Source organism: Hesperophylax consimilis, unplaced genomic scaffold (genome assembly GCF_061612785.1).
Source record: "Hesperophylax consimilis isolate HC1 unplaced genomic scaffold, BYU_Hcon_1.0 scaffold_40, whole genome shotgun sequence".
In the NCBI taxonomy this organism is placed as follows: domain Eukaryota; kingdom Metazoa; phylum Arthropoda; class Insecta; order Trichoptera; family Limnephilidae; genus Hesperophylax; species Hesperophylax consimilis.
In genome coordinates this window covers 177,422-249,510 of record NW_028301270.1, presented here as the reverse complement: position 1 = coordinate 249,510, position 72,089 = coordinate 177,422, and the positions used below count along the sequence as shown (strand labels likewise).

Genomic DNA, 72,089 nt, shown 5'->3' with positions numbered 1-72,089 from the left:
TGAGTGAATGAGTCGTTCGAGACGATTAGTATATAGAATGAAGAGAATGGGACCCAGTACAGAACCCTGGGGAACTCCAAATTCGATGGGAGTTTCAGGTGATGTATATTTATTGAAAGTTACTGAAGCTACTCGTCCAGACAGGTACGATGACATCCATTGGAGTACATCACCTCGAACGCCAAATTCGGTTTCAAGCACATTTAATAAAATACTATGATCTACAGTGTCAAATGCCGCACTCATATCAAGAACAGATACCAAACCCAACTTACCTGCTTCCATCCCGATGATCAAATCTGAAATTACCCGCAAAAGGACAGTTTCCGTTGAATGAAACTGTCGATAAGCAGATTGATTTTTGGCAAATAGACCGGCCGAGTTCAAGTACCCCACCAATTGTTTGGCAACGATTTTCTCAAGCAGTTTTGACAGAAATGGTAGGTTAGATATTGGCCTGTAATTATCCGTATTGTCTGTATCAAGATTTTGTTTTTTTAGAATCGGAGTTATAATTGATTTTTTGAGTGTTCCCGGTACAAGTGAATTTACTAGTGACTTCTGGATAATTGCGGTAATTATAGGCGTTATATCCGGAAGACATTTCTTTAAGAGCCAGGTAGGTATGGGGTCTTGTGTGCATTGTTTATTAGGACAAGACATCACAGCACGCGTGACATCTTCTTCCGTTACAGCTGCGAAAGTAGTGAAGTCACCAGAGAGCGGACTTGGTGCTGCGACAGAAGGCGATCCTACTGCACTGAGGGCCCGAATGTTTTCAACCTTATTTCTGAAGTGTGTTGCGAGGCTGTTTGCTTCAAGGGAGGAATCAACCTTGATGTTGCTCTCTCCAGACAGAGTCTTTATGTTTTGCCAGAGCTTTCGAGGGTCCTTTTCTGACTCAATTTGGTCACACCAAAAGTTTGATTTTTTCTTCGTCACTTCTTCCTTATACACTTTTTGCTTTGCAATCCAAAGCTGCCGATTGCTGAGAGTTGGGTTCCGTCTGTAAGCCCTCTCCAATTTACGCATTTCCCTTTTCCTTTGAAGACATTCTGCATCGAACCATTTACTGCAATTTCTAATGCGGCAGATCTTTTCTGTGAAAGGAGCATTTTTATCAATTAATGCCAGTAGCGTAGAATTATAGAGAGTAACTAACTCTTCTACCTGCATTTCGCAATACTTTTCCTTATCACAGAGAGGCGAGGTTTTTAATTCGATGCAAAATGTCTCGAAGTCGAATTCTCTCCAATTTCTGGAGATAATAGATTTAAACTCCAGTTTTGGAGGATCGAAGGCAAACACGGATGTGACGAGACGATGATCCGATAGTCCAATGTCCGTAACATCTACGATTTTCGGAGGAAAACCGACCCGGGAAATTATTGCGTCAAGTGTGCCTCCTGCATCATGAGTAGGTGAGTTAACCCACTGGTCGCAGCCGAAGTCACGCAGAATTTTATTAAATTTTTTAGTCATGGGATTGGCTTTCTTTTCCAAGTGAATATTTATATCTCCCAGAATAACAACGTCGCAATTGTAATTGGAGGTGCACTCCAGGAGAGATCTAAATTCATTGAAAAAAATTGCAGTCGGTGTGCATGACCCGGGACGATAGATGGAAATTATCACGAGGGATGCACCATTAGCTGAAGCCTTGCAGCCGACAAACTCAAAAGTGGTATACACCTGACGTATTCCTATACTGTCTAAGCGAATACCATTTTGCGCTACAATCGCAACCCCCCCGTGATTTGTAAAATTAACGTTGCTTGTGTCCGTTTTGATCGGTCTTGCAGCTTCATACACCGAGAAACCGCTTGACCGAAGTGTTTTGATGGAGTATGAGTCTGCATTCTCATGCCAAGTCTCCGATAGCGCCAAAATATGAATATCTTTGCCCCTTATCAGATCCACAATATCTTCGTGTTTATTAGCAATGGATCTCGCATTCCAAGCCGCAACATTCAGAGACTTAGGTGGACGCAAATTTCTGGTTTGAGCTAACCGCAGATTTTTCACTAATTTTACCTTCCTTCCGGCTCTACACCCTCGTTTCCTTCCCTTACGTTGGGGAAGAAGTACACCATTGTCCTTTTCATTATCACCACTATTAAAACTATTATGATTGTTTATTACCGGTAAGGGTCGTAAGGCATACAGTTCGTCCAAAGTATATCTTATCATGATTTATGACCTTACTACCCATTTCGAAATGTTCCCACAAAAAATAAAACGTAACCTTACACCGGTCATCGCTCCACCCTGGCAGAAAAACATGTGGCATCCATCTGTGAACCCACACTGCACTTTTAAATACAGCTATGTCTGTTAAAAGTTTTTGAATAAAACTCTTACTTCAATATTTTAAATTGTCATATCTATTAGAATTTACACTAAACAACTATTTTAACATAAAAAACACAACAATTTTAATATTTCACTTGAACCTTACCATCACACATCTTGTAAAATATAATTTATTTTTTTTAAATCTAGAACAATATATTTAGTCAAATATAAAAGTTTTTTTTGGTTCGGTAGTTGTATCTTAAAAAAAGTGTCCTATAAAGGGATAATATTATGTTGAGTACAACCTTCAAAAGTTATCAAAAAATATTTTAATTAATTTTTGTGTTCCATATCCAACTCGGCAATACGGAACGGAATCATCTCGGGGTCTGTCTGTAACAGGTGTTTTTTTTTCTTTTTTTTCCATTAATTTATTTGACGTAAACAAATTAAATTTGTCACAATAACTTTAGTAAATAAGCTCGGTAAGTATTGGCACACTCAAGATAAGTCACCAAACAGAAAAATAATTTAAAAAAAACATCGATAACTCGGGACATGACAACACTAGTGGACTAGTGTATCGATATAATTATTGAGAATGTCACATCACTTCGTTGACTGTATACGTATTCAACAAAACCCTCTCCGCCCCCCCTCAACCCCGAATACTGAGAGAAAGGGACACATGCACCTCAGCCTGATAATACCTAAATAAAATTGTCAAAATCGAGGTTTTGTAGTCCTCATTTTTCTACTCCAAAACTGAACCGATTTCCAAGATTTTTTTTACCAAATGTATTGGAAGAAAACATTCTATGTCTGTACGTTTTGATTTTTTTTTAAATACATCGTCTTATTTGTATACTGAACGTTTGTTGATGGCGTTAAAAAAAGGCAATTTTAACAATTTTTGAAGGGTTATAACTCCTATAAAAAGTAACTTATCAAAAAAATCAAAACGTACCGACACGCTTGCGGTCAATATTCATATTATGTAAAAAAAATATTTTCTCTAGTGTCAAAATCCAGAGAGGGAAATGAGGAATACGTTTGTATGGAAAAAACACCACCCGGTTTCCTCTTAAAACAATGAATTTAGTTGGAGAACGGAGCTTCGAACATATTTCAAAATAAAGCTTCCCCCAAAACAGACAAGGAACATGAACAATCATATTAATACAATATACAGAAGAAGATAACAAAAAACAGACCTAATGAATGCTAGCTAAAATATTAAAAAAATAATATGGTGGCTTGTTTTATATACTTCGTACTATACACCTGGGCGTAACACACCTGGTTCTGTTAATTTAACATGCTATTTAAATATGAAAAAAGTAGTGTTTCTTTATATGCTACTCATATCAGATGTCTAGAGACTTTTGCTTTATTTTAATTAAGGCGAAGCTTTAACGAATTTGTGTACATTATGAATACCAAAAAATATGCTTTAGATAAATTGAAGGTTTTCCTATCGCTTCGCTTGAGTAGAATACAAACAAAAAAATAAGTTACTGAATAAAAAATATAAATGCAAACTACTAAAAAAAATTTTTTTTCAATAGAAATACGAGTATGAAAGCAGAAAAAAAACACAACTTATATTATATATAAAAAATACTGTATTATAGCCAAGATTATCTTTGACAGTTTCACTTGACTAACTTTTTTGCTTTCTTATAAAATTATTTACAAAATAAATAAAAACCAGTTTTTTGCTTGAAATCGAACGTATCTAGTTCAAACTGCGTTTGTCAAGCAATTTTAATGCCTACACTGAAAGAAATTTTTGGGTACTATTTACTAAATTTTCAGTAATTATCTACTAAACAGTTTAGTTGCTGTGGTGACTGCCGAACCTTTAGGTACTGTTTGCTAAACAGCAGTTTATTTATGACAGCTTAACGATTCAGATATTCTAGCTAAACTAATCGGTTGAGATAGCTTTCTGTGTTTAGTTGTCTTACCTAAACTGTATTTGTGACAGCTTAACGATTCAGATATTCTAGCTAAACTAATCGGTTGAGACAGCTTTCTAACTTTCTGTGTTTAGTTGTGTTACCTAAACTGTATTTACGACAGCTTAACGATTCAGATATTCTAGCTAAACTAATCGGCTGAGACAGCTTTATAACTTTCTGTGTTTAGTTGTGTTACCAAAACTGTATTTATGACAGCTTAACGATTCAGATATTCAAGCTAAACTAATCGGTTGAGACAGCTTTCTGTGTTTAGTTGTGTTACCTAAACTAAAAATTATATACCTAAACCATTGTGTAGTGTTTGGTTAGAAAAACATAACTGTTTAGATGTAGTAACCTTATTATTTAGTTCTTCTTCTTCGATGGCGCTACAGCCCATATCGAGCTTTGGCCTCCTGCAACAGTCGCCTCCAACTCCTCCTGTCCTCAGCGGCTGACTTCAAGTTTGTCACCTGGAGAAGCTGTGCTGCATCCCCTCTTACCTCATCTTCCCACCTCAGTCTGGGTCTTCCCACTTTTCTCTTTCCACCTGGGTGACCAGTCAGAATTCTTTTTGGGACGCGTGTATCCGGCATTCTCTGTACATGACCAGCCCATCTCAGCCTGAGGAGTCTCATGTGTGCAGAGATGCTAGGGGCCTTATATATATCGTACAATACGCCACTGTTCGCCCTCTTTCACCGGTCCACATATTCTTCTCAGCACCTTTCTTTCAAAAGTATCCAGCATTTCAGCCATCTTTACTGTCAGTGTCAGCGCCTCACATCCATATGCCAATACAGTTCTTACAATGGTCTTATATATGGTTATTTTGGTTTTTCTGTGGACACTACGTGACTTAAACACTGGCAGCAAAGAGAAGTATGTTTTGTTGGCTGCTGTGATTCTCCTTCTGATTACTGCTGGATTCTCATTGTTCTCAGTCAGGCTCCAGCCCAGGTAGGTGAATTGATCGACCACTTCGTATGAGTAGTTGTCTTTAAATAGTGCACTACTTCTTCTTCTGTGCGAAGGGTTCCTGCTCTGTACCATCATTTTTGTTTTGTCAACATTAACTCGCAGTCCTACTTCCCGCGCCGCTATTTCTAAAGGGTCGAAGACCTCCTTGATGGCTGAAATTGATCTTCCGACAATGTTGATGTCATCCGCATATCCGACAATTTGACTGCTCTTGAAACAAATATTGGAGCCAGTGTCTATTAGTGTTTTTCGTATTACATGTTCGAGCACAATGTTGAATAGAGTGGGAGCCAGACTGTCCCCCTGTTTAAGTCTCTGTGATACTGTAAATTCTTCCGACAATTCTCCGTCTATTTTGACCTGACATCTTGAGTCTGACATTGTGGCTTTTATGAGCCTAACCAATTTAGGTGGAATCTGGAATTGTAGTAGTATTTCATATAGACACTCCCGATCTATGCTATCATATGCTTGCTTGAAATCAATGAATAGTTGGTGTATGTCTATGTCAAATTCCCAGCACTTTGCCAAGATCTGTCTGACGGTGAACAGTTGGTCTGTTGTGGATCTACCGGTGCGGAAGCCTGCCTGATACTCTCCCAGTAGGTTTTCTGCATATTTATCAATTCTTTGTTTCAGTTTCATGGTGTAGATTTTATATGCTGTGCATAGAAGTGATATGCCTCTATGATTTTCGCATTTTAATTTATCACCTTTCTTGTGAATTGGGCATATTATGCTTATTTGCCATTCCTCTGGGATTTTTTCCAGTGTCAATATTTTAGTTATTAAATTGAGTAGCAGATTTCTCAGATGCTCATTTCCATATTTGAACAACTCTGCCGGGAGGTTGTCTTTCCCAGGTGATTTGTTGTTTTTAAGTTTCTTCAGTGCAGCATTTATTTCTTGCATTGTTGGTGGATTCGCTGATTCTTCATTACTTGATTCAGTGGGGATGTTGGTAGGGTGACTTCTCAGGTCGCTATTAGGGTTGAGAAGTTTATAGAAGTAGTTTTTCCACAATATTTTTATTTGTTCCTTATCTGATATAATTGATCCATCAGCGTCTTTGCATAGTGTTGTATTCGGTTTGAAACCCTTCTTGAAGAAGTTTACTCCCCTATATGCTTCTCTAGGATTATTATTGACAAAGTCCTGTTCCATTTTTAGCAGTATATCATTCAAGAATTTTCTTTTCTTTCCCCGTATCAGCTTATTCGTTTCTTTTCTCGCTTGTTCGTTCGCCTGTTTTTTGTTTCTTGTTGACGTTTCCAAATACTTTTTTCTGAGTATATTCTTTTCAGCTATCTTTCTTTCACACTCTTCATCAAACCACGGGACTGTCTGGGCATGTTTCCGACACTTGATTCCACTGCTCTTACAATTGCTTCTTTTATATCATTCCAATCTTTTTCGATTGATTCTTGGGAGTTCTGCTCAGTGATCGGATCTGGTAGTATTATTTAGTTAATATTACAAAATGGTTAGGTTGATTAACTAAACTTTGGTTGGAATAGCCCTACCGATATAGGTGTTTTAGCTTTAGGTACTGTAGCTTAGCTTTTTGGTTAGATTATCTATATTAAATAGGAAGTGCAGCTTTGCAGTTTAGCTGAAAATAATACAGGGTGTAAATGTAACCACCATCAACTCGAAGGATTGTACCCATAATTCAGAATCATGGGTTAAATACTTTGAGTTGCAGGTAGTTTATTACAACCCTTTTGAGAGAAGAAACATAAATAAATAAATATTATGTTTTGTAAGAATATAATGTACTTATTAAAAACCTTGTACTGGACACCTACGCCAGTAACATCGACTGTAAATGCCGGTTTTCCTCTGGGGGGTACCTTAGGTAAGGGTTTACAAAGAAACACAACTTGCGAATGTCGTCGGACAACTGACTGATTGTGGCAGTTGTTTGCATATTTATTGAGTTCGAATTGAACACGTGTTAATGTACATCAAATATTCTTATCTCTAAACAGGATGCATGAGGGCATTAAGGAACCAAGAAAAAATAACTAAATTTTAATTACTACGGTTAAATCCCATTTGAAACATGATACGTGTCCGGTGATAAGCTTCAAAAAGGGATTCGGCGTCGTTAGATACGTGATAACAGTAAATATTCATTTCCTTAATTATTTTAATGATTATGTCCATCCGCCTGCTGTCCGGTACACCCCCAAAGTGAAAAAGTATTTTTCGCCTAATAGTTTCCACGGACAGTAAGGTGTCTTCTTCAGGCGTGAAGAACTATGGTTTTCACAGCAGGCCTAATGTACTCTCCGGTAGCTGTTTTGACACGAACGCTTCGCACCTGTCCATCTGCTGCGGGCTTGGCCTCGGTGACGATTCCCTTCGGCCAGGTATTCCTTGGTGTAGTTGGATCCATTATTAATACCAAGTCTCCTTCTTTAATGGGGTTCGCTGGAGTCTGCCACTTGGGTCTCTGGGCCAAAGTTGGTAGATATTCTTTAAGCCATCGCCTCCAGAACATGTCTGCTAGTTTTTGAGCTACGCGCCATTGTTTACGCAAGCATATTTCATCATCTTCTTTTTTATAGAAGGCAAGATGAGGCCTTGTTCCGGCAGAACCAATGAGGAAGTGGTTCGGCGTCAGTGCCTCTTCATCTCGTGGATCCACCGATACGTGCGTAAGTGGCCTGCTATTTACTGAAAATTCTGCTTCCGCTAGCGCGGTGATGAGAGTTTCCTCCCGCGGCGATTGCTCCCTCAGAACCGCGTTTAGCGCTTTTTTAACAGAGCGTACTAGGCGTTCCCATGCTCCGCCCATATGTGGTGACGCTGGAGGAATGAAGTTCCATTCAATTCTGTTCTTTGTTAATTCGTCATGTAATTTCGAATTTTTCGTCAAATGTTTTATTGCCTCTCGCATCTCTTTATCTGCACCATGGAAATTGGTTGCATTATCTGAATAAAATGCAGTAGGGTGTCCTCGACGTGCAGACATACGTCTGATAGCCCAAATCGCAGAATCACTACTGAGAGATCCTGCCAGTTCAAGATGTACTGCTCTAGTGGTCATACATGTAAATAATACACCATAACGCTTTTCTCGGCGTCGACCAATCGTTATTTGCAAGGGCCCAAAATAATCAATACCACATTTTCTTTGATTGTGGCACGTGGGTGATCTGTGAGTGCCATTCAGGCACAGATAGCATATTTTCCTTTCTTTGATAAATTCCCACCGCTCACTAATATTCTTCTTGAGATAATCCGGACACACAGAGAGTCGATGCGTTTGATTACAAAGAAGACATTGCTCCCTTTTTTCATTGTTAGCGGTGGATTGATGGGTGAATACTGTATTTTCACGGCGAGTTTTTTGAATTCTGCCGTATATCTGAGGATCGAGACCTCCTGCATACGGTGTCACATTGCTAATTCCCATTAGCCACTGAGACAAATCGCTTATAGTGGCATTCCTTGGCCCTCCAATTCTTGATCCAAACCACATGAGTCGTGCGGAAAGGGGCAATTTTGTTACCATTTCGTTAAGTAACTGGGGTGATGCCAGGTATTTTTCCTGCATACCTTCGACTGTAGCCACCACGTTTCGTATGGTGACCGCGTATTCTACAATTTCTTCTGTGGCGGCGTTCTCTTGAAGTTTAGGAAGTCGCCTCACACGGTCAAGCATCGTAGCGACGATTGCTTCTGGATGTCCGAATCGTAACTCCAATGTTTGTAGTATTTCAGGCACGTTTCTCGGTTCTACGAGGATACAGAATACAGCTTCTTTGGCCCGTCCACGTAAGGCGCGCTGCAAACGTAGAAGATTTTCTGCAAGTGTCAACCCGCAAGTCTCAGTGGATTGATCAAATTGGGATTTAAATGTCGGCCAGTCTAGTGGATCACCATAGAACATAGGGAGATCTTTGGCACTAGATTGCCGTGCTATGAGTGCCGTCATTCTTGAATCTTCTTCGTTAGTAGTATTTCTAGGGCTGCCTTCTCCCCTAGTTGATCTAATGGCATCCGTTATTGCGGCTGTCATCAGTGCCATGGTATCCGGCAGATCTGGCTGATTGTTGACCCACTCTTGTGTGTGTCGTTTTTTCTCCTTTGCCGTGTTTGGTGGCAATGTATGTTGACAAAATTCTTCATTTTCTTCAAAAAATTGCGCAGAGGTTGACTGTATCTGTGGATTCTCCTTGACAGCTATGGTTTCCTCTGGCCTAATCTGCTGAGGCGAGTACGCTGTTTGCGGTTGTTCCTCAGACAGTGTTATGTGGGTGGGCCTTGATCCACCTTGGTTAGCTGCAATCAATGTGTTGATGCGTTGCCGTGCAGACTCCTTCTGTAAGCGCAGATTCTCCGCACGGAGTATTCGAATAGTTTCTTCGAGAGAGGGCGAGTTGTCGCTTTCTGAAGACGTCACTGATCCTCTCCTGGAAGCAGGTGCTTCGGCGCCTTTCCCGGAGCGTAGTGACGGTGCCATGTTTCTTGATTTTCTGAGGAAAATCCGGCTCGAAGGACCATAAATGTACTGGACACCTACGCCAGTAACATCGACTGTAAATGCCGGTTTTCCTCTGGGGGGTACCTTAGGTAAGGGTTTACAAAGAAACACAACTTGCGAATGTCGTCGGACAACTGACTGATTGTGGCAGTTGTTTGCATATTTATTGAGTTCGAATTGAACACGTGTTAATGTACATCAAATATTCTTATCTCTAAACAGGATGCATGAGGGCATTAAGGAACCAAGAAAAAATAACTAAATTTTAATTACTACGGTTAAATCCCATTTGAAACATGATACGTGTCCGGTGATAAGCTTCAAAAAGGGATTCGGCGTCGTTAGATACGTGATAACAGTAAATATTCATTTCCTTAATTATTTTAATGATTATGTCCATCCGCCTGCTGTCCGGTACAAACCTCATTCATATAAAAGTTATTTTGTTAAGAATCGTCTCTCAAATATTGTTTCCAGCTACCAGAAAGCCTCAAAAAAGAAAACACGTTTGATCATTCACACATTTATATTATAATTTTTTATTATAAGTTTTTCTTAAATATAGTAAAAGTTGTTTGTGTCCTGATTTGGTAAACTCTTTTCGGCGCTACCTGTATGTGTCTAGTAATTTACTTTTAGCAGCATTTTTTGGGTAGGCCCAAAACACACATATGGGGTGAAATATACAGCTGCGCTTTCTTTATTAAAGACTTTAGTGATTTGAAAAGCAAATCCATAAAATTTCTTGCTTGTAAATGGATCTATCTGGATTTCCCTGCAATTCCTTACTTATAATAGTACTGCACAGTCTGGCAGAATTGTCCAACAGACCCTTTGACTCACAACTGCATTCAAAGTGCTTGCCCTTCATTGATTGATAGGAGATGATTGCGTAAGTCCTAGAAAACAAAATTAAATTGTATATTGATTACATAACTAATCTAATAACCACTTCTATAATCATCATAATATTAGTCACAGGCGGCTATTCTACGCTGCCACTACTAAAATACATAGATCAGAATGTATAAAACAATTAACATAAGTTACTTAGGTATCTGAAACTTACTAAAATTATTTAACTTACATTCGAAATTTGCTCTTCAAAAGCTTCTTGCGTTAATCTTTTTGATTTGTTTATATTTTCCAACAAGGAAATGTCATTTTCAACGAAGTCATCGTGTTGATAATATATGGGCGTTGTTTGATTGGAAGTTGAAGGTATATCTTCAATCTAAAACAAAAAGCAGGTATGTACACTAGGGTGTCCCAAAAAAATTAAAGTTGTTATTTTTGAACGCATACCCTCTAATTTTGTTTTAATAATGACAAAACACTTATAAAAAAAATTTCGTTTACTTTGGACAACTGCAACCCGTGCCGACTTGCATCTAAAGATGTCAGTAGTTGTACATTAAGACGCCAGCGAGCAAACGTCTTGATGAGCTTGTAGTAACTTGCTATTTTGTTAGTAAACGAAAATCACTCGTTCAGGGAAGATGTTGTTAGATTTACGCACTTCTAAAAAGAGTATATTTTTAATAGGAGTCGTAAAACACCAAATATCGGGTTCTAAACTGCCATTTAATGGACAAGTTCTTGAAGTTTTGTTTTACAATATCCAGAAATTGAATTTAACTGTCAATATATACCAAATATAGCCATAGTTGGTATTGAAAGCTGTGTTTGAAGTAAAAATCAGTCAAGTGACTACAAGCCCTGACATACCACTCTTCAAAAAGTTTCGAGATAACTGTAAAAATGTTGATCCCGATAAAATTCAGTGCTACAGAGAAAATCTCACATTGCACCTAACGATGATTTGCTTGACTTTTACCGTACTGCACTGACAACAAAAATACTTGGAGATGACTATTGAGAGTTTTTAGAGCTCTGTGTTATAGTTTTAGGAGGAGATACAGCGAAAAAATTTAAGATTCGGCCTCCAGGTGCTCGATGGATAGCAAAGGCGCTTTATTCCTTGAAAATATCATTAATTTGTGCCAAATTAATAATATACCGGTAAGGATAAGGCGGCACTTTTAGACGTATGCCTGTTCATAGTAACATTCTATGTCAAGCCATGGTTACAATGTATTATAGCAGTTAAAGCACCTTACAAGGACTTGTGCCTTTTGAAATCGATGAAGGAATAAGAAAAACTTGATGAAAACATCTCAATGGCAGCTTTATTTCTGTTCAGTAAGCAGTTATGGTATTTGACCGATGGAGGATCTATTTTATCGCTGTTTGACGACGCTGTGGATCAAACAACTAAAATAAAAATGCTTGAAATATCAAAAAAAAAAAAATTATCAACCCATGACAAACGTTACATCCCATCGAAGGAAGATCTTGATGGTAAATTGTATGGTAAGTTTATTAAGTAGTTTAAATTATGTTTTGTATTGAGGTTTTTGTTCATATCATAATTTAGTGACTTTTTTTTTCAGAGAAAAATATTTACGACTTCATTTCAGTCAAGAGCAAGTATTTGTTTGATCGTCTGAAAACAGATTTCTTAGCTAGTTTTTTTAACGAATTCCCTACGATGTAGTCAAATAATGCTTCGTATCAAGAAGTCAGAAAGAAAGTGTCGCCGCTGAGGGTAGTGAATGATACAGCTGAAAGAACTGTTAATGCAAGATTTTCATGGCTTAATCTCACGGTCGAAGAGGAACCAAAATAATTTTTGTTACGATGCGTTCAGGAACACCGGAAGATTTATCCTGACTGTAAAAAACCAACTATGAAGAAAAAATTTAATCAATTAACCATTTTTAAATATAAAATACTACATAATTGAACATTTGTGCATTATTAAATTTTATTTATCCGACAAAAATGAAAGTTGAAAATCCTTCCATATTAACTCTGTACCATATGTTTGGCATCCAGTCGGCACGGGTTGCCGGTGTTTAATAAAAATAATATTTATTATATGAGTTATTGGGATCAAATGGAATAAAATAAGAGGGTATGCATATTTAAATTCATGAAAAAAAAATTCTTCCTTATGTCCTGGGACACCCTAATGTACACAAAGGAGAAAGAAGGGGTGAAGGGGTCAAGCTTTGTTTTTATCCCTTTGGAATTGCTTGACCCCCCCGGCAGTCGATTTATTCATTAATTACAGGAATTATTATTTTAAATACTATAATTTTTGTATCAAAATCGCGTCCAGTACAACTATTTCCAAATAATTAGCCAAAAAAGGCCTAGGTATACAATATATCATCATTACTGCTTTAAAAACTTACACTTATGACAGGTGGATTAATAACATCCTTGAGCGCATTAATGTGTTCCGTAAACAGTGCCCGGTGCCCTATAGTCGGAATCAATTCTTTAATATCATCTTCAGATATTATCAGGAGTGTTTTCGAGTCTATGGCTTGTTCTGAAATAAAGAAAAAAACGACGAAAAAATACAAAAATTTTCAAAACAAGAAAATAAAAATTTATTTTTCAAATGAATGAAAATTATTCATTAAAAAAAAATATATTTATACAACAGCTGATACCAAACACCCTGTATCATGAATCAAGCGGAGATAAAATAGTTTTAATAATGAAATTATTTCATTTATGTGAAGATTTCCAATGTAAACATAAACAATGGGTGGTCGGTGGTGGTGGTGGTCACAATGGTGGGTGGAAACGAACAAAGAAATAAAGGCACCCCTGAGGTGATTTTGCACAAAAACGGCGCTATACAAGTCATCCAATTATTATTATTTTTTTTATATACCACTCTCTGTAACCTGTGTCATGACTCCTGACACAATCTTGGTTGTAGCGTCAACACGCACTCTTCAAACTAGGTACATAATAAATACAAATCTACTAAATCTATTGCGTACTTGAGTCATAGAATAATGAAGGTGCCAGTTTCTAAATCAAAAAGAATGAATACTATCATAATACATATCATAGTTCCATGATCTAAATTCTAAATCTATAAAAAAATGAAAAAGAAAACTCACCTTTAAATGTTTCTATGTAAGCTTCCAGATTCCAAGAAATTAAATAATCCTCAACGGTTTTGTCTGCCATTATCACTAGGAACTAAGAACAGCGGTTATCATAAAATAAATTCGCAACGAACGTCAATTCACGTATGGTGCGAACTAGTGCGAACTGAGAACTGCGCATAAATAAACCAATCACTAGATTGATAACTTCGGCCTTTAGTAGGGAGAAATTTTGTCCACTGATGACGTCACATCCAGAATTGAGGCATAAACAAACCACTCAGCAAAGTACAGGAAACAAAAAAAAAAGCGCGGCCATAGACAATATGATCTTCCCTAGGTAGGCACCTAGGATAGATAATATTGTGCTATTAATCAGCCTAAAATATTATTTTAAAAATAAATTTTAGAAATGTTAACAGATTCTCTCAGGACGACAAGGCTCTAACTCACAAAGTGCGGTCCTGCGAAAATGAGCTATAAGGTATCTTTCCTTACGGCACATTTTCTCAGGACGGCGCTTTGTAAGTTGAAAATCTGTCGTCCCGAGGCCGTCGTAAAATAACTCAAAATTACTTGAAATTTGAATTCCACTAAGGAAAAACATTTTCAAACAATGATTGTGCTTTTCTACGACAGCATTGAATGTTAACATTTCTCTGTTAATCAGAAAAATGAAAAACTTTGTTAGATGTTGTAAAGTATTTTTTATTTTATTTCACTAAGATAACAGAAAGAAACAAATAAATTTATAAGCACAAAACATATTTTAAATGTTTACGAAGTCTGCGACTGAAGCTTTTTCTGGTTTAAATATTCATTTGAGTCGCTAATATTGTTTTAAATTATTAAATATTTCAATTTGAGGATTTAGTCATGAAGTTATTCAATTCTTAGGTGAAATTAAGTTACACATTACATGGAACACTGAAGACAAACAAATGGATATTCACACCTGTATTTTCGTCATAACAGGTCCGATACTGTCTTAAATCTGCATAACTACCGATGCCGGGTAGATTTAAAGTCAGCAGTGCGCATCTTCGAAGGGATCCATTTGGCATTTTTGTTTCTTTTGTACTTTTGTAACTTCCGTATTTTGGGTATTTATGACGAGTGGTCTGTCTGTCTGTACACACAACACAGCTTCATAATTTTAGACATTTTTACACAACAACAACTCATGAATTCACGAAAGCAAACAACATAAATAAACTACTCACGCAAACAATCTGAATCTGTCAGAAGGACGCAACCATGACGCAATAATGGCGTCACATTGGTCACATTGTTTCCGGGGGAAATGGAGCGTAGCCTCTCTCTCTTTGTTACACGGGAGAGAGTGAGAGATCAAACCAGGATGGCTTTTCATTGGATAGTCTGGAACTGACGTCATCAAAAACCAAAAAAGTATCGGAGTTATACCCCCCTGGAACTGCGCATAAATATGAACTGCGTCCGTCATAAATAAACCGCGTCATCGGACCTCTAGCGACGGCGAAAAAATCTACCAAAGTTCGGTAGATTTAACTAAAGTTTTGTTGCACTTTGATCAAGTTTGTGCAAAGCAACTAATTGTTATGTAAAAATACCAAATTTAGATATTCCAACGTAAGTTTAGCTATTTGAACAAAGCATTTAACCAAACTAGATGTTTAGTTAAATTTAGCTAAATACTTTGGGAAGTAACACATAAACTTGAGTTACTAAAGTGAAATAGGTTAAGTAAATTACTTTAGCTTAATTAACCAAACCGATTATTTTGTTTAGGTACATAAAGTAGTTTGAAAACGTTTAGTTTTGAGTAGTTTAAGCTTTTAGTATGCTATTATTAAAGTTTGGTTGTAATAGCTCAAGCATATTTTACTAAACAACGACGGTATCTGTACATAAAGTAGTTTGAGAAGTAGTAGCTGAAGTTTGGGCGATGGTTACACAACTTCAATTAGCTTAACACTTTAGCTAACTCATTTTTTTCAGTGTATTACCTACGATGTTTTTTTTTTATTTTTTTTTTTTTTTTTATAGTGAATACCTCACAAGAGTCCCAACTGCTCCCGTCTGGAGCCAGTAAGACTATGGCATCCCCAATTGGGGGGTGTTGTGAGGCTGAAGGTAAGTGGGGAAGGGAAAGAGGAAGGTGGGAAGTACCTGGCTATTCAGATCTAGTCACTAAACACGGCTAAAGCCATTTGGAGCAACGTTTCAATTCTGAATGGTGGTCTTACACCAGGGCGATACTGGTAGTATCTTCCACTCTGGAACGTGCCGCAAATATACTATATATTTATTTTAATTAATTAATTGTGAAATAACACAAATTAATCAAATAAAATTTATTTGCGCACGCCGGGTTCGAACCCGCGACCTTCGGAATGGCAGTCCAATGCGTTACCACTGGACTATGCCGGCCGTCAAAGGCCGTAAGGTATACAAAGAATATACACATTTTTTACTTTTAGCTTCCTCTTAAGTCGCGTTTAATTAAATATTTTCACAAGAGTCGCTTACTACATCTCTAAACCTTCTTCTTTCTGAATGCTTATAATGGAGTCTTAAAATATGTAGGAACATGGTTCAACACAGTGTTTGTATGTTTTTCTTGGTCAATTGCTATTTATTCCACGTGTGTATTATTAAAGTTGTATAAAGGTAATATTTAGAATCGAGCTGCTAACAATAACATTCATTATGTAGACGGCGATTAGGTTTAAATTCCCGCTTAACACCATCCACCTGTTTTGATTTATGCAAAAAAGAACATCGCAATCGCGTGTGTTTTATTTTATTTTACGCAGCTTAGCACAAATATTTAAATGTTTTACGATCATTTTCTAAAGAATTTAATTTTCATTATAAAATAAAATTATAACCGAAATTGGATTCGGAAATAGAAAATTTTGAACTTACAAGCAGTTTTATAGGACTGGTACCTTTTTTCTGGGCTTACAAAAATATTTTTTTTAAAAAAAGCTCGATTATTTCTAAGGCCAGGTGTGTTATACTCGCAATAAGCAATCAAATTTTCAAACCAAAAACATATGTGTTTCGCCTATGGTAAATATTTTTGAATCAATCACTTTAATAATATGAAAAGCATCTTGATGAGGGGCAGTGGCTATTATCTGAGAGGATTTTAATAATGTAAGCAAATACTTCTGTTTTATATCGATGTGCTCGTCAAGTCCTTTATTTCAAGTCAATTAAAAGCTTTGTAGCATTACAACAATACAATCATAAACGTCAGACGACTATTTGAATGCTCCAACATTAATTTAATCAAAAGTGTAGTAAAAAAGTTAAGTGGATCAATTCAATTTATGAAATACAGTGTAGTTTTTCGCGCACTATCATCGTGTGATCTTAGATCCTCAACTGTAACACCAGGAAGTATCATAATAGTGTTTTGAAATTAAAACAAAAAACTGCCTACTAGATTTCACAGTTAACTCATTAAAAATTAAAGTTATAAAGACTGCATTTCGATAAGAAGCAAAAACAAAACAAAGAGAACAATAGTGAATAAATCACAGTTTTTCGGTGAAGATAAAAAGTGAAATAACAAATACGAAGTGTTTTTGAATCGGTGAAGTAGGAATCATCTCTCTAAAACAAAATAAACATCAATCAATGAACACAACATTATTATTATTTCTCTTTAAATATTATATTATTTTGTCTACTCGATTAGCATCTACGGCGTACGGAAGTAATCTAGTGTGTGAAAAGTTTTTGTGCCAAGACGAACAACTGGTAAATAAACCAAAATTTAAAAAAATAAATATCACAACAATTAAATCTGTCAACAGCAAGTGATAATCTCATACGCACACACACGTTCTTACCCAAGTGCAATACAATTCACCTATTACTATTTCCGGCAGCGATATCATCCCAAAAACAACAGTCAAACTTCTCGGTGTCAATTTAGATTCAGACTTTTCGTTTAAAAGTCAAATAAATAGGACTGTAAGCACCGGTTTTTTTCACCTAAGACAACTCAAGTCTGTCCGAAGAAACCTTCCTTCAGAAGCAACAAAACTACTTATCAACTCTTACGTAGTCTCACGTCTCGATTACTGCAACGGCATTTATGCCAGCCTTCCAAAATATCAAATTGACAAACTTCAATCAGTGTTTAATGCAGCAGCACGGCTCATAACCGGGGTTTCAAAATATTCGCACATTTCAGAACACCTTCGTAACCTTCACTGGCTCAAGTGCCCTGAAAGAATCCAGTACAAACTGTGCTGGATGGTGTTTAAATCCATCAATGAAATGGCCCCACCCTACATCTCTGAACTATGCTTCCCGGAAAACACTGGTCTGAGGCAGTCAACGCTTAGATCAGCAACATCAGCAGCTGTAGGCAGACTGATAGAACCTATGCGCAAGCCAAATACTAAGTTTGGTGATCGCGCTTTCGGTGTATCTGGGCCGAAGGCTTGGAATAAACTCCCTCCGGAACTAAGATCCATAACAAGTCCAACAGAATTCAGGTCTAAACTAAAAACTTACCTTTTTAAGTTGTCGTACCCTTAAATTAAATATACCAATCCTAAGAGAAAGTCCAGTTATATTCAATTTTTCAATTAAGTCCTAAACCCTGTATCTAAATTTCGCCAATAAACAATTAGATAATAAGTGTTAATCTCAAGTGACCTACCAGGTAAGTATTGTACTGTATATTTTCTCCATAAATAGTTAAGTAATAACACTGTAGAAATGTATTATAAGTTTGTACAGCGCCCTTGAGGTGTTTTTGCACAAAAACGGCGCTATAAAAGTCATCCAGGTATTATTATTATTATTATACTAATCTAATAACTAACAAGTACTAACTAAACGAACACATCAATATGAATAATCCTTGCCATACGTGTTCAGAGCCTACTGTCTCGGCCGAGTCCGTTTTTGTGTGCGCCCTGTGCAAAGGGACCTTCCATTTACACTGTGGTGGAGTGGCGGAGAGCTCTTACCGTAGACTCAGTAAGGAGCGCCGCGCACAGATCAGATGCAAGCAATGTCTATCGGCACTACCTATTGTTAAAGCCAGCGGTACAACACCTCCGGAGAGTGAACTACTCACCAAACTAATGGAACAAAACACTCAAATTCTAGCCACTCTGGAAACAATGAGTAAACAATACCAAGAGATTCTACTTCGCGTTCACGACCTTGAGGATAAAAATAAATCACTTGAAAAAAAGAACTCTAACCTCGAAGCGAGACTTGAAGCCATTGAAAACCACGTGGAACAGATGGTGTATCTTCCAGAATGCGACTATTACATATTGCTCAGTAAAGTTTAACCTTCAAGCCAGTTCCCATAGTTCGTGTTTTCAAATTTAATGTAGCTTCCCACATTTGCAGATTCGACCCTACAATAAAACAATTCTTTGGCCTGGTATTTTTATAAAGATATTGTCTTGTTTGTGTATCATTTATGATTTAAGAATTAGTGACATTTTACTGCAAGCAGCGGCAGTTTTCAAATAGAGCTGTTCGCTTTCTATTTTATGATGACCCTAGTTAAACCATTATGCCTAAAAATATTTGCCAATGCCTTTCCCACCCCTGTCCCATAGTAATAAAAACCCCAAATAAAGTTTCATGTCCCTTAAAATAATCCCTTTAAAATATTTGTATTGTTTAAGTCACGTTTGTATCATTAAGAATAGTTTAGTGCATTTTATTTTATGTTAAGAATGTTGTTTGCCAACGAGCGGGTGGAACATCTTTATTTTGGTAAAATGTCCTTCAGAATTTAGTTTAAATACAGATACCTCCCAGAAAAAGGACAGTATTGCAGTGTTGCTATGACGGGTAGGTACAGACGTACCTACGCAGTCAGTCGTGAGATAATTACTAGGTTTATGTAAACCTAGGGAAAACTGAAGAATAGAGGAAACTAGACCTTTATTTCTTTCAGTTTAAGTTTTAGCAGAGGAAAATAAGATCCTCTGCAATTATATTGTGAATTAATAAATTTATATGTCAAGAAGAAGAAGTGTTTTCCTGCATTCCATCTGACGGCGTGTTCTCGTACCACGATAGCAGAAACATATGGTCCTTCGAGCCGGATCGGGAACAGCAGCATCATGGAAGCGGGACAACACACAAAGACGTCATCTGTCTGCGGCAGCAAGGCGCGAACCAGCAGGAGCTGGATGGAGGCTCAAATAAAAGTTTCAGCAACCAAGGTGCACATCACGAGACAAAAGGCCCGCCTACTTACGGAGATGGCCGAAGCAAAGATGGCTGCTTCCGAAGCAAAGATGGCTGCAGCAATATCAATATTGGATGCAGAGGAGCAACATGCGGCGCTCGTTTTAGAAGCTGCATCAAGGACTTCGCAACGGACTCTCGAGGATAGAGTCAATGACTGGGTGGACCAGTCACATCACAGTTCATCATCAGAACTTGGAGATCACGATGAACAGCCTCTTCGAGTTCAAATGGAGCAGCAACAGGAACTGCTCCATGATGGGCGGTTATCACTACAACCGCCCACAAGAACTGCACAGCAACAGCCCTTGGCAGGGCAGACTCTCCCGTCGCAAATGGAGCCTCGGGTAAAGCAGGCTCATCCGCTGCAATTGGAACAGCGGTTGGAGCAGCAGCAGCAGCAGGGCGGGCGGTACGAGCTACTCCCACCCAGAGGAACATCACATCAGCAGCCCTTGGTAGGGCAATCTCTTCAGCTGCAGTCGACGCAGCATCAGCAGCCAAGCAGTAGCTGCTGGGAGCTGCCTACATCAGTGCAGCCATTCAACTTAGCAGATCAACGCGACGGGCAACAGTGGCCAGAGTCGCAGGGCCGATTCCAGGGACCAACACCTGCTATAACTGAAGACCGTCTCGCGGAATCAATTGGTAAGGCAATGTCTTTATATAATACCAGGCCCAAAGTTAATGATCTTCCCACATTTAACGGCAATCCAATTGAATGGATTGCATTCAAATCAATATACCATCATACCACAGACTTCTTAAAAGTATCTGACAGCGAAAATTTATATAGATTGCAAAAAGCGTTAAAAGGAGAGGCGCGTGACGCGGTTTCTTCCCTTCTATTATCTCCTTGCAATGTCAAGGAAATAATAAATACGTTAGAAAATATATTTGGCAACACGGATCACATCATACAAAAAACTATTGGTGAGATCCGAAATTTAAGTAAATTAGATGAGAATACCAGTTCAGACGCCATAATTCGATTTTCTTGTAAAGTAAAAAATTTAATTTCTATGTTAAAATCATTTAAAAATATCGGACATTTGCACAATCCAGATTTGTTATCGACATTAATCGGTAAACTACCTAGTACACTACGAACGTTGTGGCTTACAGACAAAGATAGGCGGAACACAACACAGCCAATACTCTGCTATTTATCACTTTGGCTGGAAGAAATCGTCATTAATTCACGTGACTCAGGAATAAGTTTTAATTCTAAAATCAGTAACGAAACTAAATTCGCTTCCAATAACCATTTCAAGCAGTATAGTAATAATTATCATCCACGGCAAGCTAATCAACATCAAAATAAACAAAATTTTAATAGGCCTTATGCATCCAAAAATAATCATTTCGAACGTCCGTACGATACGTCAAAAAAATTCCTTTATCACACCACTAATAATGGAAAACCACCGTGCTGTGTTTGCAAAGGAGAACACCAGATTTGGCAATGTGAGAAATTTAAAAATGTCCCAATAACGCAAAGATGGGAAATTGCTAAATATAATAATGTTTGTTATAAGTGCTTAGGGTACGGACATTCCCGTTTTAGTTGTAAAGTAAATTTAAAATCACCAAACAAAAAATTTCATGATTTATTGGTTAATCACAATCGGATGGAAACCGATGAAGTTGTCACAAACACGTGGGAAAGTAATCAAGTACTTTTAAAAATTATTCCGATTACGGTATACGGGCCACTCGGAAGCCGAGATATTCATGCGCTGTTAGACGATGGGTCAACCGTCACATTGTTAGACCAAGAAGTAGCCAAACAAATCGGTTTGTCTGGACCAGTTAGTGACCTCTCATTGCATGGAGTCAATGAAATGAGCTCCAACAACGCGGATTCTATGTCAATAAATGTAACAATAAAAGGTAAAAACGAAGTAGAATCGTACATAGCTAGTGCTCGAACCGTTCGGGATTTAAAGATACCAGCTCAAATGGGGCTATCTAATTCTTACATTTCGAGTAATAAACAGTTAAAGAACGCTCCTCGCTTTGAAAAGAATGTAAAACCCCAAATGTTAATTGGGCAAAACAACTGGGAATTAATTATTTCCAGAAAAATAGTTCAGGGAGATAAAAATAAAGTATCATTATCTTATACAAAGCTTGGTTGGGTCGCGCTCGGGCATATTTCAAAGAAAACCGAAAATAGTGTAGAATTCAATTTTCATGTTCGGGAAAACGAAAATAGCGAATTGCATGAAATTATCAAAGAGAGTTTTAGGATAGACGAGATGGGAGTAGTGAGCCCGAAAATATGCAAAGATGATAAACGTGCATATTCCCTGTTAGAAAGTACCACAAAACGCGCTAGTCAGGGGTGTCATTGGGAGACGGGTTTGCTGTGGAAGGAAGAAGAGAGATATTTTCCTGATAGTCTTCAGGTTGCGGAAAATAGATTAAAAACTTTAGAAAAGAGAATGGATAAAGACCCTGAATTTTCGGAAGCCTACTGCAACAAAATACAACATTATTTAGATAAAGGATATGCAAAAAAATTCAATTTCAGTGGTAGGTATCCAGATAGCTCGGATAAATTTTATTTACCACATTTTGCTGTTTACAACCCAAATAAGCCAGGAAAGCTTAGGGTTGTATTTGATGCGGCGGCAAAATCAAAGGGAATTTCTTTGAATGATAGGCTTTTAACCGGGCCCGATCTATATAATTCTCTGCTAGGAATGCTTTTTAAATTTAGGCAAAATAAAATTGCATTCACCGCCGATATCCAAGAAATGTTTTTACAAATTAAAATTATTGATGAAGATACACCGTTTCAGTTGTTTTTATGGAGAGGAAAAGATCGTAAGGTAGCCCCGTCTGTATACGCTATGAATTCAATGATTTTTGGCGCAAAATCATCACCTTGTTCGGCGCAATTCGTAAAAAATAAAAACGCGGATCAATTTTTATCTCAGTATCCCCAGGCCGTCGAAGCAATAAAAACAAAACATTACATGGACGACTATTTAGATAGTGTAAATTCAGTAGAAAGTGCGAAGAAATTAATACAAGATATTACATACATACATGCTCAAGGCGGGTTTAATATCACCGGCTGGGCAAGTAACGCGCCAGAGGCGCTAGAAAACATTCCCGTAGCCCACAGGTCGAATAATGTTGTTTGTTTCGAACAAGGTGAGGAAAACATACAGAGAACATTAGGTTTGCAATGGGATCCAAATTCAGACACATTGTCATTCGATCTAAGCTTCAAAAAAATTCCCGGGGATATTATTTCTGGGAAGCAAAGACCCACGAAAAGGCAGATGTTGAAAGTCATTATGACAATATTCGATCCGCCCGGGTTTTTAGCACCCCTGACAGTTCGGTCTAAAATACTACTGCAAAATGTATGGAGGTCGGGTACTGACTGGGATAATAAATTGAATGATCGTAATTTTAATGAATGGCTTCAGTGGTTGGAAGCCTTAAGGTCAATAAGTAAAGTTAAAATTCCTAGGTATTACGAGATTTTATGCGATGGTGAAAACGCCGTAGACAGACAACTTCATATTTTCTGTGATGCGAGCGAAAAGGCAATGTGTTGTGTAGCTTATAGTCGTGTTCAAAATGCTAATGGTCAGGTCTTCGTAAATTTTATTGCTAGCAAAACCCGCGTAGCCCCAATCAAGCCGATGTCAATTCCGCGCTTAGAATTGCAAGCAGCCCTTTTAGGTAGTAGATTATATAAATGTATAATCGGTGAACACACGCTCACCTTTAACTCGAAACATTTTTGGACAGATTCAAAAACCGTAATGTGCTGGTTAAAATCTGATTCAAGAAATTTTAAGCCTTTTGTTGCGCATAGGTTAGGTGAGTTGGATGAAACAGTTGGTTCAGAATGCTGGCGGTGGCTTCCAACTAAAGATAATATAGCAGATGAGGCTACCAGAGATACTAGAATGACAGATTTAGGATTAGAGGGGCGATGGTTTTCTGGTCCCGAATTCCTAAAATCACCTCCAGAAGTATGGCCGCAAGAGAATTTGGCTAAACAGTGTGATAGCATAAACAAAGAACTATTAGAGTTAAAACCATCGGCTATCTTACTCACCACATCGGCGGCATGTTTCATAGACTTAAATAAATTCTCCAAATATTCAAGATTATTAAGAGCTACAGCGTACGTTTTTAAATTCATCAACAAATGTAGAGGCAAACAAGCAGAAAATAATTCTCTTACTGCTGATGACTTAACTTCAGCAGAACATTTTCTAATAAAAGAGTCTCAGAAAAGAACGTTTCATAGAGAAATTATAATTTTATCCAAAAACGAAAGATTGCCAAAAGATAGTAGATTAAGACAATTAAGTGCGTATTTAGATGTAAATGGAATAATACGCATACAGGGTAGAATTGCGGCGATTGAAGACGTACAATTAAGTACAGTCTTCCCGATAATTCTCGACAATAAAGATAAGTTAGCTCAATTATTAATTACACAGTTTCACGAGATGTCTAGCCACGGTGGAGTTGAACACGTCTTAAATGCAATAAGACAAAAGTATTGGATACTTAATGCCCGTCAGTCTATTAGAAAAATTAAATATATATGTCAAACTTGCAAAAATAAGAGAGCCCAACCACAGGCACCTCTAATGGGATGTTTACCTATGGAAAGGTTACAACATCATATACGTCCTTTTACACACACAGGCATGGATTACTTTGGTCCCATGAAAGTAACAATAGGGCGCAGAAATGAAAAACGGTACGGTGTTTTGTTTACATGTTTATCAACAAGAGCCGTGCATATTGAAATCGCGGATTCCCTGACTACGGATTCCGCCATACTAGCAATCAGACGTTTTATTGCTAGGCGCGGTTACCCGCTAACAATTTGGAGTGATAATGGAACAAACCTTAGAGGTGCTGATAAGGTATTATCAGAATCATTATCATCTCTAAACCAGGACAAATTAAATAACGAAATGTCGGCAAGGAAAATAAATTGGAAATTTAATCCGCCAGGATCTCCTCACCACGGAGGCTCCTGGGAAAGTCTAATAAAATCAATTAAAACTACGTTTTACGCCATATTACGCGAGCAAGCACCACGCCCGGACACTTTGCACACATTGCTGTTAGAAGCAGAAAATATAGTTAATAGTAGACCACTCACACACGTTTCTCTCGATAGCAAGGATTTTGAAAGTCTAACACCAAATCATTTCCTGTTAGGTTATAAATATGACACCCCAATCGTAGGGGTCTTTGATCACGGCGATTTATGCCTAAAAAAGCAATGGCGTATTGCACAATTTTTTGCCGACCAATTTTGGTCACGATGGGTAAAAGAATATTTACCTACACTGGTAAAACGTTCTAAATGGCATGACGTGATACCACCTATAAAGGTAGGCGACGTAGTTATCCTATGTGACAACACGTTGCCCCGGAATACCTGGCCAAAGGGTATGGTAGTAAAAGTATACCCCGGAGCCGATGGACAAGTTCGCGTTGTAGATATTCAAACAAATCACGGTACGTTTCGCAGACCGGCTACTAAAGTAGCAGTATTGAAGATACAACCATCGCATTCTTTTTATCCGCTAGGTGAAATGAATTCACGGGGGGAGGTGAATGCGAAATTACCTACTACAACCATTTAGTCATAAGATATACATTTTTACGGGATTTCTAGTTTTAAGACATTACCTACTACACGATATTTAGTCATAAGATATACATTTTACGGGATTTCTAGTTTTAAGACATTACCTACTACACAATTTTTAGTCATAAGAGTTACATTTTTTACGGAATTTCTTGTTTAAAGACATTACCTACTACACAATTTTTAGTCATAAGATTTACATATTCCACGGAATTTCTAGTTTTAAAAGCAGCATAAATATTTGTATTTTAGACATTTTAATAAATTTAACTGGTAATTTTCGTAGACATGCAGTAAGTACCTAATAAAGATAACAGTCGCATTCTTAGCCTATTTTGTGAAGTACTTCACGGGAGGAGGTATGTATCTTCCAGAATGCGACTATTACATATTGCTCAGTAAAGTTTAACCTTCAAGCCAGTTCCCATAGTTCGTGTTTTCAAATTTAATGTAGCTTCCCACATTTGCAGATTCGACCCTACAATAAAACAATTCTTTGGCCTGGTATTTTTATAAAGATATTGTCTTGTTTGTGTATCATTTATGATTTAAGAATTAGTGACATTTTACTGCAAGCAGCGGCAGTTTTCAAATAGAGCTGTTCGCTTTCTATTTTATGATGACCCTAGTTAAACCATTATGCCTAAAAATATTTGCCAATGCCTTTCCCACCCCTGTCCCATAGTAATAAAAACCCCAAATAAAGTTTCATGTCCCTTAAAATAATCCCTTTAAAATATTTGTATTGTTTAAGTCACGTTTGTATCATTAAGAATAGTTTAGTGCATTTTATTTTATGTTAAGAATGTTGTTTGCCAACGAGCGGGTGGAACATCTTTATTTTGGTAAAATGTCCTTCAGAATTTAGTTTAAATACAGATACCTCCCAGAAAAAGGACAGTATTGCAGTGTTGCTATGACGGGTAGGTACAGACGTACCTACGCAGTCAGTCGTGAGATAATTACTAGGTTTATGTAAACCTAGGGAAAACTGAAGAATAGAGGAAACTAGACCTTTATTTCTTTCAGTTTAAGTTTTAGCAGAGGAAAATAAGATCCTCTGCAATTATATTGTGAATTAATAAATTTATATGTCAAGAAGAAGAAGTGTTTTCCTGCATTCCATCTGACGGCGTGTTCTCGTACCACGATAGCAGAAACAGATGGATAGACTAAACCGATCAAAAAATGTGGAGATTAGAGGAATCCCAGAAACCAACGGCGAAAACCTAAATAATATTATATTCAACATAAAAAAAACCATAAACTCAAACGAAGCTACCAATATCGATACGGCGTACCGCACTACACTAAAAGTCTCCAAAGATAAATGCAGGCCCATCCTAATAAAATTCAAGTCCAATATCGACCGTGATAATTTTCTGGAAGATGTAAAAAGGTTCAATAAACAAGCTGCAAATCGTGAGGACACACTTAACACCACCCTAATCGGAATGGCAGGACCAGGTTCCCCTATATACATTTCCGAACATCTAACATTTCAGGCGAAGCACCTGTGGTTTCTTGCCCGCAAGGCCAAACGTGCAAACCTTTTCAAATTTGCTTGGACCAGAGGGGGTCAAGTCTATGTACGGCAAGATATTGGGACACCTGTCATTATTATTAGTGACAAAAATAAACACCATTTGTCACCCTCACCCATTAACCCGTAAACAATGCTCGCTAAGCAACATAACTTTCTTTTATGTATTTTTATATTATTATTTAAAACTCTTCATTATATACAGCAGTAAATTATTATTGTATGTCTCTAGCCCAAAGATACTATTTTTGATCATAGGTCTTGTTATCACCACTGTCTTAAATGTTAAGTTGAATCTATCATATGAATATGTGGAGCCTCTCATTGTTATTTTAAACGATGTGTCAAAATCATTGCTATTTTTTATGCCACTTACTGTGTTTTGTTACAAACTTTATAAATGGTAGAAATAGCCGATCAACTAGACAATTTGTCTCCAATTCCATGTACAGAAACAAACAGTTCTCTAGAAGTTCAACAAATATTAACTCTATCGGCCCTAAAAATTTTCTCAATGAATATCAGAAGCATAAACCATAATTTTAACGAATTATTGATAGTTCTCACAGACCTGAACTCCGACTTTGACATAATCATTTTGAGTGAATGCTGGATTAATGAAAATTACCTTCCCAAAAACATAACAAACTACACCCACTACAATACACAGAATAAAATAACCCAAAACGATGGAGTTATCATATACATAAAAAATCACATATCTCACTCAGTAAACGAAATCATAATCAGTCAATCTAACTGTCTCAAAATTGTAATAGATAAACACGTAACCATATTTTCTATATATCGATCACCAGGCACGTCTAACATAACCCCTTTTCTAAATTCACTAAACCAATTTCTATCTTGTGTGAGTGATTGTGATAATCTCCTTAATATTGGTGACCTCAATATAAATATAATTAATTCTATGCATCCTCAAGCCAATGATTATATAAATATGCTAACTCTTCATGGCCTCGTCCCAGCTATAACAGCACCTACAAGAGTATCTGGCTCGTCTGTAAGTTGTATTGATCATGTTTTTTCAAAATGTAAATTAAAAACTATATCTCTTGTATATCAATGCACCATCACAGACCACTACGCTACCATAACTTCTCTTTCTTACAAAGTAGATAAACCACAACCGCATGATATTCCAAAAAATAAAATATCCTATACCAAACTTTTTGAGCTGGTCTCACAAGAAAATTGGTCAAATCTTTACAAACAAAATGATCCTAATTTAGCCTGCGAATCTCTTGTCGAAACACTACATAACCACCTAACCAACGCTACATCCAGCACACCACACAAAACAAAACATTTTGACACTAAACTCAAACCTTGGATAACTGTAGGTATCCTTCATTCTATACGTAAGCGTGATAAACTCCACGCACTCTGTAAAAAAAATCCCAACGATTCTTCAAACAGCACAAGACACACACATTCCTCTCAAAGAAGTACATTCATACACGATCAAGCTTCCCGAACACGTTTTATCGCTCATCAAGGACAAAAATCGCCTGCGACGCATGTACCACCGCACGCGTGACGAATACTTCAAGACAGCGTACAACTGCATGCAGAGGGAAATCAAGACCGAAATCGCAGAACTCAAGCGCGAACTTTGGGACAAAAAAGTAGCGTCGCTAACGCCTAAAGATAATTCCCTGTGGAAAATGGCTAGCGCGCTGAGACATAAAGATTACACAATTCCCCCGCTACAGAAATTGAACGGCCCCGGGACGGCGCTTTCGCTACAAGAAAAAGCTGAAACACTCGCCGACGGATTCGAGAGAGCCTACGCCGCTGCAGACGGCCTTTCCGACCCGGCTACGGACCGGATCGTAGCTGATTCTCTACGAGATTTGAACGAAGCAGAGCAGACAAACGCTGAAGATATTCATTTCACAACGCCGAGCGAGATTGCGGTCACAATCAAGCGACTCAGAACGAACAAGGCGCCGGGAAGCGATCAAATTCACAACATTCTACTCAAACATTTTCCTCAAAATGCCATCATATACACAACAAAATTGTTCAATGCCTGCCTCATGACCGGGCACTTTCCCCAGATTTGGAAATCGGCGACCGTGCTGCCTTTCGCAAAGCCGAATAAAGATAGAGCGCAGCCGACAAGTTACCGGCCGATTAGCCTATTATCTACGCTGAGCAAGGTATTTGAACAAATTATACTCAACAGGCTTGTCCCACACCACGAAGACAACAAGACGTTGCCAGACGAGCAGTTCGGCTTCAGAAAGAGGCACTCCACGATCCATCAACTCACCAGAGTAGCGGAATTTATCGCAAGAAAATTTAACGAACATCGCTTCACCGCCGCTGCGCTCATCGACCTAGAGAAGGCATTCGACACCGTATGGATAGACGGGCTCGTGCATAAGCTGCACCGCACTAACACGCCCATATACCTAATGAGACTGATACAGGAATACCTAAAGAATAGATCGTTCAGAGTGTTCATAAGGAACGTGCTATTTTCAATGCGTGAGATTCCAAAAGGCGTGCCGCAAGGAAGTTTACTGGGACCATTTCTCTTCATTCTATTCACCTACGACATCCCCCGAGACGAGAGATGCAATCTGTCTATCTACGCAGATGACGTCAAACTATACGTTTCCTCGCTGAAAGCAAACATGACCGCGATTTACCTACAGAGGGCGCTCGACGCGCTCGTAGAGTACTACAAGAAATGGCGCCTGAAACTGAACGAGGCGTAAACCGAAGCCATCATGTTTACGAGAAAACGTATAAATAGAACACCTGACTTCAACATCGAAATGGGAGGACACAGCATTGAATGGAAAGATGAAGTTACATATCTCGGCCTGACCATGGACTCCCGCCTCAACTGGAAATCTCACCAAGCAAAAATGCACACGCGCACGCGACAAGCGATCGGCATTATGAAGCCAATTTTCAACAGACGGAGTCCGCTACTTCCCAAAACCAAACTCCTCGTCTACTACTCGCTCATTCGTCCGGTACTCTCTTATGCGATTCCCGTATGGAGCAGCATCTCACACACAGACCACAAGAATCTACAGACTCTTCAAAATCTCTGCATTAAAATCATATACAACACGAGACTCAGAACAAACTTGAAGAGATTACACGAACGAGAACAAATTCCAACTCTATACGAATTCACACACAGACTGACTGAACGCTTTTACAAATCACTCACACTTAGTAAAAATCCACTTAAACGAGACATTGGACAATACAATGCACCGAGCGACCTTACATTCAGATACTCACATAGACTACCTAAACACATCCTCATGGACCATGACAACATATGGTACATACCAGAATCAGACGCGGGCGAATAGCGAGCAGTAGGTATTTCCTAAACTCCCGACTTCCTTCCCAAATATATAATGTTTATATATCTATTTATATATTTATATAATATTTTATAATTTGTACGTATATGTATGTTTATTTTCTATCTTCCCATAAGTATATATCAACATAAAAACAGACACACACACACATACACCACAAAATGCAGGACATCATATATCGATGTTACTGAAGGCCGCATACGTTTCAAGTTGACTATCGGCCGCTCCTTCCGGGTAAGGTTTTCTGCGATTTTCCTTACTCCCAACGGCAAATGCGGAAGGATTCCAACAATAGGGCGCAGCCGAAATTTCCTCACCCCATTCCCAACACAACACAAACAGACACGTATGTAGTATATGGCCGCCGTTGGTCGCTGGTGGAGCTGATGCTGGACAAAACATGCAATTTTAGTAGGGTTTTTAGGTAACAAATTTTTTCCCTACCGAGAAAATACAAGGCCTCTAAGTCTGTAAAAGCCAGGTAATATTTGAATAAACCCATATGAGGTAAAAATTGTGAGGCGCATATGACGCCGTTCTATTTGTATAAAGAACAATAACTTTAAATTCAGTAAATTTAAATGATTCACCACTTCATGGAACATAAGAATCTAGAAAATCAAAAAAAAAAAAAAAAATCTTGTAACTGGTAACACTGGGCCGCCACGGAAGGGCTAAAAGCAGGTAGCAAGTCGCAAAGAGATTCAGTTGCAATTTGGGATTTAAGTCAGTTGGTTTGTGTTGTTACAACTAAACGTTTCCAGTTGTGTTTGTTCACATTTTTGAATCTGCATCTGTCAACAAGTTTAAACCAAACATTACTATTTTGAAGTTTAGCTCTGTGTTGTGATAAAGCCGCCGGTTGACCAGACCAGAAGAACTTCGCCTTCCACAGATTCTGCACTTTAGTGTTGGACAAATTAAGGTACGTTGAGTTTTTTTTAAATACAGAAAATAGTTATATCAATCAACACAAGTAATGATCCAAATATACATATACCTATAATATGAGAAACATCGACAACAGTTAAAACGCCCCCATGTCCAATCTGACGTTGTATGAAAACTGTTACTATGAAAGTAACAACAGTGTAGTAACTTTGTAGATATTAATAAAAATAACAGTTTGCTGTAAAGCAGATTGGGTGTTTTACAGAACACAGCTAAATTAATACAGCAATAAAAGGTACAGATGAAGAAGTATGATAAGTGTATTACAGTAATATAATAACGTAAACACAGTAAATTTGTATCGTAATAAAAAAATCAAAGAAGATGTTGCTGAATTTAACGATGAAGGCGGTAACTACAGTTTCATATATTGTTACGTAATACAGTCTCCCTATTAAATTAAATGGGGCATAGATACCCCAGCTTCCTCTCGCAGCTAGTCGCGGTGTACGTGACAAACGACACAGCGCCGCGTGATCGGCACGGACCACCCAGGGTGCTCGCAGTTCAACACGGGCCGACCCTCGCCGCGCTTCCGCAGTCCAGTACCGACCTCGGCGGTAGCAACAGGGTCTCTTGCAAGCGGACCGCAAAACTCGCAATGTCTGGCGCGCATAATTACGCGATCTCGTTCCAGTTTTTCTAACTAAATGCATTGCGCTACCAATTTCCAATCATGTTTATTATCTCGGCTCGAACTAAACTCAATGAAGTCTCGTTTCCGTGTAAATTCCGAGTGTATATCATCACCTCAACAGTACCGTCGCCTTTGAGCGCGGGAAGACCTGGGTCAACATGATGTACCCTACCACATCTCAAGGCGAATCGTAAGCTTTCAACCTATCCCTTTCTTGTGTTCAATTCTTGTAACTTCATGTAGAGTCCACGCTTCATCCGGTCGTCACAAATTGAGAGAGAGAGATAGTAGAGAGATCTATGTCAACCCTTTATTTCTCGAGATGATTAATATACCTTGTGCCTTTCTACTCATGTATTATTATTGTGTGTTAACCTGTCCGACCTCCTAACCGATGGACGAGTTGATGATTGAAGGAACTGCCTACCCCTGATAGTACACGAGTCTTACCTGCCTACCTTTTACTGAGCTTAGCCAATTAATAACCAGGTTCGATTCCGGGTACCATATGTTAGCACTGGCGCAAAACGTGGGTTTTCTTTGGTTAATTAATCGTCCATCGGGAGGTCAAATTGGAAATAATCTTGTACTCCTTCACTCTGTTTTCATGCCTTGTTTTGTATTAACCTTTGAATAACAATGTTTTCTTCTAATAAATCTTATCTGTTCTACAAACCATCGCGTCAAATCTAAAACAACTGTGTCACATTAAAACTATTCTGTGTTAAATTACAACTTTTACGAATCGTCACTCGACAAAAATTTAACTACCGGTATTCTATCACAAAGTGCACAATCAACGTTTACTTCTTTTCGGACATCTCAAACATCACATAGTGATCTAAAACCATGAAGGTTTACTTTCCAAGTGCAACTATTAGAGAGAATGAGCTACAATAAACTACAATTCAAGAATTTCAAATCTTGTACATGATACAAAATAAATTCTTTGTTCGTGGAACTTATCAGTCAGCTCGTTCTGCACAGGAACACAAACAAAGAAAATTAAAGCCCTTCTGCCATTTGATAATTCCGCTTTATATGTAATAAAGGTGGGTAGTGTATCCTTTTTGAAAGAAACGTCTTGAAAGCCGACTTACCCTTTACATATAATTGAGATTCGCGTTGACGTAAATCCCCGACATTTGGTACTTCTTTGCCTAAAAACATGCCTTAGCAAAGTGAAGGGAAGCTTGCGGATAAATAACCAAACACTGGTTCTGCTTAAATTCAGACAATTTGTCACGAATCACAAAAATCCTCCCAAAAATTGTTGAAAGAACAAACAATACTCTCTCGAAATCTGTATTTTGAAATTTTTTTTTTCGGAAGAAATTTTTTCAAAAATTTTCGTCACTCATCTAGGACTTCGAAATTTTTCGGAAATTTTTTCAAAAACTCACATCTCAGGGACTTTTTCACTAAAATCCCAGGGCAACCCCTCGCCGTTTTTTTCACAAACCAAGGACTTAGAAATTTTTTTGGAATTTTTTTCAAATCACACAATCTCAGGAACCTTTTCACTAAAATCCCAGGGTAATCCCTGGTCATTTTTTTCACAAACCAAGGACTTTGAAAATTTTTCGGAAATTTTTTCAAAAACGCACAATCTCAGGAACTTTTTCACTAAAATCCCAGGGTAATCCCTGGCCATTTTTTTCACAAACCTAGGACTTAGAAGTTTTTCGGAAATTTTTTTCAAATCACACAATCTCAGGAACCTTTTCACTAAAATCCCAGGGTAATCCCTGGTCATTTTTTTCACAAACCAAGGACTTTGAAATTTTTCGGTAATTTTTTTCAAATCACACAATCTCAGGAACTTTTTCACTAAAATCCCAGGGTAATCCCTGGTCATTTTTTTCACAAACCAAGGACTTGGAAGTTTTTCGGATTTTTTTTTTAAAAACGCACATCTCAGGGACTTTTCCATCAAAAACACAAGGAAACCGCTGGCCATTTTTTTTTCCATACTGGGACTGATGGTAGGTGAAAAATTTCACAAATTCTTCACCTACCATCACAAAAAAAACCCTGGTGTTTTTTTAAAAAAATAACCAACTTCACACTCTGACAATTCCTTTTTGCTTCTCACAAAGTCAAAATCAACTTCCACAAAATTAATCCTCAAAAAAACACTTTAGGCATAATAGCCAACATCTGCTCTCAAAGTACTCAAAGCTTAGAAAAGGAATTAAAAGACAGGAATATTTCCCCTTTCAACAAAACCAAAAACGTCCTGATTAAGTACGCAACATTTTACAACAGGAAATATATTAGGAGACTGCAATTTCAACCCGGCAGTATAACAATCTCCGACACAAGCATACCTACTTGCACAGAAATCAAACCACCAGTTATACCCATCAAGGAAACCACAAAACCCTTCGACCTAACTGGATGGAAAATTAAGTACAACGGTAATACTAACGTAGAAGATTTCATCGACCGAATTGAAGAAACAGCCGCGATACGCAACATTCCTACTGAGATACTACACCGTAACTTCATAGATCTCATCTCGCACGAGCTACTCTCCTGGCATAGAATCCACAAGAAAAAAGTAAACTCCTGGCCCGAACTCAAAGCTGCTCTCCTGAAAAGTTTCGCACCAAAAGAAACACAGCATAGGATTAAGTCTACTCTGTTTTCCATCAAACAATTCTCCAACGAAACTGTAGCACAATACGCCCATATAATATAATATAATATAATATTTTTAATAGCACCAAAAGAAATTACAAAAAAGCATTTCACATATTTTTTGAAAATAGTTATAAGTAAACATTTTGTTTCCTTTAGTCTGATTGTAAATTATAGTAGAAAAATAGTTATATTATAACAGTATAATTGTTTGGCAATTTTTTTTGCTAAACATGTTTTTTTCTGTATTTCGAGGTACTTGTACCTTAAATAGATAAATAACAGACATGTATCAGGATGCAGAAGGATATTGGTGAAGTGAAGTTAGGACCGTGAATATTTTTCTTTTTGTTTTACATAATAACGAATTATAAGGTTGCTGGATAATTCATATATATATATATATATTTTAAATGCATATTTACAGAATAAAAAATTCCAATAACAAATATGCATTATTCAAATACACAATCATAATTGCCTAATTAGCGATTTAAATTTATTAATGGTCAGGTGGAAAATGTCGATGTCAGAGGCTAGTGAGTTTAGAAGGACTATCATTCTTCCGAGAGGCATTGATAATGGTAAGTAAGTCCTACATCTCGGAAGAATGAATGGTTTGTGTCTACGCGCTCTTGCGAAGTTATCAGGGACGTAAAATAAAATTTTATTCAAAATTTCTGGATTATTGATGTGACCGTTCAACAAGTAATGGCCATCATCAGCAACGCAGCTTTCCGCCTGTTGACAAGTCTATCGATACCTAGCATTCCGGAAAGGAAGGCTGATGGGTATAAATAGGTATAGTACCCGAAGTCTCTGAGAAAGTTATTTTTTTTTTTTTTTTTAATGTTCTTTATTCAGAAAAGTTTATACATTACAGTAAACGGGTAAATTTTTGGCCACCACACTAGGCACATGCCCGTGTTGTAGTGGTCAATTTTATGTGAAGTATAATAATACAAATTAAAAATAAGTTGAATGAAAACAGAATAATATAAAAATAAAATAAAATAATTTATACATCTAAAACAAGTATGAAGTATAAAGGAATTAAAAATAATGCAAAATATCTACATAAGTTTAAGATATATGAATATAAAAAATAGGTGTGGAAAACAGAAAAATTAAAAATAATATAAAAAGTATATCAAAGAGAATACATATTATTGAATTAAAAATAATACAAGGAGCATGTATCAAAAAAAAAATAAAGAAAAAATACAAGTACATTTGTGTAATTAAAATAGAATTAAAAATGTAGTAAATATACAAGTACATTAAGTACAAGTGTATTTCTAAAAAAAGAATACAAATACAATATAAAATATAAAATCAAAGAAAGTACTATTTGGTAAGAAAGTAGGGATAAGTTATATCTTGATGAGCGATTTGCATGTGCGTGTTATGGTAACATAGGTGTATAGATATATATCGGCAATTTTTGTGTAAATCCACGTTTGAGCTACGGCTAAGGATATGTACTCAAATATGGAATTATTTTTTGAAGTGAAACTTCTTTACCCGCGTCATGCAATTTCGAGTACCGGAGTAAAACCAACTCATGACCGAAACGAAAATGCGGGACCGATTAAAGTTCATTTGATCTAGTCAAAGTTTTGAAGTAAAATATAAATGCTTCTTAGCTCATCTCGACAACTGGCGTTGGTGGTGTAATGGTCAGCGTAGTTGCTTTCCAAGCAGTTGATCCGAGTTCGATTCTCGGCCATCGCACATAATTTTTTTGTTTTTAACGCCTTTTTTTTTTTCAATGGTTGACCATAATATCAATCCACTAAGTAATATTTTAGGCCTGTAGCATACTTGAAAAGTTAAAGAATGATATAAAATTTTTTATGATGTTAACGATAAAAAAATAAAAAAAAACATAAAATTACCATAAAAAATGGGCCAACGGCACGCGGTGTTCCCAAGCGGTCACCCATCCAAGTACTGACCGCGCCCAATGTTGCTTAACTTCGGTGATCGGACGAGAACCGGTGTGTTCAACATGGTATGGTCGTTGGCAAACGCTAAACAATATTAATTTCTATTCTACCTGCCAATAAATATATGAAAATTAGTATAAAAAAGCCCTAATAATACTGAAAACATTAGCAAGGTGTGTGCGACGTTGATAAAAATAATCATTACATACGCGCTTGAAAAAGATCGTAATTACATCCATAACTTTGCAGGAATTTTTTTTTTCAATGGTTGACCATAATATCAATCCACTAAGTAATATTTTAGGCCTGTAGCATACTTGAAAAGTTAAAGAATTTTATGATATTATTAATGATAGTAACGATAAAAAAATAAAAAAAAACATGAAATTACCATAAAAAATGGGCCAACGGCACGCGGTGTTCCCAAGCGGTCACCCATCCAAGTACTGACCGCGCCCAATGTTGCTTAACTTCGGTGATCGGACGAGAACCGGTGTGTTCAACATGGTATGGTCGTTGGCAAACGCTAAACAATATTAATTTCTACTCTACCTGCCAATAAATATATGAAAATTAGTATAAAAAAGCCCTAATAATACTGAAAACATTAGCAAGGTGTGTGCGACGTTGATAAAAATAATCATTACATACGCGCTTGAAAAAGATCGTAATTACATCCATAACTTTGCAGGAATTTTTTTTTTCAATGGTTGACCATAATATCAATCCACTAAGTAATATTTTAGGCCTGTAGCATACTTGAAAAGTTAAAGAATTTTATGATATTATTAATGATAGTAACGATAAAAAAATAAAAAAAAACATGAAATTACCATAAAAAATGGGCCAACGGCACGCGGTGTTCCCAAGCGGTCACCCATCCAAGTACTGACCGCGCCCAATGTTGCTTAACTTCGGTGATCGGACGAGAACCGCTGTGTTCAACATGGTATGGTCGTTGGCAAACGCTAAACAATATTAATTTCTACTCTACCTGCCAATAAATATATGAAAATTAGTATAAAAAAGCCCTAATAATAAGAGAGAAGAATACTAGAAGTTTCACTTCTGTCTTGCGTAGGCTTGACACACCCACTTTTTTTTTTAAATATATATATATATACACATACATATATATACATACACAGACATACATATATGCATATATAAATACATTCATATACATCTATATATGAACACACACAAACGTAATGTGTATTCACATATATACATACATATACAGATACATGGTTAATTTTATTATAATGGTTTAGAAGTTAGGAACTCATGTATTCTTTAAAAAAGGCTCGTCCCCTTTCAGATATCCAGTTTTGGACACGTATAATAAAAAGGGATATAGTATTAGTAGATTTTATGTCCCTGTCCAACGCGTTGTATATTTTAGGGGCGATGTACCAGTATTGTCGTTGAGCGAATGTGGTTCTAGTTTTTGGGACCACGCATCCCAGATTTGATGAAAAGCGGGTGTTTACTTGGTGTTGAGGAGCCACTAACAAGTCATTTTTTCGTATGTAGCATAAGCTTGTCTTAATGAATAGCTGGCGAATATCTAAGACCCTAATTTTAGTAAATAGTATTTTGGAGGGATAGGTAGGATGACATTTAAATATAATTCTGAGGACTAGTTTTTGTACTGTAATTATTGGATTAATGACGGATTCTGCACAGCCACCCCATCCCAGAATACCATATGCTGCTATCGATTGAAAAAGGGCAAAATATACGCTTTTTAGAGTCGTTAGGTCTAAGATGGATCTAAGAGAGCAGAATATGTGGGAGAGTTTACGAAGTCTTTTTGTTGTTTCTTTTATATGGGTTTCCCAGCGTAGTTGGTCATCGATTATTATTCCCAAGTATTTAACTTCCTTTGAAGATTTAAGAGTTGAGCACGTGCATTGAATATTAGGTGAGGTTTGAGGAGTCTGTATGTTGAGTGAACACGAGTGGATGGTAGGTTTGGGGCAGTTATTGGGAAAGCTATGTTTGGGTATGGAAAACGTCATGTATTGTGTTTTGTCGATATTGAGTGTGAGGAGGTTTGTGTCTAGCCAATGCTTAACTTTTGTTAGGCCAATATTTGTTTTGTTTGTAACTGATTGCCATGTTTCATCTTCAAATATTAAGACTGTATCATCGGCAAATGAAATTATCTTGCCTCCAATATTCATAGTGCATAATGTGTTGATATATATGAGAAATAGAATTGGCCCTAGTACACTACCTTGAGGGACCCCATAGGACATGGATAATTTTTTGCTCATATAAATTTTGTCAGAGTGGATAAGGGTTTGTTGTGAACGATTTGTTAAGTAGTTTTTAAACCATGTGTAAGCTATCCCTGTAATGCCGATCTGTTGAAGTTTTTTAAGTAGTAAAGGATGGGAAACCGTATCAAATGCTTTTGCGAGGTCAAGGAAAACAGCAAGTGGTTTGCGACCTTTGTCAAGATTTTGGGAAACAATTTTTGTGAGAGCAGCTATTGCATCAGAGGTATTCCTCCCTTTGCGGAAGCCATATTGGTTATCCGATAATATTTTATTATTTTCAAGGAACTTGCAGAGTCTATGTTTCACCGCCTTTTCTATAATTTTAGAAATAGTGCTGAGTAATGATATCGGTCGATAATTATTAACAGATAATTTATCACCTGTTTTGAAGATAGGGATTATTGTGGCCTGTTTTAAAGAGTTAGGGAATATTCCAGTTTTAAAGCTTAAGTTGATAATGTGTTTAAGAGGTGGGGCTATAAATTTTTGAATGTGTTTGATAATTTTTGTTGAAATTTGATCTTTCCCGGCAGAGTTACTGTTTTTAAGAGATGAGATAAGTTCTATTATTTCTAGTTCAGTGGTGGGAGTGAAGTGAAAAGGGTTATAGCTGAGATTATTGACATGTATATTTTTTGCAAGATCTTTCTCAAGATAAAGATAAAGATAAGATCAGATAAAGATAACGTACAAACTTCTTTTGTACTTTCTCTACCATTGAAGTGTACGTTGCATCCCAGGGTCCCCATCCCCATCCCCCATTATCTTAGTCCACATCGGAAGGGGTTCCTGTACTGAACTGAGGCGTACTATATTTTGATTAAATACCGATTGTTCAAGAACTTATAACGATTTTATTTGATTTGTTTGTTTTTTCTATCCCTATAGTTAAAAAATCATTGGTCAAATTATTGCTGAGGTCTTGTACATATGTATTCTTTGAGATGTTTCAGTTACCCTTTAACCATCAACTAGGGGACATAATAATGTATTTCCTGCCTCCCCTATGTGGGCACTCCACTAATCAACAGTTCATTAGGTGATGGATACTGTACTGTTGTATTACTTGTTAACTTTATATTTCCCGAGTATCGTGTTTAATGTAATAAGGCTAATTGTATTAGGGACTTTTAAGTGAGCCGAGTAATTATACAAATTACGGAGTCAACCATGCTTTAAAAACTGTTTTTATGTTTGATATTCATATTAATTTGTGAAACGTATCCGAAGTTTGTATGATTTATTATTTTAATAATACGTTTATCAGGTTACATGGAAGTTTTGTTTAGGTTGTTTGTTTCAGTTTGTTTTACAATATTAATTATTCAAAACAGAACGGTATGCAAAACCTAAATTCTAATGTATTTTCAGAATGGCCTATAAGAAAAAAAAGGTTGTCAAAAAAGTAATAAAGGATTCTAGTGGTAAAAGCTATACGTGTTTGAGCTTAACATAAAATTATTAATGTTTAAAATTATTTTTCATGTCAAAAATAAACGGTTAGAATTGGAAATCCTTGATTTTTATTCCATTCATGAACGAAGTAAATGAGATAAGTTCTAGAAAGGTAAACATAATGTACAAATAGATAATACTTGGAATATACGCGATCCATCAACATTTGCCTTCGGGCCTATCAGTCCCCTGTTTACAGTGTTTACCCAAGGAGCTGTGTTTGCTCTAAGCTACAAAATACCCACTGCTTGCACGAGGGGAATGATCACTTAGGAGGGTGTGTGTTCAGAGACAAGTTTCGACTTGTAAAATCGGCAAGTGGAAACAAGATCTAACATTGATTTCCCACTGTTTGCCTTCAAACATACTTTTCCTCGTGTGTTTGATCCTTTTCTTATGGCCTTATAGTAAGTATAAACCCTTATCGAAATGTTCGTTCACCATTACTCAATTTATAAAACATATTTCTACTAAATACCAGATAACTCTTATCCCATTTAGCACAACTTTATCAGCCTGGTGAGATCAATAGTAACAAATCTCCACAAACACTAGCTACGCCTACCAATAATTTAGAATATTATACTGTTAAGATCTTGGGTGTTAGCGCAATTCAAAAGAAATAGAATTAACATTTTCTTGCAATTTACTTCACGTGTGCTAAGCCCATTTTATAGGCGAAAAGCTTAAATCTAAGAAATATAATTTAAATTGCTATCAAAAAGATATTTGAAACTGCTGCGTGGGAGTTTGATATTATGTCTAATGAACGAATAAAGCACATATACGCGTGAGATATGCATATACGTGTTTCATTATTAGAAATTAAAGACCATTTTCAAGGAAACATAAACTCTACCTATATTAAACTGCTTTCAAATAAATCATTTAGATATAATTAAATACAGAATACTGATTGGCTGTTCACAAGAAGTGAACACTCGATTTAATGCTTTGAAATGTATCCGGGCCCTTAGTCATCCCTCAAAGAGCTTTTAGGCTAAATCTCTGAACAATCAGCAAATAGATACTAATCTGAAATCCTGCTACAGCATCCTCTAATTGAGAGAGATTTTGAGATCTATCTCAATTGCTTGGGATCAGTCAATTAGAGATGACAATTGTTTCGCTTCATTCCATTGCAGGCAATTGAGCAAACAGTCGATGTTCTCTTCACTGTTGGAACTTTTCAAAATTCTTGTGTTTTGCTGTCATTTTTCATAATGAGAAGTAAAATGTTTTTGTCGGCGGTAGTTTTAAAATGTAATTGAATTATAAAGTTTTCAATTTGATTGGAATAACATATTTTAATAACTTTTGAAGGTTATATTCATCAATTTAATAACCGAGTGGTTAGAGGCATTGTCTTGACAAGACCGAGAGTTTTTTTTTTAAATATTTATTGAGTTAGTTTATACAACATTTGAATTTACATTTACATTTCTGATTTCGTAATTATGAACATCTCTATTAAAAACAATTTCATCCTTAAGATATTTCGGTATTTGATTGTTCATGACTTTATGCACAAAAATTAACACATTAAAAACAGTATCTTTTTTATTATCTATTTTGATTAATGCTTGCGTATTTGCCTTTTCCCAGTATACATCTCATAGCTATATTCTAGTTGGGTTCGATTCCCAGTTTAGACCGTTACCTTTTTATTTTTTTATCTCCTGCTTCTGTTTCATCTTTCTTTTAGATTCATTAGTATTTTCTTCTTCTTCAATAATAATGTTATCCATTGAGGTATTTCTAACTGCATTGTCTGTAACTAACCACATTCCTACAACGTTACAATATTGAAGATGGAAGAAAACAAAGTAATAAATCTGAGTTGTAAGGGCGAACAGGGTGAATGTGCTATCTGTTTCCGCAGAGCTGACTGTGCTAAAAGTCTTAAAGATAAAATAGTTAGCTCTTTTGGTAGGAGAGAGATAGACAATGATACTTACCGAGTTTCTACTGCAAACCGAGGTGTGGATAGTAGATATGAAGCTGTTCTTACTTGTAAAGAAAGATAATGAAATCATTAGTTCATCAAGATTGTATAAATTATATAACGATCAGTTTCCACAGACATAAAACCTCCTTACTATTTGAATATTCAATTAATAATTTCAATCTTCACAGTGTCTATGAATTCAACGACCTTTGAAAATGACAATTCAACACACCTCCAAAAAGTGATAAAAAGTCATGAAAAGTTATGAAACAAAAACTAGGTTAAATAAGTTATGCATGTAACTATTAAACCTAGTTTTTGTTTCATCACTTTTAATGACTCTATATTACTTTTTAAGGGTATGTCGAATTTTCATTTTGATGAAATATCATGGAACCACCTTTCACAAGCAAATTACGAAGCAAACTCGCTAATTCCTTATACAGAAAATAGGGACAAAAGACATTTTTATTTTAAAAACACTTTGAGAAAATCGGCTGAAAATTAAATAACTAAATAGCTGAAATACTCACTAATCTTACTATTATTTATATTTACTTTTATGTGAAACCGCACAGGAGTCCCAACTGCTCCCAACCGTCTGGAGCCAGTGAGTCTTTGGCATTCCCTATTTGGGTATGTTGTGAGGCTGAAGGTAGTTGGGATGGGAAGGAGATGGAGAATTCAATTATTATTGACTATTCAGATCTGGTTACCAAACACGGCCAAAGCCATTTCATAAAAGCATAATAAAAGAGTAGTAAATAAATAATCATTTATTTATTTCTTAAATAATTATTTATTTCAATAAGAAAATAAAGATTTCGAGACGATACACGAAGATTCTGAAAGTAAGCGACTAGAAATATGTTACATATTTAAAGTGACAGATTTATTCTTATTTAGTCTTATTCTTTTCAGAATTTTCATGACTTTCTCATAAGGCATTTCTAAACAGGAACTTTGCAAGTTGTAGGAACGTATGGAGTTAGGAATGTTTACACACCTTCAAGGCAATCCTTTTTCATAAACATGGATTTAAAAAAGACTACGCCACGACAATAATGTTTCTGTCATTCCGTTGTGTTTTCCGGATCCGGACATATACGTACGTTTGTACGTTTAACAAAATATCCTTCAAAATTAAATTTTATAATTACCTACATAATATTCACACCATCATCAATTTTTTCAACCCTCAATATTAAGAGTAAGAGTGAGAGTGAAAAGAAGGAAACCCTTACTGTACTGCCTACTCTCTCAATACAGAACAGGACCACAGGAGCTGTTTGCCAGTGGATCCTACACTAACACTAACTACGTAATATCATATTGGTAGAGTACATTCGTATTAACCTTCCGTAGGCTGCTTGGGTAAATTTCCACGAAATCTTTTATCAACAGAATTTTAATGATTTACCTTAAAATAATTTACAATGTAATAACACATTTTCGGCACAGATGGAAGGACATGCAAATATACCCAAAATGAGAGTCGTATATTATACAGCAACGAAATTCATCACAGCAAATACCCAGTAGAACAGATCTGAATATTAAATATTATTACGTAATGTTGAATAGAACAATGAAAGTTTTGCATAAACTAAACTAAATCCACGTAAAGGACGCGAGTGACATTCCGGTACAATAATTTCTGACCCAAAACCGGATTAATAACCAATAAATCGGACTCAAAAAATGGCCCCTTCAGAAGAAAACAGCATTCCTGAAACTTATGAATGTGACAACTTTGAGGATGTAAACACATTATTCAACGATACATCATTCAACATACTAAACATGAACATCAGAAGTATAAGAAAACATTTGATGAACTATGTATCCTTTTAAATACGTTATCCTTCCAAGTTGATTTTATAGCACTCACTGAAACACAAATGCGCGAATGTGTTCCGTTTTACTTACCGAACTATATTTCTTTATCAATTCCGGCTAGACATACCTCTCATGATGGCATTACTATATTTTACAACATGCATTCCATATCCAACATAAAAATAGACAAACCAAACTTCAAATATTCAAATGCTGTCCATGCAACCTTCACTGCAAAGGGAAAAAAATACTCTATTTTGACCGCATATCGCTCTCCCTCTCTATCTACAAATCTGTTTACACAAGAAATTAAATCTTTTATTAACAACAATAGCACAAACCAATTTGATTTTGCTTTTTTTATGGGTGACCTCAATATTAATATACAAAACGCTTTACTAAACCCGATCTCGAATGAATATCTAAATGTTCTGTATTCTACAGGATATCTTTCCTACATAAACAACACCACCAGACCTAATTACCCTAACGATACGTGTCTAGATCATATTTTTCTAAAATCAAATAAAAATCATCTTCATAAATCCGCTACACTTAAAATTGACATAACTGACCACTACCCCACTTTCTACGGCCACTATTTTCCAAATATGCCCATCCATGCTGAACCAAATAATCTTAACAAAATAATTACCAAAATCAACTATTCAACTCTGGACAACTTACTGACTGAAGAATCGTGGATCGCCGTCTTATCCAACGATAACCCAAATTTAGCTCTGAATAATTTCTATGAAATAATACAAAGATATATCCTAAAAAGTCAAGAACCAATATCACCACCTAAAAGTAAGCATAAACACATAAAACCATGGATTACGCGCGGACTTATAATCTCAATAGAACACAGAAACAAACTTTTCAAAATCCATAAAAATCACGAAAAACATTGCACATCTAACAATGTAGAACAGAACCATTCCAAACGTAATGAATATATTATATTTAGAAACTACCTAAACACAATCATAAAAAAACAAAAACAACAATACTACTCTTCACAACTACACAATGCGCACACAGATTCAAAAAAAACATGGAAAGTCATTAATGAAATTACAAATAGAAATCAAAAGGTCCACAAAATTCCTCAAAAAATCATTACTGACAATAACGAAACCATCGAAGACGCCGAGAGCATTGCTAACAATTTCAATCACTTCTTTACAAACATCGCCTCAACCCTTATGGATAATAATCCCAATCTTAGTATTCACTCAAATCAAACTCTTCCCGGCCTTTCAGAGACTAAAAACACTACCTCTGAGCTTTCTACATTCAGAGAAATAAAAAAACCTGAAATCTTAAAACAAATTGATAACCTTAAAGAGAAGTCTGCAAATGGCCCGGATAACTTAAGCAATACCACAACCAAATCAATTAAAAAACACATAATCATCCCATTACATCACATCTTTAACAGTTGCATCAGACATAGCATATACCCCGACAATTTTAAACTCTCCCACATCATTCCAATACATAAATCCGGATCCCAATGCAAAACAGATAAATATAGACCTATCACTCTAACTTCGCAACTATCCAAGATCTTCGAAAAGTGTTTAAAACAACAAATTATGAATTTTCTAGAATCTAATTCAATCCTCTCAGCTAATCAATATGGCTTTAGAACAAACCTTTCCACCAACGACGCTATCTTTAGTTTAACCAAAAACATTTACTCTAACCTAGACTCTAACACTAAGACTCTAACGATTTTCCTAGACCTAAAGAAAGCGTTTGACACGGTCAACCATAAAATTCTATTAAAGAAAATCTCTAACGTTGGTATCAAAAACAAAAGTCTCATGCTATTAAAAAGCTACATATTAAATCGCCAACAATCCACAAAAATAGGATCAACCTTAAGCGCTTACGATCTAGTAAAACATGGTGTTCCACAAGGAACTGTCTTAGGGCCACTACTCTTTCTAATCTACATCAATGACTTATGCAACATAGTAATACCAGGTAAAATTCTCTCTTTTGCCGATGATACTGCAATAACAGTGCAAGGTAAAACATGGGAAGATACAATAAGTAAAGCCAACAAATGCATTGCAATAGTCAAAGATTGGCTAGATAGAAATCTTCTTAGTCTAAATTATGAGAAAACCGTTTTTATTCCCTTCTATAATTCCCAAAAGGCATCCCCAAAAAATAATCCTAACCTGAAGTTCCATAATGTTAATTGTAACCCTGAAACATGCTCAAACTGCGAAGATGTAAAATTAGGAAATTATATCAAATACCTAGGTGTAACTATTGACTGTCAACTCAAATGGACTTATCACATAGAAAAAACTGTCAATAAACTGAGGCACCTCATTTACATATTCAAACGCATGAGCAATATCGTTAACATAAGAACTATGAGGCTTGTTTATGATGCATTGGTACTTTCATCCATTTCCTACGGAATAATCGCCTGGGGAGGAACATTCAATAACCATGTGAAACCTCTAGAAATTATTCAGAAGTCTATCATTAAGATAATGCACCAGAAGACCAAAACATATCCCACCGATAAATTGTTTAAGGAAACTGACATCTGGAACTAAGGCAGATCTACTGTGTCCAATGTCTTAAATTCATATACACTCGTCCTTATAATTTCTGTAAAAATCCAAATCGTTCTAGCCAGAGACACAACATATGCATGTACACAGTGCCTCACTGCAAAACTAGGCTAGCCCAAAGACACATTAACTATATTGGCCCAAAATTGTTTAATTCCTTGCCGAGTTCCATCAAGATGTGCCAAAACCTAAACTCATATAAAATAAATGTCAAAAGCTGGGTAAAAAAGTATCTGGAAGTGAGAGAATTTTTTCTATAAGTTATACGAATATGATACCTATATATGATAATATGTTACCATCTACATTTGAAAAAAAAAAAAAAAAAAAAGTTTAACTTCTTTTAAACTGTTTTTTTATTAAAATAACCAAATGTACTATATGATTTATTTTTTTTTCTTTATTCATATCTCTTTTTTCATTTAAACCATAGATAATGTAACCACCACTGTTTTGATTTTCACCTTATAATGCCCACGCACAGGCTTCGCCTTTGTGGGATTTTTTTGTTACTGCCTTATATTTTGTATAATTATATATGTACCTGTATGTATCAAAAAAATTGACAATAAAAAAAAAAAAAATAAAAAAAATAAAAAAAAAAAACTTGTTTCCAATACCTCTGCCAATAGTAATTATAGTAATTAAAACCCCCTTGACAGTATGCAAGAAGGTACTGCACTCACCATTTCAATAAGTCAGGAAGAAACATCTCGTTAAAGGTTCAAATATCTCAACACTAACTGCATTGCGAAACTGGTCACGTCTCTAAAGTTCCATTGGAACTTTTCTGTCCTTTAAAAATGTTCCGGTTTGGATAAGAAGTAAAGAGGAAGTAGTACAAGAAGAGGAAGTAAGAATAGTATTCATTGGACGGGGTAATCCCAGCATCCCGTAAAACGTGAATTCGCAGGCCACATCCTTAATACAGCCTTCAATCGAGGAAATGGATCCATGTGGAATAAGGTCATTCGATTATGCGCAGAAAAGGATGTTATTTTTTTTTATTTTTTTTTTTTTATTCAGTGAATTTTAAGAATTACAATTTTAGTTTACTTAATAACTCCCACACTAGGCTTATGCCCGTGTTGTGGTAGTCATAATTCTATAAATTACAATAAAACCATATGTTGTAGTAATAAAAATAAAACATAATATAGAAGGAAAAAAAAATAAACATATTTAAGGAAAATATAAAACAAAATATATGTTTTTTTTATACATGCAAACAAACATACATACACATATATAGATGCTCAGATATATATACATATACATACAAACATAGACATACATACATGCATACATAAATACATGTATATATATACACATACATACATTCATGCATGCATATATAAATACATTCATACACATCTATATATGAACACATACAAACGTAATGTGTATTCACATATATACATAAATATACAGATATGTACATGGTTAATTTTATTATAATGGTTTAAAAGTTCAATTAACTATATTAATCACGTATGAGAGCATCACTACGTAAAGTTTGAGGGGAAGGGAAAAGAGTTAGATTTGATACCGAAACCCATTGCAAGAGTAATCAACTACAAGTATCTATCTATAAAATGCATTACGAAGCAGACCGAATTAAAGATTATCCAAATAAAGATGAAAGGAAATATTTCAATATATTATACTGAAATATTTTCAACAATCACATCATTTATTTTTTCTTATGAGCTTAAATTCACCGCAGGTCAAGAATTTATAATAGAACAAATAAAATAACAGAAAGGTTTCATAATCTTTCTGTTCTTTGAGAGCTTCCGAAACCCACTAATGACGTAAAGACTTTTGTTTGCTCAAAACCTAAGGCAGATTATCTACCTGTTCCTAATATTATAGTATGTAACAATACTAAGTGTCACAGTCAACACGTAAATTTTTGCTCCACACAAATTAATAATTATATTAAAATTAAGAGCTTAAAGTAGTGTTTTTCACCCACGAGTACTTTACCATAATCAAAAATTAACATTGTGTACCAACAGTTGCAGCTGCCTAACCGGTAATTCTTTATTATTAATTAAAATTTCAACTGTCACTGGATTCCATTAGACACACACATACAAAGCCGATTAGAAGGAAGAATACTAATACAATCAAAGTTTCGAAGAGTACAAGTGAAACGCCCACCCACTTCTCGCCATAGACAACGCATGAACAGGGTTGTCACTGCATCTTATATAAATTATTAATATACAAAATCCAATTGCAAGATGAGTACCACTGATGCACTATCATATATCAACAAGGCTAAGGAGGAAATTAGTGCTTTATATAGTAATATTACTGATCCGGCACTTAAACTAACTAAAGATCAGATGACTAAATTACTAAACAAACTTTCCAACCTCTCTGGCACCATGCTGGATGTTGGTGTCAAAGTTGGAATCCTCGAGGGACAGGTTAAGTCATATGAACACATGGTCTCCTCAAAATTGATAGAATCAACCTCACAACATGAATCTTCATATTTACCAAATTTAACAATGTGCGAAGCTGCTGACGAGCTCGAGGAGAGGAAAAAACGTTCGAAAAACATTATTATTTTCAACTTTCCTGAAAGCTTGGCCTGCTCTCAAATTGACAAAATTACAGATGACACGACAAAAATATCAAATACACTAACGGCCATAAACTCAACCATCACCAAGGCCAACATCACAACCTTTCGTCTGGGGATAAAAAAAACGGACAAACCCAGACCTCTAAAAGTGATGCTTGACAATCCCACCCAAGCCATTGATATTTTGCGAAAAAAAAATAGCATAACAGAGTACCCTGGCATTAAAATTTATTCCGACCAAACTCCAGCCCAAAGAAATTATCTCGCCAATTTACGATTAACCCTAGACCAAAGAACCCGAGACGGTGAAATAGGTCTCACAATCAAATATAAGAACAATAAACCTGTTATTGTAAATACAAAAAACTCCCCACGAAACTAACATTTTACTACCAAAATGTTAGAGGTTTGCGTACCAAGCTCAACACCCTAAGGTGTAATATTCCAACGATAAATAACGATGTGTACTGCCTAACAGAAACCTGGCTTCATGAAAATATATCTTCCCCTGAATTAGGCTTCACCAACTACGATGTTTACCGGCTGGATCGTGAAAATATTATTGGCGGCGGGGTTTTAATATCGATCAGAAAGATGTTCCATTCAAAACTATTAAAACTAAAAAATAAAAACATTGAACAAATAGCTATATTAGTGAAACTCAAAGCAACAAAAATAATAATTGTGTGTGTGTATATCCCCCCCCAAGTTAGTGCTGATGTGTATTGTAAACATTGTGATGAAATTGAATCTTTGAAATTGAAATATCCTGATGCAAAATTAATAATTTTTGGGGATTTTAATCTCCCAAATGTAAACTGGGTACAACCCACCGAGTCTTCAAATCCCATTTCTGCTAAAGCCCAATTAATCATTGATATCATCAACTTTCTCAACCTTAAACAATTAAATCATGTTAAAAATATAAATGACAGAATTCTTGACCTTGTCATATCAAACATAAATAATAGTAATGTCAGCGAATCGCGTGAATCAATAGTATCCATTGACTCTCATCATCCCCCTTTACAAGCGACCATTTATTTGGCACCCATTGAACTCCTTAGTCCCCAACCTCCCGTTCACGAACTAAACTACAAGAAAGCCGATTATAATCAAGTGCGGTTATATCTTTCTTCGCTCAATTGGTTCCGCATTTTTAACGTAGAAGAAGCAACAAATGTGTTCAACTCAAACCTTTATGATACTATTGAAAATTGCATACCAACTTCTATTGTAAAACGTAACGACTGTTACCCAAAATGGGTTAGTACTTAACTAAAAAAACTCATTCAATGCAAAAAAATTGCCCACATTAACTTTAAATCCGATAACTCCACTGGCTGCTATAAAATTTTTTCTGTTTTACGAAATAAATGTAAAAGTCTATCTAAAAAATGCTATTCAGATTATATTACAGATGTAGAGCAGACTATCAAGTCAAATCCAAAACATTTTTGGAATTATGTGAATTCTCTTAAAGACAACAACGGCTGTCCTCGATCAATGTATTCAGGGCGAAAACATGCTGACAGTGATCAAGAAATAGTTGACCTCTTTGCTGATCATTTCTCAAGTGTTTATGAACAGAAAAATGATAATGTAACTATACCTGAATTTAAATACACCAATGTAACTGACATATCAACATGCCACATTTCTCTGGATGATGTTAATACAAAGATCAGATCTCTAGATTGTAAGAAGGGGTCAGGTTCTGACAAAATTCCACCGGTATTCATAAAGGAATGCGCTCAGTTTATAGCAGCTCCACTTCAACACATATTCAATCTGTCACTTCAAACTGGAATATATCCTGATCCTTGGAAACTTAATCACTTGACACCTGTATTTAAATCAGGTGATAAAAATTGTGTTTTAAATTATAGACCAATTTGCATACTGTCTACCACCCCGAAAATGTTTGAAAGTATTGTCTTAGATAAAATTGCTGTTAAGTTTAGGCATATTATTACTCCAGAACAGCACGGTTTTGTGACCGGTCGGTCTACCACAACCAATCTTCTATTGTATGAACACTATATCTGTGAAGCTTTCACGTCTCGTGCACAAGTAGATTCAATATATACTGACTTTTCAAAAGCCTTTGATAAGTTAAATATTAATATCCTTCTCGCGAAACTGCAAGCCCTTGGTATACATGGATCATTCCTAAAATGGTTGAATAGTTACCTCTGTAACCGCGAACTGATGGTAAAATTAAATAATAAAGTCTCATATAAATTTAAAGTAACATCTGGAGTTCCTCAAGGCTCTCATCTGGGCCCACTTCTCTTCGTATTGTTTATAAATGATTTATCTTTATGTTTCGAAAATGTCAAATTCATTCTATTTGCAGATGACCTAAAGCTTTTTAAGATTATAAAATGTTTAAATGATGCACTTATCCTTCAGCATAATATAGATAGACTTGCTAGCTGGTGTGAAATAAACAAATTATTCCTAAACGTAAAAAAGTGTTTCCACATGTGTTTTTACCGTTCACGGACTCCAATAACCATATCGTATTCAATTAACAATAATGAAATTGCATTAGTACCATTTATCAAAGACCTTGGTGTTATTTTTGACAGAAAACTTACCTTTGATCGTCACTGTGAAACAATTTCCAATAAGGCCATGCAAATTCTAGGTTTTGTAATGCGTAACACAAGGACTTTTCAAAACATTGAGTCAATTAAATTACTCTACTGCTCTCTTGTGAGATCGCACCTAGAATATGCATCTCCTGTATGGTCTCCGATTTATACCTGTAACTTACACCGCTTGGAGAAAGTACAAAGAAAATTTCTTCGATACGTTCAATTCAAATTGAGACAGCCTGTAATTGATATCTGCTATAATACATTAATGTCTGGTCTAAATCTACCACTTCTTTCTACCCGGCGAACTATTAATGACATTCTTATACTTTTTAAATTACTGAACAATCTCATAGACTGCTCTCAAATGTTAAGTGTTATAAATTTTCGTGTCCCTGTTAAATCAACTCGACTCCACCATCTTTTCCACAGTGACAATCATAGCACTAACTATTTGTATCATTCACCGTTGGCGCGTTTTCACCGCACTGCCAACACGTATACAGACCTTTTTGATATTTTCAAAACCTCACCGTCTTGCATCAAGGCAAAAATACTTGGTTATGAATGTAATTGATATGTTTGTGAAATGTTAAATGTCTGTTTGTACTGCATCATACTGACTGTTGTGTTCTTCTTTATGTGTAACATATATATGGTGTTCTATACATATACATTCCACATATATACATATATGTGAAATGTATATGTATAGCATCAATAAAAACTGCTTGTGGATGTATTATTTTAATGAAAAATGCTATTTCTAATTGTCAAGTCTCTGACAGCCCTGAACTGTGTACTTATAATCCCATGTTTCACATTACTGTAAAAGCCTTTTATGGCGTTTAATAAATAAATAAATAAATAAATAAATAAATAAAAGTATGTACTGTAAAAAAACTATATTCATTGAACTATTTTTCTTCAGGCTTCTAATCCAAAGTTTTTTTTGTTTTCATAATCAGTGGTTGAAAGAAACTTTAAATATAAGAAACTAGAGAATCACGCAATGCTTCGCTTTTGCTAATGTCTTTCTCGGGCGTCTACAACTTTTTCCACTATTCACTTCAGTATACAATAATTTTACTGATGAAAAACTACATTACATCGACCTCGATTCGACTCCGTATCTCATTCCGGTGCAGAGATATTGCGTTAAATATTCCTCTGGCACTAATTAGAACATACTAATTTTCACCAATTCGAGTTTAGTGAGGGCAAACATACGCTGACTGAATTTGTATATAACCATAATCAGTTTGTGAATGAAAAAACAAAATAAATACACGACGAATAGATTTTATTTACGGGCACTTTCATGGCACACATTCACTTTTACCTTTTAGCCCAGTCAATGAAGGTTTTGTGTCGGAACTAATTCCCCGGAAGCTGAATTTTTCACAGATGTTAGAAGACCTTTAGTGTGTGGAGTAAATATATATAAAAAAAATTACATAGTGTTCAAAGAGTGGCAGATGTATGTTCGTGACTTTTGGGTGAACTTATCTGCTAATATTACTAAAAAGACATTATTGATGTTATTGTAAAAATCAGTTTTTTGTATGAAGATTTTCAGGATATCCGTGAGGCCAACGGCCAAACTGAAATTTCCTGAAAATCTTAAAAAAAAATCGAATTTAAAAAAAAAAAAATGTGGTAGAAATATGGTAATAGGCATCCTTTAACACTATATCTTGTCTGTTGGTCCGTGAGTAGCTGAAAAGTCTATGAATGCTGGATCCACACTACCGCTACATATTTAGAAACTAGTTAAAGTTCAAGATTTTCTATTTCGCATTGACCCTGTTGAGATCGCGTGCGTTGAAAATGTTAACAGAAGGGTCTCTTTAATAACAGCTTTGATGAAGGCACGTTGCCTCTCTTTCTAAAGCCCATGAATATAAGGTGCCTACTTAGCATCAGACTGGGCATTAAACGCAATTGTAAAATTACTAGTCGTCCCTAATATTTTTAAACAGAGACATAATACACCGTTGCTGTTTCAGAGTGCCAAAATTTTACCTGTTAAGGCTATACTATGGCAAAAAATCATAATTCAGTATATATTTACCCCGCAGCATAAAGAAAAATTAGAACATAAATACAGTACTAGATTCACGCGCAATGACGGGTTAATAGTTCCGAAATTTAATAATAAATACGGACAGAGAACGTTTGAATACAACATACCGAAGATATTTAATTTATTACCTGACACTATAAAGCAATGTAAATCTATGAATAAGGTTAAATATATGGTGAAAAATTGGCTATCGGAAAAAAAATATTTATTTTAATATGTATGAAAAATTGTATGAAAAAATTGTTAATTCTGTAGATATAAGATGTAAATTATAACTTTAAAAAATGTATTTGAAACTAACTTTAAGCACCTGTTGACAAGCCAATTCAATCGGCTTAGCAGGACTTGTTTGTTGATATTATGTGTTAACTATTTATTCAATAAAAAAATAAAAAAGAGCAAGAATATCGTAACACAAATTCTGAGGATTATTATTAATATATTTATAGAATTATAACTATATATTTTATCACACCTTCATAAATGCAATGAAAACTTTAACTTAAATGAAATCAACAAAAAATCTAAATATAGAAGAATACTTATGTGAAACATACAGCGAATGCACTAAAATCTAGAACAATATAATAAATCTTCTAACAATAACAATCTTGCACTTAAACATAAGGAGTATATTTATTTTTCGGAATAACTTTATTGAGTAAAAGCTCAAATTATAATATTTAAATATTGAAGACAATATTAGTGATTTCTAAACGAAAATCTGAAACAGAAAAATCAGAAAAGGAAACGGTCACATCTGAGACTCGAACCCGTGTCTTCAATATTTAAATAAGGAGTATAATTTGAAACATGGACGAACTTCTGGTATACCTATGTTACCTATGTATTTAACATTATGTCCACAACCATATTTTATAATACTATCCGAGGCACACTCACATGCAAAACATAAAAATATACCAAGTTTTCCAAACTACAAACAATATGTCACAAATTATCACAAAAATAAAAGTAGTGGAATTGTAGACTATGCTAAAGAAAAATTTACTGATATCAATGTTAACGAAATACCAATATGTAACGCAAACTGTTTGTCAATTAATGAATCTAAATAATAAGCCATTTAATATAATCGAATACATAGCTCTAATATACCCTAATCACCCTAATAGTCCAGTCAAGGAAGGAGGTGTAGAGTGCGTAAGCAGGTACCTTAGCGATTCCTTCAGAAACTTGATCAGGGTGCTTAGGGTGTGAACATCTTCGAATAATTATCGATAATAACATCAAATGGAAAAGTCAAATCAACTCCACAGTAGACAGAATGAGAAAACTGATCTTTATATTTTTTAGACTTAGAAATACTGTATCATTAAAAATACTTAAAGGTATTTATTTTGCACTTGCACATTCTACACTACTACAATATGAAATCGTGGCTTGCGGGGGGGGGTGCATATAAATCATGCCTACTTCCACTTGTGACAATTCAAAAAATATTAATAAAAATAATCTTTGAAAAGCCATATAACTATCCAACAATAAATGTTTTCCAAGGTTTCCCGGTTTCCCCTCTCACAAAAATTTATGACAAAAATACTCGTACATTAAGTACTTCAATTATTGATTTCTTTGATAAAAATAATATTCCACAATTAATTTTAAGCAAAATAATTATTTATATTGGAGGACTAACCGTATAGGCCAGTGCAATTAGCGATTCGCGATCAAAGTAATTCCGGTAGTCCCAATTAGTCCCTATCTCTAATAGGTACCGAGGTAGAAAGTCGTAAAGGTGCGTATATTTTTGAAAAAACAAGTTTTTTGCGCGACTAGGTTTGGTTTTTTATAAATACCTCGTTTCCAGTGGAATTTCATGAAAATTTTATTGATACCAATTATGTAGAACATAAAATTTCAAAAAAATCTGTGCAGTTTTTATGTTTATATAGTTTTTTTACCGATATAAAGAATAAACAAATCTAGGTAGGTACGCACAGAAAATCTATCACGGTTTATTATCACCTTATTAGATTTTTGTTTGCATTTTTAAATACATACATCTATAAATTTACTAGAGGGTACTTCGGTATGGGGGGGCTACCCTCCCACCCTTCTACTCCTCCCAAAAAAAAGAAGGCTACTTTACGATTCGACGGTCTCATAAATTTTGGTCAGAGATTTGGTCTGACATGACCATCGAACAAACTCTGATGAAATCGATGAAAACCTGGAGGTTTGACCCAAGGACGGGGAATCACAGACAGTTCCATGCTTCGTTGAACTGCTGGATTCGTTTATCTGCATAACATTTGTGAGGGTATCGAGTCATTCTGTGGGATTGAATCAGGAACGTCAGAGCAACATGTAGAGATGAGGCCTACAAGAATTAAGAGGGATGATCGAGACGTTCAAACTCTCATTGATTGGTTTGCTTGCCATGAACCATTTCCTAAAACAAACGTGATTATGTCTATTAGCAGTGGCACAATCGGGGATAGCAAAGTCACTTGTCACATGGCTGAAAATATGGGGAAATTAGCTATGTCTAAAGTTATCAACCAGAACTTTGGAAACCTACACTTAAAACGTAATGATGCGATAGTTTCTCTTGCGGCGGTGACTAGACTAGATTTTTAGATCAACAGTTTACAATGTGGTTCATTTATACATGTGTAATTTACCTAACTGAGAAACCAATTACAGATTTCCGCAATATTCTATTATTTATTTATTTATTTATTTATTTTTTAAGACATACACAGTACAATAAGATACAGTTAGATAAATTTAGTTATTACATAGTTGTAGTACCTATTACGTATGTCCATAAAATATCATTACGTAATTTCGCCTGAGATTGTTATAAAAGGAAGGAAGTGTGTGGATAATAATAAAAATGATAAATAATAATAGTAATAAATGAATTGAAAGCAAGAATTATAATAAGCTCACGAATTGTAATTGACTGTTAATATGTACATAGGAGTTTTGAAAAATGATGTGAAAATATTTTTGAAATATGTCATGCCAAGAAATTTAATAATTATAATAAGCTCACGAATTGTAATTGACTGTTAATATGTACATAGGAGTTTTGAAAAATGATGTGAAAATATTTTTGAAATATGTCATGCTAAGAAATTTAATAAGTTAGTTTTGTATGTTAGAAAGGAATCATGAAAGATGTCTAAATGTAGTAATTTTTCGTAATGGGTGTATGTTGTGATTGCGCGAGTAATTACTGAGTTGTTTGCTGCATTGGTATTGTTGGCTTCAATATGAAAAAGTGTAGTGTGCCTGGTACGCCTTGTTGGAACATTTAAACCAATGACGGATAGCAATTCGGGACTATCTATTTTATTATTTAGCAGATTATGTAGAAACAACAGGTCTGACAATGTGCGTCTTTTTTGTAAAGTTAACATATTATTTGTAGTTTTGTTGTATTTCTTGAGCAAATGTTTCGAAAATTTATTCTGTATACTTTCTACTAAATCTATGTATACCTTATATTGAGGATTCCATATTGTGGAAGCATACTCCAGTGGACTTCTGACCAATGAACAAAACAAAATTTTCAGAGTCTTAGCACTTTTGAAAACTTTGCATATTCGTAATAAGAAACCTAGCATTCTGTAGGATTTTGAAATAATGTGTTCAATGTGCTTGTCAAAAATTAATTTGCTATCTAAGTAAACACCTAGATCTTTACACGTAGACATAGGTTGTAAAGGTTTGTTATTCAAGTTGTATGGATATATGATTTTGTTTTTATTTCTAGTAAATGTAATCGAGTGACACTTAGATATGTTTAAGGACAATAAATTTGATTCACAATATACGCACAAATTATCAAGATCGCTTTGCAATTCCATACAATCGGGTAAACTCTGTATAGCTTTATAAATTTTCATGTCATCCGCGTATAAAACAAAGTAACTATTTTTAAAGCATACGTAAATGTCATTTATATAAATATTAAATAAGAGTGGTCCAAGATGCGATCCCTGGGGCACACCTGAGACGATTTCCGTTAAGCAAGATGCAAAACCATTGACAACCGTGATTTGATGCCGATTATTGACGTATGATGCGATCCATCTATAGAGGTCACCGTGAATTCCTAGACCTAATAACTTTTGTAAAAGAATATAATGATTAACGCGGTCAAATGCTTTAGAATAATCCGTATAAATGGCATCTACCTGGCATCGCATATCCATTTGAGCATGAAGAAAATTTGTAAAAAATGCAAGATTTGAAGTTGTGGAGCGATTTTTCATAAAGCCGTGTTGATTATTTAAGAGTGAGGGTGAGATAGTAGAATATAATTGATCGTAAACAATTTTTTCCAATACTTTACTTAGTATCGGTAATTTGGATATAGGTCGATAGTTCGAGACATCATTTTTACTGCCATTTTTATATATTGGGGTAATCAAGGCTGTTTTCCACTTGTCGGGAAATGTTCCTTCAGATAGCGATAGTTTGAAAATAACAGAAATGGGGGGTGTCAATTGTTTACTACAATAATTTATGAAGATCCCTGGAAGTTGATCATCCCCTGGCCCCTTTTTGATATCAATGGACTTAAGGTATTTGAATGTGATGTCTTCATTGATCTCGATTGAGTTGATTATGCTATTTGAATTAGAGCAAAGGCTGGCATTGCTTGTATGTGCAGGTTGAGCATTCGAAAATACAGATCCAAAATACTCAGAAAATAAGTTGGCTACTCCTCTACTGTCATTAGCAGTTTTTTCACCGTAAATCATATGATCAGGGATGGCAGGAGATTTTCTTTGAGAATTGACGTAGGACCATATTTTTTTAACATTATGCTGTATACCGGATTCTATTGTAGAAATGTAGGTTTTGTAAGCTGCTGAAGCGACTGTTTTTTGCCTTTTGCGAAGCAATGAAAATGAGAGATAATCAAGGGGGTTCCGATAACGCTTCCATTTTCTAAAGAATTTTAATTTTTCGTTTGTTATTTTTATTAAGGCTGCCGTGTACCATAGTGGGTATTTTCCAGATTTCACAACTTTCTTAGGAATAAACGCTTCGATAATCTGTTCAATTATAACATAAAACGAATTTAACGCTGTATTTACATCCGGTGCATTTATAACGGTTGACCAGTCGGTTTCTTTCAGTCTCTCATTGATCTCTGCATAATCTGCTTTATGGAATAATTTTATTGTTCGAGGAATTGAGAGGGTTGCAATAGTGGATGGAAATTCTAGTTCTACAATCAATGATTTATGATGAGCATCTTCTTTAACTAATGGGTGGTCGGCAAGCGACACATTAACTGAAGTGTTACAAAAGACGAGGTCCAAAATTCGACCGTATTTGTTAGGTAAATGGTTAAATTGGGTTAAATTTGCAAAAGATAAGCAGTTAAGTAACGCAAGTGCGCATTGATCTCTATTACTTGGCATTTGTTGATTATTCCATTCGATATTGGGCATGTTATAGTCGCCAATGATTAAAAACTTGTCATTGGGAAAACGGATTGTTAAGTCAGAAATAGTATTGGTATGACTGGTAAATAATGCTAATCTTTCTGATGATGTTAATTTTGGACCGACGCTAGGTAAATACACGCAGCACATATGAATATTATAACAATGACGATTCGATTTTGATGTATTGACAGTTATCCAGATATCCTCAGCGTCTGATTTCCAAGAGCGAGGGGTAACAAAAAATTCTTTTTTAATTCCTATGAGTACGCCTCCGCCAGTTGATTTACTAGTTCGGTGTATATCCCTATCATTTCTGTAAACAGAATAGCGATTATCAAATAATTCCTCATCTCGGATACTATCAATTAACCAACTTTCGGTAATGAAGATCAAATCATAATTATTGAGCAGTATATTTTGATGAAATTCCTGTGTTTTCGAGCGCAAACCTCTTGAATTTTGATAAAAAATTATTAATGAATCATACATTGAGAATTTTCGGTAATTACATTATTATGTTCGGTTTCTGTAGAATATATTTGAAGAATATTATATTCTAGAGTTATGTTATTAGTCATGAGTCCACTGGGCTTAGCAAAGCACAACATACTATTAATATCAATTAAAGTGAGTGAGTATATTATAGAATGTAGTAGTGAGCAGTTAGTGTAATTATTAGCATGTGGGGTTAATGTAAAAAGGGTGAAATTGAAAAAATTATGAAAAAAAATACGAAAATAATAGTAGTTACGAGAGGATGGGTGGTTTAACATTGCAGTGGTAGTTAGGTAAGGTTTTTTAGCTGTAATTCGCATGAGACGTGTATGGGTGGTGATGTTTCGTTTTTCCGTAGGTAGATTTTTGCACTTCTTATCCATAAAAACTGATAGTTGTTTTCGTTTTTGAAGGCTTTAGCGCACCTCAATATTGATTTATTCTTCCGCGTGAGATGGTCGTTGACGAAGATCCTCTGGTCAGCTCCAACCATCCCGATGGCCTTGGTAGTGATTCCTTTTCTTTTTTTGATGGCTGCGACAAATTCGTCCTTCTTCTTGCGGGAGGTGAATTTGGCGATTATGTTACCCGGACGTCCATCTGTCGTGGCTTGTGTACGATGGCGCTTACTGATTCTGCTAACGTATTCAATGTCACTTTGATGGAGAAGGCATCCAATAACTGTTGCGATATTCGACATCATGGTAGGTAGATTCTCGTTGGTGGTCTCAGGCATTCCATGTATTTCTATATTGTTGGATAGTAGTTCCTGGTCCCTTTCGTTGTTTCCCCTCTCTAACATGTAAACTGTTTGTTTTAATTCTGAGACCTCCATTTCTAGCTTATCAACTTTAGCTAAGTTTTCGTTTATTGATTTCATATTACTTGAAAAATCTTCCATGACATTATTATTATAAATGATGACTTTTTCGAATTCCGCCATTTTACTGCTCATTTTTTCTATTTGTAGCGCCATTTTTCTAATCTCAACAGTTAGGAGTACGTTGCTTTGATCTGAGGAGCAGGATTGTGTATCTAAATTGTCCAGGGTTTGGATACAATTATTGCACTCCCACGCATCCTTTTTACCTTGCGACATACGTTTAAAAACACTTGCCGGAATATCAGCGCATTCGAAATGGATGGTGCATTTGCAAGTTGAACACTTTATACACTCAGCCACTTTCAGCTGCTTAACGCAATATTTGCAGGTTGTATCCATCTTATGTTTGGCTTGTGGCTGCAATAGGTTACAATACTGTGGGTAGCTTGAAGATTTTTGAAGAATAACTTATTATATTATGTATTTAAAAACTATACTTACAAGAACTAAAAAATATTAAATTTATCGAAGAAAGCAAACTCTTTGTGGCTTGACATTATACAAAATGAAACAAACACTTTGTTTTAAACCACTTTATTTTAATTTATATTTCGTCGACCGGTTTGGATTGAACCCAAATATTGTATCAAATAAATATAAAGTGGTTTAAAACAAATCATTGTTTCATTTTGTAAAAAATATAACGTTATTCAAGAGGGAGATTATTATAACATGAGATTATTTTAACTGGAGATTATTATAACAAGAGATTATTAAAACAGAAGATTATTATAACATAATATATGTCATTACATAATATAATTACATTTTATGCAGTTTGGAACACGTTTAATACATTTTTAATTTACTTTTTATATTTATTTTGGTTACATTGAAGATAGAATCAGAGAGAATGTTATTATACATATGTTGAACATATTCTTCTAAGACAAGCATTTTTATTTTACTAGATTACATGAGCGTGTGTGCCGTGTAGGTACTTTCAAATCAATTTTGCTTAGTAAACTCCACATATTATGTTTCTGCTTATCATTCCTTGGTATTATTTATAACTAACCTGTTTTTATTACTTTTATTGTATTTTCTTGTAAGGTTATTAATAGTTTTTGTAATAATATTTGCAATATAAATATGTAAAAATATATTGTTGTCCTCTCCTAAGCACAAGCATCTTATTTATCAGAAAAGTGATTGAAATATTATATAATATTATGTTGTAAATATTGTAACACTAAAAATATTTTTATTTTTAACTTAATGGTATTAATAAGTTTAAGTCATTAATTAAAATATTACAACTTGAGGTTGAACTAATTAAGTTAAATAAAAACACATATTATTATATTGAATATGTAACGACAGAAGTGCTGCGTCGATGGTATTGTATCCTCGTGACCAATCACGAGTAGATATTATTTTGTATACATAACGACGGCCGTGCTGCGTCCACGCATTTCTTCGATAGTATTGCGTCCCCTGGCCGTTAGCAAATTTGTACATTTTTATGTATTGTTTGAGTCCTTGGTGAAGCAAAACGCCAGATTTGGCAGCATTCAGTTAATTTACAACGATGCCATTTAGAACTAAAAAGCGCCTTACGCGGGTGGACTTTTTTGTAAGATGGTTTACAGTGGATGGTAAATTGATGTCCCGACCTAAAAATGTCCGACCGCCCTCTGCAATGGAGCGAACTGGCGCGTTATGAAATTATACGCATGAAATTATACGCAATTATTCGTCGCAGTCGCACATCGCACGGAACGTACACGTCTCTTCATCGCGCCAAATTTTTAAAAATTACTACGCGTTTTAGAGCTTAAATATGAGTGATTCCTTGCTCCATGAATTAAGGAGCATTGTGCTTCAGCAAAGCAAAATGATTAATGAACTATTGACTCGTGTGAAATGCGTGGAGGCAATTTTGAATCGGCAAGTGTCAAACGTGAATTCTGTGAACAACGGCAAAGATACAAAACTACCTACATCACCTGAGTCTACCGTCCGCCACAGAGCGGGCGCTACAGCCAACACCACGGCCCCCCCGCCGCACGCAGCCCCCCGCAATGCTCCCGCTGACCCGCCGACAGACGCAGTGACCAAAGAACGTATACGCACTAGAGCGGCTACCAAAATAATTGAAAACCAACTCGCGGCTACCTCTGCAAGTGGCGCCCTCGCAAAGGAAACGGAATTATCGGAATTAGAGTTGAATCCCCACATATAAATATTCTGAACAACAGAATAAGGAAACTAACATATATATTTAGATGTTTAAGAGATATTTTAAACGAAAAATTACTTAGAACCACATACTTCGCTTTCTGTCAATCAATTATACAATACGGCATTATAGGCTGGGGCGGTACATATAAAAATCAAACTCAAACAATTTACATATCACAAAAACTAATAATAAAAACCATATTAAAAAAACCCTATTCATATTCGTCCGAACTTTTATTCAAACAATTTAAGGTCAGAAAATTAAGTGCATTATACTTCTACCATGCAACATTACAAATTTATAAAAATTATATTCAAAATAAAATTGCACCCTTTAAAAATAACAGAAATCTTAGACAAACGTCAATACTTCCTACTCCCAAATGTAAAAAAACAATAGGACAGTTCAACCATGAATATCTCGGAGTTAAATTTTTTAACTCATTACCAGAAAAAATTAGAAACATGAATGCAAATATAAACGAATTCAAAAGCCACCTTAAAAAGTATTCCGAACAGTTGAACTGAATCGTACCAAATATAAACAAATATAACAACACCCCCCATGCACACAAGCCCTGCTTATTTGTACATCAAATATTTATATTATATAATTAATAACCTACTATATTGTGTAATTATATTATGTAATTGTTATATTATGTAATTCGTGTATCTTTTTTGACTAATAAAAAAAAAAAAAATCCAGCTACAGAGCTTGAATCGGAATCAGCTCTTTCTAATAAAAAAGAATGGGTGGTTATCAAACGCAAAAAACGTCAACAGACAGCGAGGAACCTGATCGTCGGTAACTCTCAGATTACCTCCAATGTGAAAGTAGTTCCAAGGATCAGGAATATAATTATATCTAGGATTGAAAAGGATACTACAGTGGATCACATACGTGAGCATTTAGAGGTGAATAAAATTACGGGTTGTGAAATTCAAAAATTCGTCGCACACTCTCAGGAATACGCTGCATTCCGAATCGGAGTAAAGGAGGAATTCTATGAAAAGCTCCTGCAGGAAGACTTGTGGCCCCGAGGAGTGCCGGTACGACACTACAGGTACTTTAAACCGCGAGAAACTACTGCGACGCCGCAAACTGCATCTCACCAAGATAAGGAACCGAGCGCCCGGAAGTGACTAGATGGCGATGATGATGTCACCCATTCGTCTCTCTACTACCAGAATGCCCGTGGACTCAGGTCGAAATCGCAGGACTTCCTAATGAGCGTGCTAGGGCAAGAGACCGACATCATTGTAATTACAGAAACCTGGCTGAACAGTAGTGTATATAATGCACAGCTGTTTGATGAGCGCTATGAAATACACAGAAGAGACCGTCACACAGGACAGACAAGAGGAGGAGGAGTACTGGTCGCCTTGCAGCGGAATAACGATGGACCTCGTGCCGAGAGACTTCAACATCTCGAGACTGACGGAGAAAATATGTGGCTGAAAATTAATTTAAATGGATTGAAAATATACACATGTATTGTTTACATTCCACCGGCATCACCTGTTGAAAGGTTTACTAGCCTCTTTGAAAATATTATCTCAAATCACAAATTACTAAATAACAAAAAAATACTGCTAATAGGTGATTTTAATTTCTACTCGTGTTTAAATTTCAAAAACACTACTTCTGAATTTTCGTATGTATTGGATTTGTTTCAAATGTCAAACAAAAACTTTGTGTTAAATTCAAAAGGACGTTCATTAGACTTAATTGTGAGTAACTTTGATTTGAATGTGTGCAAGTCTATTTCTTCGCTAGTTAGCGAAGATCCTTACCATCCATCACTGGACGTAGAGTTTCTATATATGAAAAAAAAATGTAAAAATGTACCAGTTAATGATAATAATAAATTTATGAGTAAAATGCGCGGGTGGAAATTTGAAAATGGCAATTTTAAACAGATTTATAATCACTTACAATCGCACGATTGGCAACTTTTGATGAATTTTGATAACGTTAATTTAGCCGTAGACTATTTCTATTCTACTATTTATAATTACTTCGATATGTGCTTCAAAAGGAAACGCATTCCGAAGAATGAAAGAAAGTATCCTCAATGGTTTTCCAATGAAATTATTAGTGATATAAAGCGAAAGTTCAGACATTTTAGAAAATGGAAGAAAACTGGACTAGTAAGAGAACGTGAAATGTTTTGTTGTCTTAGAGCTAAAGTTAAACGCAGTATGCAATTGGCCCATACAAATTACATTAATATCATTGAAAAAAACATCAAATCTGATCCCAGGTCGTTCTGGAAATATGTCTCATCCAAAAGAAGTGATGGTGGGTTTGTCGACCATGTCACTTGGAATGGACAATCACACTCGGGAATTGATATTCCCGAAGCATTCGCGGACTATTTTAAGTCGGTTTACAGTCAGCAAGTTACGGATTTAAGTTCATTTATACCGGGGAATTATACATCATCAGCAGCGCAGAATGTTGATATTCCTAACATCACAAAATCTGATATGTTAGCTGCTGTTAAAAAACTCAAAGCGAAAACGTCATTTGGACCTGATTTTATTCCGTCATTTTTATTAAAGGGTTGTATAGAGCCTTTATTAATACCCCTACTTTACATTTTTAATTTTTCTCTTAGCACGGGAACATTTCCTAATTTATGGAAGATCTCTAAAGTAACACCACTGTATAAGGATGGGGATAAATATTTGGTCTCTAACTACAGACCAGTAGCGATCCTCTCCTCTCCGGCAAAATTGTTCGAACTAATAATTCATAAATATATCTACGCCCAAGTAGAACCTTATTTAATAGACGAACAACATGGTTTTAGATCTGGCAGATCGACGGTGTCAAATCTGATGGTCTTTACTGAATATGTATCTCAAGCTCTTGACGGTAACAACCAAGTTGACGTCTCATACAACGACTTCGCGAAAGCTTTTGATACCGTAGACCCGCTGATACTCTTAAATAAATTAGACCGTTTTGGATTCTCGGTAAAAGTTTTAAATTTATTTGTAAGTTATTTATCAAGTAGACAGCAATACGTAACGTATGGTATTTCTAACTCGACGTACTTTCCCACAAACTCTGGGGTTCCTCGAGGGTCTAATCTTGGTCCTTTACTTTTTTCCCTTTTTATTAATGACATTCATCATGCTATAAAGTTTTCGAAATTTTTGTTATTTGCAGATGACTTGAAGCTATTTTTAAGAATCCGGACCTTAGAAAGCTGCGCACAACTCCAGAGAGACATAAATGCTATCGTGGTATGGAGTGAAATTAACAAATTACGTTTTAATTTTAAGAAATGCGCCATAATGTGCTATACTAGAGCAAACACTGTAATTTACTTCAACTATAGGATGTCCCAATGTTCTCTTAAACATATTTCTGAACCGAAAGATTTGGGAATAACCTTTGACCCACACTTAACATTTCACGTTCATATTGAAACGATATGCAGCAGGGCTTTGAGAATGCTTGGATTTGTGCTATGTAACTCCAGGCATTTTTGCAGCTCTGCCGTGGTTCGCTTGCTATATTTTAGCCTAGTACGTAGTATTTTGGAAAGTGGCTCAATAATATGGGAACCAAGGGATGCAACGTACACTCAGTGGCGTAGCTAGGTAACCAAGGGCCCTGGGGCAAATTAAAAAATGGGCCCCCACTGCTATGTAAACTGATTAGGTTTTATGAAATAAAAATATGAAATATACAAACACTTTAAAAATGCTAAACTACTTAAGCTCTTTTTGTGCACTGCAGACTGCAGGGCAGGTAATAAAAATATTAAACATTAACAACATAAATTACAATTAATACTTGGTGTAGGTTTGGCTAATAAAACGAAATAGAGAAGATTCAAGGGTTTATTATAAAAAGGTCGGGCCTACCAACTGACTAAATAACAATTATACTTACAATTTTTTCCAAGCTTTAGTTTTCGCAAAAGTATCAATGACTTCTTTTAAATCCAGGCTTGATGCGGTTTCGTTTTCAATTGCTATTAGCGATAAATGTCGGAGTCGAGTTTGGCCCATCTTATTTCTTAAATAATTTTTTTTTTTTTTTTTGGTAAACTAATGTTTAAGACAAGATTTTTCATGCATAGCACAAAGGGTAAAAATTATTTTTTATAAGCAATAATTATTAGCCTGAAACACTCATCCACATTGAAAAATCTCGAACCCGTCAATTCCCGTTGGCGTCATGTATCTTTTATCAGGAGATTTTTCAATGTGGATGAGTGGTTCAGGCTAATAATTATTGCTCTTAAATAATTTTTTACTATTTTTAATTTGCTTAATGACCTTTCAGCTGCTGCAGAAGTGACAGGAATTGTAAAGAATAATAACATTGCTGTAAATACTTCCGTTAGGTCGCATTCTAGCACTCCATATTTGCTCATTATTTCCTTACATAATTGGTGAACAGTCCATGCTTGAGTTACTTGAGGTAAAACTAGATGGTAAATATTAATAAATTGAAGTGAAAAACTAGGGCCTATTATATCTGAATATTTTCTTTGGAATTCATCACACTTTTGTAATAAAGTTGCTTCATCAACATGTAATAAAAATGTTGGTGTTAGAAAATCGAATATATGACAGACTGCACTCATACCAATAAAACGTGTATCTAATTGAGATATTACTGTGTCTAGTACATTATTGAAAATCTCAATTTTAAATATTTTTCTCGGTTTGGAAATCGGTGATCAGCAGCTAATTCATCAAAATGTTTTTTCTTTGAAAATGCCTTTTTTCTTGAAATTGGGTATCAATACCATATTTTCTTGCAGTTTCACTGGCTTTACACTTGAATAATTCGAAATCATTTCTATAAATTTGCAACTTTGCTTTGGTCTCTGCTAAAACTTTACTCGCCTCGCCCAAATTTTTGGATGCTTATTTGATGTCGTTTAATACACTGTGCATGAATTCGCAAAGCAACACGAACTCGAAATATAGCATTTTTGTTTTAATACTCTCTGCTTCACTACACTCATCTTTATTAGGACTCTTTAGAACTATTTCTGATAATGCTTTGATAATATCAAAATAACGAAGTTTTATTGCAGATATCGTATTGACCCTACTAAACCATCTAGTCGGATTTAGTTTTTTTAGAGTGGTGTCCGATTCACCAGTGAATTTCGACAGTAGATCCCAAAGTTTGATGCTGTTTCCGAAAAAGTTATACAAATCTTGCAACGTTGCAAAAAAAATCTGTATTTTCACACAACTGCTAACGGCATCATTTATCACCAAATTTAAATAATGAGTGGCACAATGTAAGTAGGTACTCTGCTTTAGGCAGCGTGTAGTATTTTGGAATAACACAACAAAAAACGATTAACTTGCCCATATTTGGAACACGAAAAGTAGTACGATTTTGAAAAACACCTTTTGTTCTGGTTGATGTCTGTTGGAAAAGGTCCTGAAGGCTGTAAAGGCCCCATATCAAGAATTTGACGTTTTTCGTTATCACTTAATATTTTGTTCGTGAAGTTTCCCAAATCATAAGAAGATTTATCGTACACATTTTCGAAAAATGTAGAGGTCTATGGTTCCTCCAAACTGCTCCAAACCCTCCGTTCTTATGTGTGTCATGCACGTTCACATGATCGGCGGCGGAGGTATCTCCAACTGCAATAATTGTCGAATCTTCTTCAGTAGGCTTCTCAACCAATACTGCAGTTACCACATTATTTGAGTCACTATCAATAGAAATATTTTGGCCAGATGTACTTGCAGAAGGCTGACTAAAAAACTTGGCAATTTTTGTTTACTATCTTCTCTTTCTTGACGTTGTTTGCGTTTAAATGTACCACTGGGTTTCTTCTTTTTATCCATATTTTAATCAACTACAATTGTCGTTGGGGAATGACGCACATATCACTATCCGTCAAATTGACAACACTGCCAACCTACAGAAAGAATTTAGGGGAATTACCTAGGCATAACTTTTGAATTTCTTTCAACTGAGTTGTCATGATTAAAGTGGGGTTGCAAGTTGCAACCTGTCATATTTATTTTGAAAATGGGAGAAATTTCCAAAAGTTCAGTTTGGTCGAGATTTCTGGTAAGGATTCGAGGGCCCCCTGAGCTTGAGGGCCCTGGGGCACTGCCCCGCGTAGCCCCTAGGTAGCTACGCCGCTGCGTACACTTCTATGGTAGAGAAAGTACAAAAGAAGTTTCTACGTTATCTTTATCTTAGAGACTTCGGGTACTATCCCTATTTATACCCATCAGCCTTCCTTTCCGGAATGCTAGGTATCGATAGTCTTGTCAACAGGCGGAAAGCTGCGTTGCTGATAATAATAATAATAATAATAATAATAATAATTGGATAATTTGTAGAGCGCCGTTTTTGTGAAAAATCACCTCAAGGGCGCTGTACAATTTATTTCCTAGGATCTACATTTGTTATTTAGACCAACTGTGCCAACACGAGGTTCGTCATCCGTTCAGGTATGTGTCTGCCGCCAATATAGCGCTGACATGTGTCTGCTGCCAATAAAGAGCGCTGACACAACATCCTCACATAGATAACAAACCTTGGCAGCACCGCTGTGACGTTCGACGAAGACAGAAGATGGACACTCTGCTGCAAGAATCCTAGGTAGCGAAGGAACTGTACCAGCTGCTGCAGCAAGAGAGACTACCCCGTCCACCAACTGTGCCAGCACGAGGTTCGTCATGCGTTCAGGTATGTGTCCGCTGCTAATATAGCGCTGACATGTGTCTGCTGCCAATAAAGAGCGCTGACACAATATCCTCACATAGATAACAGACCTTGGCAGCACCGCTGTGACGCTCGACGAAGATAGAAGATGGAGACTCTGCTGCAAGAATCCTAGGTGGCGAAGGAACTGTACCAGCTGCTGCAGCGAGAGAGACCACCGCGTCCACCAACAGTGCCAGCACGAGGTTCGTCATCCGTTCAGGTATGTGTCTGCTGCTAATATAGCGCTGACATGTGTCTGCTGCTAATAAAGAGCACTGACACAATATCCTCACATAGATAACAGACCTTGGCAGCACCGCTGTGCAAAATCACCTCATCCTAGTCTATTTTAGTCTCTCTAGTCACTTCCTAGCCATTCATGCCACTTAGTGTATCCTCTCGACCCTTTTAGACTCTTTCCTGGCTCCAATACCTAAATAAAATCCAGCAAAAAAATTACAATTTTTTCTATTGTCGTGATCCGAAGATTTCGCACCTCTGTCTCAGACCTTTAGGGCTCGCTTATCGCAGGCTATCATATGCAAAATCTTGAACCAAAGTCAAAGTGAAGTGTATGTGTGTCATCTGTAACAAAATACATAAACAAAAACAGAAAATAAAAACAAAAACAAAAACGCCAAAAATGTGTATATTCTTCGTATAACTTATATTGTAGGTAATCGGCATTAAAATCACTTAACAAACGGAGTCTAGAAACGTCGATTTCAAGCAAAAAACTGTTTTTTTTAAAAGAAAGCAAAAAATTTAATCTCGTGAAACTGTCACAGATAATCTTAGCTATATTACTGTACTGACTAAAAGTTGTTTCCTTTACGCGTTCATACATTTCTATTGATGATTATGAGAGGATATGGGCAAATAAAGTTAAAAAAAAATCAAATTGAAAACATAGTGACTAAATATTAATTTTATTTATTGGACAATTTGTATAGCGCCGCTTTTGTGAGATATCACCTCAGGAGCACTTTACAGTTGATGCAGGTGTTACAAAAAATATAAATATTACAAAAATAAAGTGAAGTTAAGTTAAGTAAAATGAAGAACAGGTGACACGAATATAGAAGATGGAGACTCTGCAGCAAGAATCCTAGGTGGTGAAGAAACTGGACCAGCTGCTGCAGCGAGAGAGTCCACCGCGTCCACCAACAGTGCCAGTACGAGGTTCGTCGTTCGTCCAGCTACGTGTCTACTGCTAATAAAGCGACGACATAATATCCTCACATAGATACCAAAGCAATATTTAAAATACATAGACTGAAAATATCTCAAAAAAAACTGGAAAAACTCCGGAAGGATGTGAAATTAAAAAATATATAATTGTGAAGGAACCCATAATTTTTTGTCCGTGCAGACATTATTATCGCATCCGCGACTTCTGGGTCCAACCTCAAGGAACGATACACCATAATATATATTATATATATACGTTGTGTTACATAAATAATTTTGAAAAAATAAGGCAATGTTTAAGAGGAAGCTACATGAAAAAAATGTGTATATTCTTGGTTATTGTAGGTGATGGCCTATAACTTGTTGAACGGTCACATCAACAATCCAGAAATTTTGAATAAAATTTTATTTTACGTCCCTGATAACTTCGCAAGAGCGCGTAGACACAAACCATTCATTCTTCCGAGATGTAGGACTTACTTACCATTAGCCTCTTACCATTAGACTTCTAAACTCACTAGCCTCTGACATCGACATTTTCCACCTGAGCATTAATAAATTTAAATCGCTAATTAGGCAATTATGATTGTGTATTTGTATAATGTATATTTGTTATTGGAATTTTTTATTCTGTAAATTTGCATTTAAAATACAAATAAATAAATAAATAAATATACATTTTTACTAAGGATATCGTTGTAAAAAAAATTGTCGCACGCCTGCGCCCAGTACGTACGTTTGTATACAAGATGCAACAAGATATTCATTCAAACTTCTCACTATCAATAGACAGTTTGTTGTCAGGTCTTGTGTGTTTCTGGATGTCAAAAAAATAAAACTTATATAAACATATATTTTTTACATACCGCACAAGAGTCTCAACCGCTCCCGTCTGGAACAGCGAGACTGTGGCATCCCCAATCTGAGTACTAGGGTGAAGGTATTGGGGAGGGGAAGAAGATGGGGAAGAGATATGTGGAAAAGTACCTGGTTATTTAGATCTGGTCGCTAAACACGGCAAAAGCTTAAAATAACGTTTCCATTCGGAATGGTGATCTCACAACAA

General features: G+C 35.8%; 1 protein-coding gene and 3 non-coding genes across 4 annotated transcripts; all 4 read right to left on the bottom strand.

Moving 5' to 3' along the window:
- Positions 1 to 7,488: 7,488 nt before the first annotated feature.
- Positions 7,489 to 9,714, bottom strand: LOC149408948 (uncharacterized). Its single transcript, XM_089650267.1, has 2 exons — positions 9,525 to 9,714; positions 7,489 to 8,054 (listed from the first exon to the last, which is right to left on the bottom strand). Exons 1-2 carry the CDS (start codon positions 9,712 to 9,714, stop codon positions 7,489 to 7,491), a joined length of 756 nt encoding a protein of 251 aa, XP_089506393.1.
- Positions 9,715 to 36,650: 26,936 nt separating this feature from the next.
- LOC149408947 (5S ribosomal RNA) lies at positions 36,651 to 36,769 on the bottom strand. The gene has a single exon (XR_016305342.1). It is a non-coding gene; the product is annotated as a 5S ribosomal RNA (ribosomal RNA).
- A 323-nt stretch (positions 36,770 to 37,092) lies between these two features.
- On the bottom strand, positions 37,093 to 37,211 carry LOC149408946 (5S ribosomal RNA). The gene has a single exon (XR_016305341.1). It is a non-coding gene; the product is annotated as a 5S ribosomal RNA (ribosomal RNA).
- A 323-nt stretch (positions 37,212 to 37,534) lies between these two features.
- Positions 37,535 to 37,653, bottom strand: LOC149408945 (5S ribosomal RNA). Its single transcript, XR_016305343.1, has one exon. It is a non-coding gene; the product is annotated as a 5S ribosomal RNA (ribosomal RNA).
- Positions 37,654 to 72,089: the final 34,436 nt, after the last annotated feature.

Bases quoted from the DNA above. Each gene is read 5' to 3' on its own strand.
- LOC149408948 (XM_089650267.1), bottom strand. From the start codon at position 9,714: ATGGCACCGTCACTACGCTCCGGGAAAGGCGCCGAAGCACCTGCTTCC. The intron at 8,055-9,524 runs GTGGATCAAGGC...TCATTCCTCCAG, and splicing joins ATTGATTGCAGCTAACCAAG to CGTCACCACATATGGGCGGA.